Source organism: Cupressus sempervirens, chromosome 9, assembly GCF_028749045.1.
Source record: "Cupressus sempervirens isolate cs-2001-9-10 chromosome 9, ASM2874904v1, whole genome shotgun sequence".
NCBI classification, from domain to species: domain Eukaryota; kingdom Viridiplantae; phylum Streptophyta; class Pinopsida; order Cupressales; family Cupressaceae; genus Cupressus; species Cupressus sempervirens.
In genome coordinates this window covers 449,487,533-449,559,621 of record NC_143126.1, presented here as the reverse complement: position 1 = coordinate 449,559,621, position 72,089 = coordinate 449,487,533, and the positions used below count along the sequence as shown (strand labels likewise).

General features: G+C 33.7%; 2 protein-coding genes across 2 annotated transcripts in view; both read left to right on the top strand.

The window, feature by feature from the left end:
- The window catches only part of LOC149539251 (NAC domain-containing protein 67-like), a 2,544-nt gene extending 2,248 nt beyond the window's left edge, over positions 1 to 296 (top strand). The window contains exon 3 of the mRNA XM_089800577.1: positions 1 to 296. This exon is cut by the window's left edge and continues 467 nt beyond it. Coding sequence (XP_089656703.1) covers positions 1 to 79 — 79 coding nt within the window. The 3' untranslated portion in view covers positions 80 to 296.
- Positions 297 to 43,320: 43,024 nt separating this feature from the next.
- LOC149539250 (guard cell S-type anion channel SLAC1-like) lies at positions 43,321 to 50,860 on the top strand. The gene is made up of 4 exons (XM_089800576.1): positions 43,321 to 43,827; positions 46,393 to 47,166; positions 49,363 to 49,394; positions 50,186 to 50,860. The coding sequence occupies exons 1-4, from the start codon at positions 43,357 to 43,359 to the stop codon at positions 50,547 to 50,549; spliced, it is 1,641 nt and encodes a 546-aa protein (XP_089656702.1). The 5' UTR covers positions 43,321 to 43,356; the 3' UTR covers positions 50,550 to 50,860.
- Positions 50,861 to 72,089: the final 21,229 nt, after the last annotated feature.

Genomic DNA, 72,089 nt, shown 5'->3' with positions numbered 1-72,089 from the left:
CTCATTAAAGAACCCATATCAGGATTACATTGACAGCCTCTATAGGTGTTACCAAGGTTCTGATATGATACTACACTGATAGATATTCTCCTCATGCAATGTACATATCATTGTAAACTATGCCTTATCCATTCTTTCATGTGAAAAGAATTTAGGAAGGACATTTTTTCAATATTCAATACCATTTGCAAGCTTCAATGGAGAACACTTTTCTATCTGTAAATATCACTCTAAATGATAACAACACAAAAAAGTGGTTGGTTATCTGGCAGAAATAAATAGAAACATTTCAGTAATTGCTAATGTTTGAACTTAGGGAGTCAATAATGGATGATGATAAATAAGGTAGAAGTTTTTGTGCTTGAAGTTGGTTGAGCTGCATCTCATTTATCTATTTTAATTTTGTTTCTCTGACAATGTGGTAATGGAAAGAGTTCAAGCTCTAACTCTTCCTCTCATCCTCTCAGTTGAGGATCATAGGGAAAATATCTCTGATTCAATTAAATTAGAAATAATAAAATCTAAATAAATGCTAAAGATTTGATGAAACTTTTTATTGATTTTTGCTAGGGTGAAGGTATTCAATCATGGATTATAGGGTGAAAAAAACTTCAGCAATCTATTGTAGTCTATTATTAGATTATAGACTGATTAATTTTTGTGTGATGTACGTATGATTCTTCATGATAGATGTAAAGTGATTAAATGTTTTAGAGATTTATTATCTTTATGATGGATTACAAAATGAGATTCAAAATAATAGAGTAATCAAATTTTTTTGTGATCTATTATTTTTTATAAGGTGATAAAAATTTCAGTGTGGTCTATTATTAGATTATAGAATGATTAATTTTTTTGTAATGTATGATTTTTGATGATAGATTATACAGTGTTTAAATGTTTTAGAGAGTTATTATCTTTATGATGAATTACAAAGTGAGATTCAAAATAATAGAGTAATCAATATTTTTTTGTGAGCTATTCTTTTATTATTATAGAATATACAGTGATTAAAAAATTTATGATAGATTACAGAATGTGATTCAAACTAGTTTAGAGAACATTTAAATTGATGAAAATTTTATATTTTATTTTCATTTTTAGAATATGAAAAATCAAAATGATTTATATCAATAAATACGTAAATTTAAAAATAATACTATTAACTTAAAATTTTAAATTATTTTAAAACATAAAATCAAAATGTTTATACACCTAAAACCATAATTTTAAATTTGAATAAATAAATAGTGATCATTAATATCTTAGTTTAAGGAAAGCATCGAAATTACTATAAACTTCTGTTATGGTAAACTTGGTAATTGAAAACGATAAATTTTGGTTTGAATCTCTGATGGGGAGTCAAATTAGGCCAACCATTTCAAAATTATTAAGTTTCCTCGCAATTGCAAGAGTTTGATTTCTTGGACTTGATTGAAAAGATCCCTCTAGTATCTTAGAGTTATAAAGAATATTCGAAAATGAAAATAATCTCTTTTAAATTAATCCGATGGAATCTGTGAAAATATAGGATTAGAGGCAAATAAATGATATATAAATAAGCAATAAATAGAAATGGATTTGGATTTTATTGTAATTTTGTATGAAAAAATATTATAAAATATATTTTAAATTAGTTAAATTATGATGTATATAAATATTAAAAGGTAGATTAGATAACTAAATGATAGATGTTCATTTCATAATGATTGAAAGTAAGAAATGTAAATAGAAAGTAAACGATATAGTTTGAAAATAGAAAATATTTTTTAAAATGGTTGTGTGATGCAAGAGTATTTAGATCTTTTTTGTAATTTTGCATAAGTCAAAAAAAATATTATTTTCATCTTATACTAAGATTAAGTGATTAAAAATAAATCTAAGTACCTATAGGTCACCATGTATATAAGAAAACTTGTCCAAAATGACATAAAGTGGTTGAAAAAAATATAATATTTGCGGCTTGTGTGAAGGCAATCATATTTTTCAATAAGGGGTATTTTCTTCTATCATTTAGAATGTTGAAATCATAGAAATGCCCTTCTTGGTGTGGGAACAAAGAAGTGGAAGTCTTGCACATGTATTTAATGAATGGTTACATAAAATGAGAAAAATACACCCTTTAAGTATTCACTTGAAAAAATTGAAACGTGTCTCTTTAAACTTGGTCTTCCAAGGAAGTTGAAAGGTCATCTATGTGAAGATTCTATTATAATTACTCATTATTAATCTCCTATATTATATAGATTATTCAACTACCAAAAAGCATATATTGAATAATAACACTTGACTCAACTTCACAAATAAAATAACTAAAAGATTACACAACAAAAGGAACACAATATTTATGGACAAAAATTGTCTCTAAAACAACCTCAAAGGGAAAACCAATACCGCAGATGAGGAATTATTTTAAGCTTCAACAATTTAAGAGATACATAAATTGATTGCCTCTTACTGGAAGATCTCTGACAATCTCCCAATTTCTCCTGTTGAGATTCCACCATTGTTATCCTTGATGATATCATTGTGCCCTTGCGCCTAACACTACTATCCAACTTGCGAACACTTCAAATTCATTTTCTATCACTGCAAATGCTTCTCAAATTTGTCTTCTCCAAATGCCCACTGACATCCTGTTATACTACTCTTGTGGGAAACCAACACCCAATAGTTATTATCAATCAACAAATGAGATAAATAACAACTTAACAAACCCTAAGGTCAATTAGTTTCTAGTTGTTTCTAAAAGAGTTATTTAATTAAACAATAATTGTCCCAATTCCCAACAATAAAACAATTATTATCTAATTCTTGGGTATGGACGTTTAAACAACTATCAAAGCAACCCCAACTAACACTCCCTCTTAGTGAGGAATTTGTTTTCCATGACATCCAACTTATCCCTAAGAAGATGAGTTTTTCCTTCCCCAATGCCTTAGTCAATATGTTTGCTAATTAATCCTTAGTAGGTATAATAGACCTAGCTGGAAAATTCTTCACTACTTGATGTGTATATGCTTATACTTGTCATGAAACGTGAGATTCTTAGACAATATAATGCAATTTTTATTGTTATGGTATATCATAGTAGTCTAAACTCCCTAACCAAATAAGGCTACCAACACTTCTGAAGCCATATAGCTTCACATGCTACCATGTTGACTACTATGTATCCTGACTCTATAGAACTCAGAGACAAACTACTTCTTTATGTTGAACCAAGAGACAACTCTTGATTCCAAACTAAAGAAACTCCCTAAAGTGATTATCTTGTGTTTTGTATTGCCTGCTTAATCTGCATCAACATTGCCTATCGTCTTCATTCCTTCACCTTGAGTATATTTAATCCCATAATCAATTATATCTCACAAATACTGCAAACATGCTTTTTCATTATCCAATGCACTCTCTTTGGCTCAACCATGAACTGACTAAGAGATTTTATTGCAAAATCTATATCTAGCTTAGTATTGACTAAATACATGAGGGAACCAATCGACTACCTATATAATACGAGATCTACATCTTTCTCTCTTGATGTGTCCACCCTCTTCCAACTCATGATCATGGGTGTATACATGGATTTTCTATCCTCCATCTTGAATCTTTTCAAGACATCGAGGCAATATTTCCCTTGTGCAAGAAAAATCTATTTATTTATCTACTACACCTCCATGCCTAGAAAGTAGTGCATAAGTCCCAAATCCTTCATCTCTAATTTTGTTGCAAGATCCCTCCTACACTCATCTATAAGCCCTAGTGAACCTATTAAATATAAGTGGACCACATATAGAACAAGAATGAGGATCTCACCCCCAAACACTAAGTAATAGAGGTTATCATTTGCCCCACTCTTCACAAAACCCATTCCCAACAAGTATGTATTAATGTGCTCATACCATACTCTAGGAGCCTTTTGAGTCGATAAAAGACTCTCTTCAATCTACACATGTGGGTCTCCTTTTTGTGTTCTACAAAGCCTTTTGGTTATTCTATGTATACCTCCTCTTTTAACTCACCATTAAGGAATATTATCTTGACATCCATTTGATGGATTTTTTAATCCCATTTGTTTTGCAAATGAGATCACATCTTATATAGAAGTATATCTAGCCACTGGAACAAATATATCCTCATAGTACATTCCCTCCTTCTAAGAGAACCCCTTGGACATAAAAATCTCCTTGATTTAGGGTTTTCATTGCACCAAATGATCAACCTATCAATGCTTGATATAATGACTAGACTTATAGAACATATGAGGCAGTTAAGCCATGTCAAAAATCCATAAGGAGAATTTTGGTAGTTAGTCCAACACCCCCCTCCCCCCTCAATATTCCTCGAGGAGATTCAAACATGTGATCAAGTGTTGATACTACTAATTAAAAGCTATGGTTTCTATTGCACCAAAAGATCAACATGTTAATGTTGATAAAACCACTAGAATTATAGAGCATACAAGACACTTAATTCATGCCATGAATCCCAAAGGGGAACATTGATGATTAGTCCAACAACATCATTCTGCATTATTGGGTTATATTCCTCAACCATCACATCTTGCCACACTTGATATTGTGTAGCCTCTTGATAGTTGGAAAGCTCACTATCTACTGACTGACTAACTAATGTCACATAGTTGTTAAACTTGGTTGGTTTTCTCTTCTATCTAGTACTCCTCCTATGAGCTCCTTAAAATTCTAATTATCCCTATGTGTGTCATGAAAGTCACAATTCATTTTTCTAGTTCCATAGGGGATGAAATATCAACCTCCCCATCTTTTTGAGGCATCTCTTACTGCAAGTATTGCTCCATATTTGTGCACTATCACCACTTAATATTGTGCTTGTACTAGTTCTTTATTTCCCCTAAACTGATTGAGTTATCCTCAGAGCTTCCATTGTTTTCTCACATTGATCATATATTGGAAAATCTCTAGACCTCCTAAATACCCTATCTTCCATGAATCTGACATCACAGTTGAATAAAATCCTCCTCATCCTTGGAATAAATATTTGGTATACCTTTGAGTTTTCATTGTACCCTACAAAGTACCCCTTCTTCACAGTCTCATCTAACTTAGTATGTGTATCTCTTGGAATATAACAATAAGCTAAACTTCAAAATATCTTGAAGTGACTAACATTTGGCTCTTACATGTGAAAGCCTCCTTTGGTGTCATCTTATCCAATACCTTATGTGGAACCCTATTCTATATGTATACTATCATACTATACAGGTAAGTGCACCAAGTTGTGGTGCCAAAAGGAGGGTACAAGTGAACACCTTTTTCTTGAAATCTGCAAATTTTGAACTTCAACAAGAATTTGAAGATAGTTACGCTCAAAATTTTAAGATATGACAAAAAAAAAAGTCGTAGCCCTTTGAATCTAGTTTCTAAACTACTAATTTTTTTTCAAAATGGTTTAGTTTTAGGTCCTCAAAAAAGGGAGCCACAAAAAGTGGTACTGTTTATTCCGAAAAATCATAACATAGTACAAAGTGTGGCCCCCCTAAATTTTTTTTTTTTTTTTGAAATTCTTTAATCACTCTAATCAAAAGTTACTTAACACTATGTAGTTTATCCAAGATTTTTTGGGTAATTTTATAATGTGTATTTTTTTTTAATGAATTTTTTAACTAGACACATCCCAAAAACGTGAAATATCTATGTGCTCCCCCTAGATATAATTGAAAACAAATCTAAAATCAAAACTTTTTTTTTTCAAAGTGTGTAGAATGGAGTCTAGTTTCTAAAAAACTAAGTTGTTGCAAAATTCGATGAACAAGCTAAAATCTATAGCCCAATTAGTACATGGTGGTTTTTGACAAAAAATGAACATACATTCAAAAGAAAGTATAGATGAAAGGTTTGAAATAGTTCAAATTAAAAATAAATTATATGGTTAGATAGCTAACACAGAGACCTATAATGCTACATAACTTGATCTTATCAATACCCAACCACGAGGAATCTTGAAGGGGAGCACACAAGAAAAAGAAATCATTTTTGGTATGTTTGTTGGAAAACATGTCTTAGACCTATTTATAAACTCCAAACCTTTGGGTTGGATCTCCAAGGAAAAACAAAGCCTTAGGCTTGGGTATAATGCAAAGCTTTCAATAGCGTGTGTGCCCTATAGTGCGCACGCGCTATTGAACTTTGCATTCCCAGTAGCGTGTGCGTGCTATAGTGTGCACACACTATCAATACCTAAATTTCAAAAGAGAACTAGGTGGGGGGGCAAGGGAATGGTTGTGTGTGTGAGAGAGAGAGAGATAGAGAGAAAGTAGGGGATGGGAGAGGGGAGAGAGTATAGGATGGGAGAGAGAAAGTGAGAAAGAGTAGAGGTGGCAAAGAGAGTATAGGATGGGAGAGAGAGGAAGTGTGAGAGAGTAGGGGTGGTAGATAGAGTATAGGATGCGAGAGAGTAGGGGTGGCAAAGAGAGAGTGCGGGATGGGGGAGAGAGATTGACATTAGGGGATGGGAGAGAGAGGAAGTGTGAGAGAGAGTACAGGTTGGGAGAGAGAGATTGAGAGTAGGGGATGGGGGAGAGAGAGAGTAGGTAGTGGGAGATAGAGTGGGAGAGGAAGAGTGAGAGAGAGGAGGATGTGAGTGCATGTGTGTGAAAGAGAGAGAGTATGGAATGGGAGAGGGGGAAGATAGAGTAGCTCAAGAGAGAGTAGGGGATGGAAGAGAGAGTAGGTGATGGGATAGGGAGTGGGAGAGGGAGAGAGAGGGGGGATAGAAATGTGTGTAAGAGAGAAAGAGAGAGAGAGTAGGGGATAGGAGAGAGTGTGAAAATGTAAGAGAGAGTAGGGGGTAGCAGAGAGAGAGAGAGAGAGCAGAGAGGGAGAGAGAGAGAGTAGGAGGTGGTAGAGAGAGCTCATACAAGATGGGGGCGAGAGAGAGAGAGAGAGTAGGGGATGGAAGAGAGTGTGAGAGAGTAGGGGATGGAAGAGAGAGAGTGAGAGTAGAGGATGGGAGAGAGAAAGTAGAGAGGGAGAGAGAGTACTTGAGAGAGAGATAGTAGGCAGTGCAAGAGGGAGTGGAGAGGGAGAGAGAGGGGGGATGGGAGTGTGTGTGAAAAATCTAGAGAGTAGGGGATGGGAGAGAGTGTGAGAGAGAGTAGGTGGTGGCAGAGAGAGCTTGTATGGGATGGGAGAGAGAGAGAAAGTGAGATTACAAGATGGGAGAGCATGAGAGAGAGTAGGGGATAGGAGAGAGAGAGTGAGAGTAAGGAATGGGAGAGAGAGAGAGAGAGTAGAGAGGAAGAGAGAGAACTTGAGAGGGAGAGATAGTAGGTGGTAGGAGAGGGAGAGGGAGAGGGAGAGGGAGAGGGAGAGAGATAGGGGGGATGGGAGTGTGTGTGACAGATGTAGAGAGTAAGGGATGGGAGAGAAGAAGAGTAGGGGGATAACAGTGTGTGTGTCTATGAAAGAGAGAGAGTAGGGGAAGGGAGAGAGTGTGAGAGTAGGGGGTGGCAGAGAGAGAGAGAGTACGGCGATGGGGAGAGAAAGTAGGTGGTCGGAGAGGGAAAGAGAGAGGGGGGGATGGGAGTGTTTTTGTAAGAGAGATAGAGTAGGGGATGGGAGAGAGTGTGAGAGTGTGAGAGAATAGGGGATGGGAGAGGAGAGAGAGAATAGGGGATGGGGGAGAGAAAGTAGGCTGTGGGAGAGGGAGAGGGAGAGGGAGAGAGGGGGGGGATGGGAGTGTGTGTGTGTGTAAGAGAGACAGAGTAGGGGATGAGAGAGAGTGTGATACTGAGTAGGTGGTGGCAGAGAGAGCTCGTACATGATGGGAGAGAGAGAGAGAGAATAGAGAGGGAGAGAGAGAACTTGAGAGAGAGAGATAGGGGGGATGGGAGTGTGTGTGACAGATGTAGAGAGTAGGGGATGGGAGAGAAGAGAGTGGGGGGATAAGAGTGTGTGTGTCTATGAAAGAGAGAGAGTAGGGGATGGGAGAGAGTATGAGAGTGTGAGTGAGAGTAGGAGGTGGCAGAGAGAGAGTATGGCGATGGGGGAGAGAAAGTAGGTGGTGGGAGAGGGAATGGGAGAGGGAGAGAGAGAGGGGAATGGGAATGTGTGTAAGAGAGACAAAGTAGGGGATGGGAGAGAGTAGGGGATGGGAGAGGAGAGAGAGAATAGGGGATGGGGGAGAGAAAGTGGGTGGTGGGAGAGGGAGTGGGAGAGGGAGAGAGAGAGGGGGGATGGGAGTGTGTGTGTAAGAGAGAGAGTAGGGGATGGGAGAGAGTGTGAGAGTGATTAGGTGGTGGCAGAGAGAGCTCGTACGAGATGGGAGAGAGAGAGTGAGATTAGGGGATGGGAGAGTGTGAGAGAGTAGGGTATGGGAGAGAGAGAGTGAGTAAGGGATGGGGGAGAGAGAGAGAGAGAGAGAGAGAGAGAGAGTAGAGAGGGAGAGAGAGAGAGTAGAGAGGGAGAGAGAGAGAGTAGAGAGGGGGAGAGAGTAGAGATAGGAGGTGGTAGGAGAGAGTGTGAGAGTGTAAGAGTAGGGGGTGGCAGAGAGAGAGTACGACGATGGGGGAGAGAAAGTAGGTGGTGGGAGAGGGGGGATGGGAGTGTGTGTGTAAGAGAGAAAAAGTAGGGGATGGGAGAGAGTGTGAGTGTAAGAGAGTAGGGGATGGGGGAGAAAAATTAGGCAGTGGGAGAGGGAGTGGGAGAGGGGGGATGGGAGTGTGTGTGTAAGAGAGACAAAGTAGGGGATGGGAGAGAGTGTGAGAGTGAGTAGGTGGTGGTAGAGAGAGCTCGTATATGATGGGAGAGAGAGAGTAGAGAGGGAGAGAGATAGGGGGGATGGGAGTATGTGTGACAGATGTAGAGAGTAGGGGATGGGAGAGAAGAGATTGGGGGGATAATAGTGTTTGTGAGAGATCTCAAGAGTAGGGGATGGGAGAGGAGAGAGGCTGAGAGAGGTAGAGAGAGTAGGCGGTGGGAGAGGGAGAGCGAGAGAGAGAGTAAAGGATGGGAGAGGGAGAGCGAGAGAGAGAGTAAAGGATGGGAGAGGGGAGAGAGAGTGTGTAAGGGATGGGAGAGGGGAGAGAGAGTAGGAAGAGAGAGAGGGTAGGGGATGGGAGAGAGTAGGGAGGAGAGAGAGTAGGGAGGATGGAGAGTGATGTGTTTTCACATAGTGCATACGCACTATAGCACATATGTGCTTTATAGTGCATACGCGCTATAGTGCGTACGTGCTATAGTGCATACGCACTATGTGAAATCACTTAAAAATGGGCAAAAAGCAACTTTGGGGCCCATTTCATCCATTTTCTACTTTTGGTATGTTCTGCACTCTGTTATTCCGATAGAAACCATGAGTTCCAACATAGCAAACACTATTTCAACACTTTTGGAAGCTAGCAAACACCAAATTCAATCACTGGATATGTGATTTGAAGACTTTTTGAATATTCCTTGAATAGAAAAGGTTAGTGCAATCTATTTTAAATATTGTTTGTTGATATTTAGATACAAATTTGATTATAATTTGACATGTTGTTTAATATATAGTGAATTCATTAAAAAAATTATGTTTGAATGAAATGTTATTTTGAAATGGTTAGAAATTTGACAAGTCATTTGATATATATTGTGTATTCATTCAAATAATTATAATTTCTATATGTATTTGAATAATTTGTAATTTACACATTTTAAGTAATTCATATGTTTGAATAATTTGACATGTAGAAATCATCATCATGCCAAGGAAGAAACCAAAAACTCAAACAAATGAAGATAGGGAGAGAGATTTGGCAATTAAAAGAGATAAAATGAAATTACTACATGAGCAAAAAAAATTGCAAAGTAATAATGAAGAATCGACTTTTGAAGAGGATCAAGAACCACCGGTACAAAGAAACAAAGAGGAAGAATTGGAAAGACAAAGAAAACGAATGAGACTGTTATGCTGAAGAAGACAATTGAATTGTGAAGCTACACCATCTTCCAATGTTGAAGTCATATTTTCTACTACACCATCTTCCAATGTTGGAGTCATATTGTTCACTACACCATCTTCCAATGTTGAAGTCATATCATCCTCTCATGTTGAAGAGACACTGATTTGTAGATCCGACAATACATACACTCCATCATGTCATGTTGAAGGCACAACATCAACACATCAAGTAGGTGATATTCCATCTTTTGCATCTTATTGTCAAGGCACATCATCTTCGATTCAAGGTACACAATACACTCGACCTTATGTTGATGTTCAAAATATTGAGGGAATGGAAAAGATTATAACACCTTCTAGAATTCATTTGAGAAGACCAAATATTTGATTAAGATTGATACTGACATTTTGAAATCAATGCCTAACAAGATTAGCAAGTGTACTTGTCAAAGAAAAGTTAATAGTATGTGGAGATTATTTTTTGAAAAATTAAATATTACAGGTCAATGCCAATTATTTGTTGAAATGATGAGGAATTTGAAATTTAGGCCTATCATGAAGATTCTTGGGCTAAGAACGATGGATGATTCAAATGAAAAAAATATCGTAAAGAATCTAATGAGTGCTTATGACAAAGTGGGTTCTAAATCATGCACCAAAGATAGTAATATCACAAGACGAGTACTTATATCAACAATAGCAAATATCCAAATGAAGAAAGTTTGACTCATGAGAAAGACAAAAAAAATATTAAAAATTGGTAGAGGTACTCTAAGGAGAGCCATGCTAAGGCGTGAGAGATTGGAAGATCCAACAAACAATGAGTTATGGACATTTAGCGGTAGACTTCCGCGAAAGGATAAAAAAATTAGTGAAGCCTTGAAATCATTGATTGAAGATTTTTGGAAAAATAACACGTGTTTCCCCTAATCAAAGAGATGTTGTAAGAAGGAGGATTGGTAGCCAAAATCGCGACCCACATGTGAAACATTTTTTGGACTCAACTCAGACACAATTTTTTGCAAAATTTATTGGTATTTATCTTCAAATTCGAATAAGTCAAAGATTTTTTGAGATGGGTAAACCTTTTTATGTGGAGATAAATCACACATGCACAACTTTTTGTTGTAGGATTCATATTGAATTTTCTAACCATTTCGATGTTTTTAGGCATATATGCGTAGTTTTGCATTCTCAGTTTGTTTTGCAAGATTGTAACATAAATGAGCCACCAAGATCTTCAAGAGAATTTATATCCAACATTTTATGTGAAATAGGGGATGGCCAACAATTTTACAAGACATCATGTTTGGATGGTATGTGCTTATTTTGTGGTTCTTTGCAACTTTTATCAACTTGTCAACATATAGATAGTATACATGCAATTGGAAATGAAATAGTAGATTACAAAAAATTTAAGATAGTGACATATGCTCTAAAAGATGGGAAATATGGTAAAAGATGTGATTTAGTCATTGAAAAGATTCCAGTGTATGAGTTCATGGAGATTTTTTGTGAAAAGATAATTTATGAGTATCCAAGGCATACCCATAGAGCTCGATGGCTAGATTTGCAATTCAAGTTGTGCAAGGATACATTTCCACTGGATACCATTGTTTCAGTTGTAGATTTCATAGAGAACTACACATTACAACCACAAAATGAGGTGCAAGAAAAGTATTATACTTCTCAATAGGTTTCCATATTTGTTCACATAACATTCATGCATTCACCTACAAGTACAGAGGATGACAGGAAGATTTTGAGGGAGTACCATTTTTACATTAGTGATGATTGATCACATTCTACGGAGTTTGTACATGGTTTTTTTCAACCATTTTATGGAGATTTGGCTAACAGGGGCATAACATATCGTCAGCACATTATTTGGTTAGACAATTGTGCATCTCAATTCAAGAATGCACGGATGTTCTATTGGTTCAGCAGGATGCACAGGTTGTGTAGAGTTCAATATATGTGAAATTTCATAGAGGCTAGTCATGGTAAAGGAGAGCACGATGGTGCAGGCACATGCAACAAAAGAGTGTTGGCTCATGAAGAACTAAAGTACAAAGATGGAGCAATATTGATAGATGCAAAATCCATTGTCCAATGGTGTAACGCTACAATGGGTCCAGGTAAGGAAGGTGAGTCTACAGTTCGTAGATTTTTTTGGTTGATAGATAATACTAACATTGCACCATATTAGGATTGTTGCACACTAATAGGATCTAGTGAATTACACTCTTTTAGAAGCTCTGATGTAGGTTCATGGAGTATCCACACATGAAAAATGGCATGCTATTGTCCATCATGTGTAGAGGAAAATTGGGATATTGTGAGTCAACTAAATGGGTGGACAAATGGGATATACGAGTTTTAGACCCAATTGACACCTATCTTCCCCCACAAGCACTAGAAATGATAGAGATGGATTTGTCTATTGACTTTGACCACTTTTCAGATCTAGTGCAACCTAGTAATATATATATATCTTTGTAATTTTAATATGTAACTTTATAACTTTTACCCAAATATTTTCTGAATTAATGACCGCATTTTGTACATTTGTCACTGCAAGCCATGTTTTTGCTATTATTGCACCTGAAGACAATGAAGAAGGGATAGATTATTATTTGTGTCATTGTGTTGAAGCCAAACAAAAATTGGATCACTCGGTTATAGATGGTGAAGGTTTAGAGTACCACGTTAATGTGGTGGTTGTAACAGGCACATGGCTTAGACGATATTCTATGAAGAACCCTAACTTGTGGTTATTCAAGGATTGGCAAACAGAGAGGAAGATTCTTCATTATTCAAACCTTTTTGTCACATCAAATATCCACTTGATAAAATATGGTGGAAAACCACATAATAAGATTCTTTGGAAATTTCATGAGTCAGACCATGAGGCAATACTTGAGACATTAAAATGTCGAGTAGATCTAGTTGGCTCATTAGAATGAATAGGGAGAGAGGGAGAGAGAGGAAGAGTGATCAATTGGATCCAAATAAAATGTTACAACCTCTTCCCCAAGACTATCCACATGACTAAGGTGGACTTTACTGTTATGATGTGTAAGTGATGAGATTTAGTTTTGATTTGTTTAGAATCTAGATACATTATTTGAATTTATATTAGATTCTTTAATAGTACCCATTTTTAGATTAGTCATTTGAATAAGTTAAAGTTTAGAATTTATTGTTTAGATCAAAATATAATGAAAGAACATGAATATTTTTAGAATGTGAATGCTTTGTGATGTAAAGTCATGATTATGTGCATGTAACTAGAAACTTCAAACTGGCGAAAGCAAGGATACAATGGGAGAAGTTTTCAATACTCATCAAACAAGGGTTATAATATAACTCAAAAAGAAAGGATTTCTACAAATGGATAATTCTTAATGACAAGCCAAATTCAATTTTTTTCATTCTCTAATTTTAGTGGATTAATCTTATCTTAGATTTTTTACTGTGCTAATTCTTCATTTGCAGGTCACCAAAGAAGAGGGCTAATAAAGTTGATGCACAAGTGATAAAGGGTGAGATGCCAAAATCATCTACGAAATGGTATTATCAATTCACATCCTCAATATTTATTAGTGTTCTTTGTTCAAGTACCATTGTATGTTAATCATCTTATGCCTGGAATTGCAAAGGATCACAATCATCAAAGAGTAAGAAGGAAAATAGGTCTCGATCTAATGATAATGGGGCAGTGACAGATATAGTTCTCTCTAAGGATAATGTTGATCAGCTGATGTATAGGTTGAGAGAACCAAAAAGACAATTTAGGTCTACTGAAAAGAAATCAAACTTTTCATATGTTAGGATACAAAATGTATATTGATGGATTTGACAAGAATTAAAAGTATACAGACAATCAATTTAGTCTTCCATAAAATGGTTCTTATATTAACAAGTTTTACTATATTTATTGATTTTGTTCCAGCATTTAATGTGATTTAAGTGATGTGGGTATATATTGGGTAGATTCAGCATATGCTTTGAATGATTTATCCATGATCATCATGAGATGACCATCTCAAAAGTGTTTATTGAGCTCATTTTCCTAGCTACAAGACTAATTTACTCTTAATTTTCTTCCAAACCATGGTGCTTGTAATAGATACCCAAGAATACTTGCAATCATTGCACTCCAAAATTTTCAACTTCGACTCATTATTATCATAACATTGGAATGTTGGAGATCACACTCTGTTTTCATTTTATGACGACATCTCGGGTGATGCTGAAACTTGCAGTATTGGCCAGTACAAAGTTGCCAACTGCCAAATCTCTCTCACTTTTCATTGTGAGATCGAACTATCTACTCCATTAGCTCTAGGTGGCTGGGTAAACCCTATCCCCAACCTTTTCCTATCCCCTTCATTGCTCAAACATTCTCAGGCATGCCAAACCAAAATGTCCCTAAGGGTCACTAAATGCCATAGGGCTACAATCTTTGACAGGACATATCTCAGAGCTCGTGTGAGGTACGGATGCAATTCCAATTCCCACAAGACCATGTTGTGGAGACCTACAATAACCTCTCTCACTTTTTGGATATCACTTTATTTTAATTTTACAACGCCATCTCGGGTGATGCTAAAACTTGCAGTATTGGCTAGTACAAAGTTGCCAACTACCAAATCTCTCTCATCTTTCGTCGTGGGATCAAACTGTCTACTCCATTAGCTCTAGGTGGTTAGGTAAACCCTATCCTCAACCTATTCCTATCTCCTTTAGTGCTCAAACATTCTCGGGCATGCTGAATCGGAATGTCCCTAAGGGTCACTAAATGCCATAGGGCTACGATCTTTGATAGGGCATATCTCAGAGCTCATGCAAGGTATGGATACGATTCTAGTTCTTACAAGACCATGTTGTAGAGACCTACAATAGCCTCTCTCACTTTTTGGAGATCACACTCTGTTTTTATTTTACAATGCCATCTCGGGTGATGCTAAAACTTGCAGTATTGGCCAGTACAAAGTTGCCAGCTGCCAAATCTCTCTCACCTTTCATCATGGGATCAAACTATCTACTCTGTTAGCTCCAGGTGGCTGGGTAAACCCTATCCCTAACCTCATCCTATCCCCTTTAGAGCTCGAACGTTCTCGAGCATGTCGAACTAGAATGTCCCTAAGGGTCACTAAATGCCATAGGGCTGTGATCTTTGACGGGGCATATCTCGGAGCTCGTGTGAGTTATGGATGTAATTCTAGTTCCTACAGGATGGTGTTGCAGAGACCTACGATAACCTCTCTCACTTTTTGGAGATCACACTTTGTTTTCATTTTTACGATGCCATCTCGGGTGATGTTGAAACTTGCAGTATTGGCCAATACAAAGTTGCCAACTACCAAATCTCTCTCACCTTTCATCGTGGGATCAAACTGTCTGCTCCATTAGCTCCGGGTGGCTGGGTAAACCCTATCCCCAACCTTTTCCTATCCCCTTGAGTTCTCAAACATTCTCAAGCATTCTCGAACATTCTCCACTACACTAATTACAAACACTTTTGAGTTGTTTAGGAGTCTTTAAGACCTTCAAAATTGACTTGTAACTTTTTATGCCAACTTCAAAAAAAAGAAATTTTATTATATTAAATCTAGGCATTATCTTTCAATAAAAATTTATTAGCATTCTTATTTAGCCCCATCGAAAGTTTCGAGAAAGGTCTAGGAATAATTTGTGCTGAAATGTAAACTTAATTTAAATAGTAACCTTATGCAACTTCAAAGTTGACATTGTCCATGAACAAATCATTGCTCAATCAACCTTGTCCTCTCCAATTTGGGGTTCTCCCTTGTCTACCAAATTAGTCTATAAAAAAACTCAAAAAAGCCTAATCATTCTCAAATTGATTATGTTTGAGAAGGGTACATTGCACTCACCTTCAAGGTGTGAATCTCTTTGTAATGATAACATTGCTCTCACAAAAGCCATAATATTGAAACTCAATGAATGCATGAAAATACCACATTGTAGGTCGTGTCTAATGGCTTCTTGTTTAATCATTTTTTTATATTCATTACACATCCAAATTGTCACCAACTTTGTAACTCTCTATCCTCCACTAAAAACATCAAATTGCTAGAGGCAACTCATTGTTTTGTGTTGTTTGTCATCACTAGGGATGATAAGAGTATGAGTAGATATAAAATATTTTCTACAAAATATAAATATATTCCTATGTGACAATGGATAATCAATATTGACTAACTTTAAAGATGTTAAGAAAAAGGGGAAATTTAGTTTAAAACATTGATAAATTGTTAATGAAGATAAAATATTGAATGAACTTATATCAAAGGTAGTGATGTAAAAATAGAAGATATGAGTCAAAGGGAGGGAAATGAACTATTGGTGAATGCTACTCAGGGAGAGAAGTGTTATAGTTAAGATATGAGTCAAGTAGAGACATGAAGTAGAGAAGTGTTGCAAGGAGGAGATGAAGGGTTTATTAGTTCTATGAGTATTTTCATAAGGGGGAAAATATAATAAAAAAAAGTGGAAACATTATTGTGTTTCATCATAATTTGAAGATGATAAATATTGGTGAGTAGAGGAGGTTTGAGGCCATGCACCAATTATCTAGTAATTACTTTGAAAACCAAACCTAGTGTGACCTTATAAGGTCTATGTATTTTACATGGGTTAGGTGCTACAGGAATGGAACTTGGAATCTAGGCTTTGGAGTCTTAAATAAATTTCAAAAGGGTGTCTGAATCTACCCATAGGATAGTTAGATTTCAACCTAAGAGGAATTTAAGTCCAGAAAATCAGAGTAGGAGACCTACAAGGAATTCTATGATAGTCAACATTTTGTACTGTATGACAATTGGAGGGTTAAACCAAGAGTTGATTCTCAATCAGTTCAACATAAGGAAGGTGTCCCAATAGAAACTTGGGGTTGGTGAAGCCATTGGTGAAGAGTTATAATTATTGGCTTGGAATAGGGCTAGTATCCCTAAAACAAAAAGGTGCAAGATCTTGATTGGAGAAGTACTCACCTTGGAGGAGTTCACAAATGACCCTATCACTTTGGATAGGCCACAAAAATGATATCCTAAAGGAGTAAGATATTAGGAAGGCCACAAGTTTAGTTTGGTAGATTAGGAAGAAGAAAGTGCTTAAACCTCACTTCTTGCTCAACATCTCTGCATTAGTGAGGGGGAGATGAAGAGGATAGATGGATACATAGATATGGAAAAAATAGAAATATAAAGAGGGGGGGGGGGGGGGGATAAGAGAGAGTGAGATACAAGGATAACATGAGCCAAAACTACCAAATTGCAGTGCTTGAATCCTTCATTAGAAAATCGACACCCAAATTTGAATATGATTCTACAAAACAACATGTTCCTTCCACTTGTCATACTCTTTATTTCCTTTTAAAGATGCTCTATGATTTTCCATAACATGCATTGTGAATTCATTAACAAGTATAGCTCCCTCTTACAAGTATCTTATGTGTCATCTTAGATTTGTACCCCTCTCATGTGAGATATCTCTCTTTCTTATGCATCACAACTATTTATTAAACTTTTATTTTTACCTTAATCTAGTTACTATAGAATAATAACAACACATTCCAATCAACTAGTGATTATGTTACAATCATTAATGTATGAAAAAACATAAAACTATCAGTGATTATGTTACATTTATGATTTTTAAAATGATTTTTTTTTGCAAATAATCCATCTTTTCTCTACTATCTCTGACATTTTTCAATTGATGATAAGGAATGGTGGTTATGTATTGAAGCTCAACAAGCTAATTGTATTTTTTCTTCTTGTATATATTCTTTTTGTAACAATGATTTTTTCTTCTACACAAACTTTGTGACCACTTGTGATCAAATTTTTATCTTATTTTTAACATAAATGTTTAGAGAACTTTTGATCTAATTTTGTTGGATAGAGTAATTTCAAACTACTGATTCTTTAATGGATAGATTGATTGGCAATAAATTTTGTTGGATAGAGTAATTTTTTTGGATAAAGTTTATTGCCAATCAATATTGTATCAAAAATTCAAACTAATTAGGTATTGAATTAAACTTGATAAACAAATGATAGAGAAGGAAAACTTTAAACATGAACAAGATCATAAATCATATGACAATGACATATTGCAAATGATTAACTTATGCTTAAACAATGATAAAGTTTATTGTTAATTAATATTCTATCAAAGTTTTGAATAGATTAGGTATTGAATTTAATGTCATACATAAACATATCTAATTTAATGCCATACATGCACATATCTAATTTAATGTCATACATGAACATATCTAATTTAATGTCATACATGAACAAATATATAATATAAAATGATAACCAATAATGTCGTAAATGAACAAACATATCATATATTAACCAATAATGTCATAAGTCAAATAATGTCATACATCAAATATAGAATGTCATATACATCAAATGTGTATCGAATATGTCCACTAATGCCTATATATATATATATATATATATATATATATATATATATATATATATATATATATATATATATATATATATATATATATATATATATATATATATATATATATATATACATGTCTAGATCAACTATATCTTTTCCTTCCTACAAGGGGAAGGAAACAAGTCTCTCGATATCCTCTACCATCGTGTGGAGGGAGACGGTGGAGATGACGAGGTCCTCCTGACATGCTCACTCGACCTCTTGTTGAGGCTCTTCTTCAACTCCAACTGATACAAAGAAATTAGATATGAATCAATATTTATTATACTTTGAAATCAAATATATGTACACACAAAATCAAATATTTTCTTACCGCCATCAAATAGTCACTCTGTAAGTCCACCTCGAATGCTCGTGGATGATCAGGCGTGACGAGACCCTACAAAAATTCAATAAAAATAATCACTTATAAATAACATTTGAAATTTTGAGACTAACTATTATAAACAAAAACTAAAATGAAGAAAATTATTTCATACCTCTATCAATGGCTGTGAGCTAGCCACAGCTGCGGCCACTCCACTATCAACAGACTGTCGCAAATGAAGAGGTGTGTCCGACATCATGAGCTACATGTCATATAATACATGTTACATCTAACATGAAACATGAAATAAATATAATCAAATGAATTAAATTAACATGAAACAACTTTACCTATGTGAAGTTCGTACGATGTCTATGCTCCAAGTCCATAGTAAAGGTTGAGGGTCCTATGGAGAACTGATGCACATGCATAATTTTTTTTGTCAATCCTTAATATGATTACATCATAAATATATGTATTGATTAAAATGATTAAATTGATACATACCTCTGGACTCATGGAAGGGACAAAAAATGGGCCTGGAGGATCGTTGCTAGGCCCAACAACACTCTGACCCTGAATTTTGAACAATGTCAATTGATGCTAATTAATTAATCATTCACTATACATATGAAATGTGATCAAATTAGTAAATTATAATTGTAATTTACATGTGTGTCAATGCCAAATGTGTTGTTTAGGAACTGATCGGTGACAAGCCCATCATCCGCACCATCTCCAGCATGAGTGCCAAATGTGCATAGGGATCCGCATGAAGTGCACATGTGACCATGACACACAGAAGGCTCCCCCTCAACTAATGGGCTTGTGGAATGGATGAGGGTCTGCGTCAAAGCATTAATGGTCCCTAGAGCACTAGCCTCTACATGTTCCTTCACAACTGAAGGAATAGTCACATGCTCGTGTTGTAGCTTGACCACAGGTGCCCTAACTACATTAGGGTCATGACGTGCTCTCGACCTCTCAAATGATGACCCCCCACTTCTACCCTAGGAGTCTAATATATCAAAATAATTGGGGATCTCCGCAAGGACAAACCCATAATATAATTTCTTCAAAAAATACATGGGGACCTCGTGATTGTTGCAAGGAGGGGCATCAAAAACCATCCACCATCTATCCCAAAAATTATTTCTAATAGCATCATGTATGCACCAATGGATGGGGAATCGTTTAGTACCCTCTCTAACAATATTTTGCTCACCGGGTTTTCTAAATAATGCACATATACTACCTTTTGGTATTTTTTTTTTAACATCTTCATATGACAATTTATTTGCATAAAATATTTTTTGTTCATCCCTCTTAACCCGCCAAATATCTAACTGACCACTAACTGAGGCTATCTGGGTGTTAATGGATTCGAGGGATGATGCCAATTGAGCCCTCATTGGATTGGTTTGTCTGGATTCTTTCAACTGAGCAATGAGTCTTTGTAATTTAGTTTTGCCTCTCTCTATTTCATTTATTATATTTTCTTGTGTGCTTGGCGGAGGTCTTGCAATTGGTTTGGGTTGTAGAATTTGTTGTTCTTCTTGAAGAGGGTTTTAGTTTTGAGATTCTTGTGGATTTTTCAGTTGATTATGGACATTTCCTGATAAAAAATCAATTGAAATCCAAATAAATAAACAAATCTAAATGAAATTTGCAAAAACCCTATGAAACAATATAAAAAACCTACAAAACAATATGAAAAACATATCAAACAATGCAATGTTAAGTTTATATCACTTACGATGTCATCGTATATCACTTACGATGTCGTCATGGGTGCGCTTATGGTCTTGGATTTCGTCAGTGAGGAGGCATTTTGGCAAAGGATGGTGAAAATGTTAGATTTTTAACTCACGTATGCGCTGCTCTCTGTAGGAATAGCAGAAAATGCTGATGAAATGATGGGCTACGGGTGTGTAACCCATCATATATACTTTTTTAATTTTGCTGCTGTATGTGCTATTGAAAATAGAAAATAGAAAAAAAAAAAAAAAGACTTGTCACCTTTTTGGCACCACAACTCGGTGCATATGCCCATACATCTCTTCCAATGAGTAACATAGCATGTCCTAGTCATGTAGAATAGCCCTTTCTTCCTCTGATATAGAATGGTTCTTCATCTGAAAAAACCCATTCTATTGTGGATTGTAGTGAACAATCTACTATCTCTTGATTTCTTTGGTAGTACAATTCTCTTGAAACTCCTTCCCTTTGTACTCAATGCCATTATCTAGCTAAAGAACATTTATCTTCCTTCCTATCAAATTCTCCACAATATCTTTGAGCTCTTTAAAGAAACCAAAAATCTCATCCTTGGTGTTAAAGAAGTATATCCAAGTCTTCCTAGAGAAATAATCAATAAAAGTAACAAAGAACTCATATCCTCTAAGTGACTTCATTGAATTTGGTCCACATATATATGAATGTACTAGATTAAGGACACCGTTAGATTTAGTGTCACTTCTTGGAAAATTAGATTTCATAAACTTCCCTAACACACATCCCTTAAATACATCAGCTATGTGCTTAACTTTAGAATACCTATCACTTTTTCTTGAAGTAATTTAAGTGCTCCATGATGTATATGGACCATCCTCGTATGCCATGTCTCTCTTCATAATCTTTAGGATTTGTTTCTTCTTGGGAGTGCCTTAGGAGTATCAAACTACAACCTATATATTCGACCACTTCTTACTCCAATAGGTATAGGTGATTTTTACTCTTTGTGATTAATAAACACATGTGTCCCTCTAAAGAGTATAGAATAGCCTTTCTCATGAAGGAAACTTACACAAATATGGTTCATCCCTAATCTTGGCACATGCAATACATCATGAAGGGGAATACGATTTCCATTCTCCCTTTGAAACTAAACAATCCCTTTCCCAATTAGGTTGAGCTAGGATAGGCTCCTCATAAAAATTGGATTTTAGTTTCCTCTTGCTTATAGCTAGAGAAGTACTCTCTAACTCCTATCATATGAAATGATGCCCCACTATCTTTATACCGAATACAAGCTATGAGTACACAAACATCCTCCATTCTACTAGAGAGATCTCAACTTATTGAAGCTACCACCTTCTTCTTCTTCTTCCTTTAAGGTTAATTGTTTACATAGTGGCCAAACTCATGACAACCATAACACTTGATCTTAGAAAAGTCCTTCTTTTCACTTTGTCCATTTGATCCTTTACTAGACCCCTTCTTGACTTTCCCTTTTATCGCTAGGGAAATTTATTAATATTATTTGACCTCACTTTTCTAACTCTTATATTGGCTCCATTGATGAGACTTAGTCTAAGTTATTCTTGAGTAAAATCACTCCATAGTTGATTCTAACTTGGTAAGGTGTCTTGTCCACTAATAAATTAAAAAAACAACATTCCACTACTTATTTAGGGCTATTCTTACTAGTTGGTCATCATCTGGCTTATCTCTAGTATCTACTAACTCGTCCTTGACAAGTTTGATCCTAGTGAGGTGACTTGCCACATCTTCTCCCTTGTTCATCTGGGTATTCTTCATTTGTTCATTGATATTCATGGTTTGGTTAGTGGAAACATTTTGTTAAGACTTAGAATGGTGTCCCACATATTCTTCATTGTATCTAACTTAAAGACATGCATAATTGTACAGTCCTTGATTGTCATAGCTCAAGGAGAATCCCGAAAGGAGATGTCCAAAATTTAGAGAAAAGAGTTACACAATGGAAATACCTCAAGATACAACATAAAAATAATATTTTATTAATAGGAGATACAATTACATCAAATATATTGGGCTATAAGGCCTTCCCAGTTATGACCACTTTAATGTAAACCCACACGGATCCTATCTTGGATCTACCCAATCCTTAACTCCTTAGAGATCTTACAAGGATGCTTCTCAATACTCAATAATCCCTCTAATTCCCTCCCATGATTGAAAGCCCTAAATTTATACACATTAAACACTATAGGTCAATATTGAAGATATTAAATATGCAAATACAAACATATTAGACTAGTTAACCTAAATTCTAAATTATTACAATAATTATTTAATTCCTCGAAAGTTATCCAACCATTAAGTCAACTACACATAGGTCTACCTCAAAATACATTCTATTCAACCTCATAAAATAGAAACTTCCATTATAATCCTCATCAAAATACTAACAAACTAGACTACTGAATAAAGAACACACCAATCAAACCAATGGTCACACTAAACTAGTGATATTATAACTAGTTAGGTTTATAAGCATGGTGAACAGGTGAGAGCACAACCAGTCAAATTGGTCAGCTAAGAATATGTCAAATCTCATAATCCAAAACACCTAAATAGATGTGATAATAGATATAACCTCTACTAACAATAGGTAACAAACCCTTCTCATCACACATGCTAGGAATCTCTATAGATTAACCACACACACAAAATCTTTGAAATTTTCCCAAAATAATGAAAAATAAATAATTTCCAAGAATCACGATGCTCCTGTATCAAAAAAAATATGTTCCATAAGAAGGGATAATGAACATTTTGCAATATTCATTACATGAATTCCATGCTCATTCTTCATCCAGAAGTCCTTTTCATCTACAACCTCAATTTTCTACTCCGTTCCCTTCTTCAAGTTCAAAAAATAATTCCTTATGTCACTTCCTATAGATCTCTCATAAGTAAAAGTTTCATTGTTCAATGTTTCTCCATTCTTGATTCCTTGTGCAGCATAGGTAACCCTATTACAAACCTCTTGCAATTTTCTTGTACCACTATGATTCATCATCACCACATTAGACCTATCCTCCAAATCCCTCTACATACCAATATCAACACGAGAGTAAATGTTATATTATCATCATTTACATCAGTTCTTTAACTGTTGAAACTTATAATAAGCCAGTTGTGCCTTAACCTCCTTAAATTCACCAAGAACATTATTTTCCTAAACTACCTCCTCAACCTTCAAAGCCTCGTGCTTAATGTTATCAATTGGACAAATCCTAATGACTCCATATCTTCCATCCCCTTTGTCTTAAAGAGGTAAAAACTTATGTTTGGAACCTCTTTGTCTCACTACATAAGTGTTAGAATGACCATTGAATACTACATGCCTATCAGACAAATATGGTCTTCCCAAAAATAGGTGACAAAAATCCATAGGCAATACATCACACAATATCTCATTTTGGTAAGCTTCAATCTTGAAACTAACTAAAAATTGTTCATCAACTTTAACCGTAGACTAATTTTGTAACCAACTAATTAGATAAGGGATAGGATGTCTCCTCCTTTCCAACTTTAGTTTACTAACCATTTCCTCTAAAATGAAGTTAGTAAAGTTCTCAGCATCAACTAAAAAATTGCATACCTTATCCTTACACTTAAATATGCTTTTAAACAATTTTCTTCTCTTTAATGGTTCATCAATGTATGTATCAATTCTTCTACCAATAAGAAACTCACCTTCCTTATTTGTGTTTAATGTATCCTTTCTTGACCTAGTTTCTCTATCTAAATGTGCAATCCTTCTCTTAGGCCATTAAGAAAACCTATTTCTATATTCACCATAATGAAAAATTACCCTTGAATTCACCTCTTGTTCCTTGTGTGTCATTGTAACCCTTATTAGTTTGATTGATGCTAGATCCTTCACCCATATCCTTAGGAAAATTCACCACATTACTCCTAGAAGATGATGCACTAGTTTTACCACTCCTTTTTTGGTTACTCTGCTTGCCCTCAAATCTCTTATTCAAATTTTCTTCAATCCTCAATGTGATCTGAAAGGCATTAGAAATCATTATCATCTAAATTGTAAGTATCTCTTCTTGAATACTAGGTCTCAAACCAATCATATACCTAGGAACCTTTTCCTTATCATCTTAAGGATGACCAACCCTAATCATCATTCTATAGAACTCCTTAATATGATCATGTACTAATTTGTTAGCTTGTTTAAATCCTTGCATCTTTTTGAATATTTCTAATTCATAATCAATCATTATGAATTGTCTTTTGAACTTGTCAACCATCTAATCCCACTTAGCAATATTTTCCTCACCTCTCTTATTCCTTTCTAATTGAACTTTTCTCCACCAAATACTTGTATGTCATTTCAACTTAGTCTTTGTGAAATGAATTTGATCAAGATCCTCTACTTCTTCTTACTCAAAGTATTATTCCATCTCATTAATCTAGTCAAGAAAATATATTTTGCTTAAGGATACCATCAAAGGTTGAAATTATAATTTTTTGTATCTTTCTTATCTTAGACATAGCTTTCATAAATTTCCCCCCCTCTAGATCTTTGTCATCTTCTACAACCTCTTCTAAATATTCTTCTACTTTGAGTTCTCAATCACTGTCTTGACTAACATGTGATGCAATTCTCCTTTCTAGTTTATCTTGCAAAGCATATACTTATCTCTCAAAATACCTAAAAATTTCATATGAAATACCTCTAACTCTTCTTGGACGCATCTTCTAGATCTCAGGTGCAACTACCTCAAATCGATAATCTATTCATCAAGGAAAGAACGTCAACCTTTGATACCTCCTGATGTAGCTCAAGGGTGAGGAATCCCCAAAGGAGATGTCCAAACCTTTGAGAAAAGAGTTACCCAACATAAATGCCTCAACATACAACATAATAATAATATATAAGGCCTTCTCGGTTATGAACACTACCATTAGAGTTTCTAAAAGGATGCTTCTTGATCCTTAATTATACCTCTAAATAAGGACTAACCTTTATTTTGAATAATATTTAGATGAATGAGGATCTGTATTTGGATTTAGGTATTCATTAAGTTCCAAATAGGTTCCTTTTATAGGAAGCACACTAGTCTAGATGCCAAATAGTCTTTAAATTATACACTAATTAGGTTCTTATAATTTAGGATGACATATTTATCTCGGATTATGATACGACCTCATATCAATGATAAAGAAAGATGTGTGTGTGTGTGTGTGTGTGTGTGTGTGTGTGTGTGTGAGAGAGAGAGAGAGAGAGAGAGAGAGAGAGAGAGAGAGAGAGAGAGAGAGAGGGGTCATGCAAAAACTATGAAGAGATAAGACATAAATAAATTTAATGATGGAGGAACTCAATTGAAGGATCTTAGCTCAAAAATCTATGTGCAAATACATGAAAAGAAAAAACAAAACAAAGAAATGAAATACAAAGACACCAAACCAAAAATAGTCCATACACCAGTTTCTTCTCGGAGACATCCCTCTTATTATCTTATTTTTCTATGATAGCTCCCACTCATGTAAAGGTCCATGCACCATTAAATAATGAAAAATAAAAGTGTAAACCTACTTATCACGATGATAGGGGTCATTTAGTACATAAATAACTTAATTTTAATAGTTTTTGCATAAATTTTGCATGAAGTAAATCCTAGCTCCAAAAATTATATCAATGGATAGGGTTTCTTATAAATGCAATGATGTAACATGTATTTAGAGCTGATATTTTATGCAATAAAGTTATTCTATTGATTCTCTTATTCTCCAAGTAGTGTTTCTTTCTAGAATATGTTTTTTTTGGTGAATTTATGTTTATGAATAACAAAAGGATCTGGCAATAGTCTTGTTGTGTTGAATGCCTGTGCGATCTTAGTTTTTGGACTTTGTCATGATTATCCACATAATACCTCTATAGTGACGAATCAAAGAAGGGAAACTCTATAAGTACATTAATAGAAATTTGTCTGTTATGCACACACTTTCATAGCTGCACAATTTGATAAGTTGTGAAAATTTATTCAATCTTACAAAGTTCCACCGATGATTTCATCAATGAGATTATAGTTGTGTTGCTTTGAATTTTGCTAAGTTTTCACCATTCCCTTTAAAGGTTTAATTCATAGATGTCTTGTCATTATGGCTTATGGTTGTTTAGGATTTCCATTTTCAACAATTCTCACTACCTTAACTAACCCTTTAAATTTATTTATCAATCTAGTTAAAATAGAAATTAATATCAGTTGCATGTTAAAATTGCATTCAAATAAAAAATACAAAAAAAAAACTATTTTCCACCAATTATCTTCCAAGTTTTTGTACAATTATAGATCTAACTTTACAAAACCAACAAAGGTCTCCTCGTGAATAAAAACATTAGTCTTCAATTGAGTTACCTAGGTGGTTGAAAAATGGCCTCCCAAAACCTTGGATTAGTTCATTCATTAGCTTTTAAAGAGAGATATTCACAAGGATTTTTCCATTGTCATCGTGTAACAATGATGCTCAACAAGTACCAAATCTAGGAGTTTCAAAATTGATAAAGAAAATTTCCTACCTGAAGCATCTCCTAATGAAAGATCACTAAAAAATGGTACTATCCAAGACTTGTTCATGAGGTATGTTGTTGAAGTCATTGGTTACAAAATTTATTTCACAAACTAGATGAATTTTGTGTCAACAACTATTATTGGTATGGTTTGTAATATGGTGGAAGGTATTTATCATGACCTCTACATTCTATTGAAAGATCTATTGATAATTTGAAATAACAAGAAGAAAGAATGTATCAATTCAATTTGACACTCTTGCAATTTGCTTGATTTTATACTTTTCAACATTATTGCTAGAGTAGGTTACTTTGTTTGGTTTAGCAATGAACTTAGAGCACAAATTCTTTATAAGAAGTTGTTAAATAAAGAAAAGATGAAGAAGATGGATATAATTTCATTTCATTTGTTTTGTTCATGCAATGGAAAATTCATCAAAGGGACAAAATATCTCCATCTATTATCCAAAAATATAAGAAATATACTACCTTTATCGTCACCATTGATTACTACATCATGCATGTAGTTCATCCTAGGAATCAATGGTTTCCCTATTTAAGATGTGAGTTAATTGTAGAATAGGTTGAGATCCATACTCATGTTTTACTATCAAGTCCCCATAATCCTCTAAAGAAATGTTTGGTATAACATGAGAAAAAATATTCAAAATAAATGAGAAAAATCTTGTAAAGGACATAGAGAAAAAGGTTGAGAATTTAATGGGGAAGATAAGAGATGAACTTGACAAGACATAATCTGAATATTACAATCTACTTCATAGAAACACCAAAATTGTTTCTAATAATCTTACTAGTGTTATGATTGCATAAACTAGCATGCATTGATGATTATGAAGATTGCCCCTAATGAAAAGAGAAGATTCAATCATTTTGTGTCTTCTATGTAAACCAAGGCCAAAGTAAGGGTTTCAAATCCTACAATGTGATTTTGGTAATGAGCCCTCATATGAATCTACTGACATTGACACAAAAAAATTGAGAGTTAAATTGAATACTAAGGGGGAAATGCTAGAGAAATGTTTAGAAGATAATTTTGGTACTCATCCTTTGGATATCGATATCTTGTATGATCACCTTTGTGTGAGTGAATTTCTAAGTGTTAATATGTACTATGATCATGCACCTAACAAAGTAAAATAAGAAATTATTAACACTTTGTAGAAATACAATGTTGAGCATAATAGAGATCTACAAGAGTAGAAAGACTCTCTTCATCCATTACTTTATAATAAATTGGATTAGATCACTTGAAAAAATAAAAAATCATTGAGAAATATTTTCTTGATATAGATGTCAAGGAAGTATGCAAGACTATTATTGGTGAAAAGTAAGTTTCAATTTTTTTTAGCTATGGCCAAAGTCCATATTCTAAAAACTAAGAAGAGGGTAAAATCTATAATGTTTTATAAGTCTATTGCAGTTAGCGTAAAACAAGACATTATATCAGATCAACTTATCTCTCTTGCAATTAAACTGAATATGTTGGTGGTTTCTCCTACTAAACCGTATACATCTCATTTTCTTCATGATCAAACTGAGGAGATTACTATGTTCATTAATAATGATGCATATATAATTGATTAGAATCCTCTTGATCTTGAGTTGTCGTGTTATAGAATTCTACTACTTATTTGAACATACAACTAATTGGGAGACAATAGAGTAAGCTCCACCACTTGTACTTCTTCTATTTTTAATTACTTAAAAATGGTCTAGTAAACTATAAGCTCCCTTTTGGGCATTTTTTTAATCTCTATACTCTAAGACTACATCTTATGCTTAATCAATTTTGTATATCTATCAATAATTTATCCTTGATCAAATAATCACTTAATCACTAATTTGATTTTATCCTCTGGTTTGACCACCTTATCCCAAGTCGTTATTTAATTAGAAGAACTTTCTCCCTTTTAATTAAATAAAAATGACATTTATCCTATCTGTGCACATAAAAAGGATTTTTCTATTTTGAAATAAATGAAAAGACTATTTTGAATGTGCACTTTTCTAGGCGAGAGGAATCTCTTTTGCCTCTTATTCTCCTCTATGCATCTTTTTCCTCTTAAACACATCCATTTATTTTTCCTCTTAAGAATCATGTGCACCAAAGTCAGCATGGGAATTATTCTCCACCATATATTTTTCCTCTTAATCTCTAGCTATCCATTGCTCTTTAAAAGGTGTCTCTCTCCTCCCTCTTTCACTTTCACTTGAGCACTTAGCATTCTTTTCACTCTTTCATTCTAGTTGATCACTCTTGCATCCATATTAGTTTACTCTTAAATATAGCTTACTCTTGCATTGATAGCTTATCTTTGTATGCACCCTAAAATGGTCACCTAGACTATGGACCCCCATTATTCAATTTATCAAATTTCCTAAACCAATGGATTGCAATATTTTATTAAATCAATTCAAATCAATTTCTTTGATCAAATTTTAATTAATTCAATTATTTCAACATTTCCTAAGGTTTGATCATTTTATCTTAAGTCTTATTTAATTAAAATAAAACCTCTCTTTTTATTAAATAATTAATCCACATTTAATTAATTAAGAGAAAAATCCCTCTTTTAATTTAATTAAATATTTTCTATTTAATTAAAAAAACTTGCTCCCTTTTAATTAAATAAAATTCCACTTGAAAAAAGAAATAAATTAAATAAAAATAAATAATTCTTTATTTTCCACTACACTTAAATGCACATATCTCTAAGTGGGATTCCTCTTTTTCCTCTTTCCACTTTCTTCTCAAACACTCCTCTTTTCTCATTGGTGGAATTTCGTCTCACATGGATCAAACTCTATTATCCCATTTTGGTTGTGAGAAGCCTCTCACCTCCACATTTTCCTCTATAAGGAGCCCTCTCTTTCTCATTTTTATATAGAGCAATATAGAGAAAAATATAGAGCAATAGAGAGAGATATAGAGAAAATAGCTCGTTGCTATAGTATTGTTATGCTACAAGTTTAGAGAGAAATTTTGGAGAAGGATTTTGAGCCTTAGGGTTCAGTTATTGGAGCTTCATTGCAACTTCTCTCTTCTTGTCTTATTCTCTCTTGCATCCATGGCTTTCATCATGAGGTTTCATCCTTGCATTTTCATATTATCTTAGAGTCATATTTATTTTCATATATCAATATTGCATTGTTATTTCCTTTCATAGATTATATTTCCTTTCTTGTATTTCTTTGCATTGTTATCATTTAGATTAGCTTGCATCTTCATTTGCATTCACATTTTGATCTTTGAATCTCTCATTTTATGGTGTACTTGCATGGGTACAAACTAGTCAAACTAAAGGGCTCCATTACAAACCCTTGCACTCCATGAATAGAGAGCTATGAGTCACCATTTGAGATCTCATTCTTCAACAATCTTGGATATAATGACTCATAGAAGTGTGCTCACATTTTAATCATACAATTGTTACTTTCTTGTTCTTAGCTTAGCTTCATTTTCATTGTACTTACATTAGATCTACTTTTCTTGTAATTGTATCTCATTAGATTAATGTAGCATGCTCATACTAGCTTACTTTTATTTGCATTTGTATACTCTATTGTAGTTATTGGATAATAGCACTCTTGTGTATATCTTTGAATATTGCATTCTATGGTGCACCTTGCAAGGGTCTCTTTTTGAGGTTCATTTGAGAGCCACACTCATACTCTTTTAGATTCTTACACATCATGAATAAGAGCTACAAGCTGCTTTCCAAGTCTCCTAGTCAATGGGATTCTTTGGATTTAATGGTTTACAAAAGTGTGTCACATTTTTGGCATACATTATTTTCAAAATAACCTACCCAGTTTTCATTTGTATCTAATGTTAATGTGAAATCTAATTCTATTTGATACAGTAATACCTTATCAAATATTTGAAAATTCTCTTTACAAACATAACTTGCAATTTTTTTAGTTCTTGTTGAAATTTGTTATCCATTCATATTGCATACATGATGTTTAGTCTAGTTGCATTTAGGTACAAAAATCCCCTAATCATTGATATGCAAATATTTGCATCTAATTTTAATGAATCATCATCTTTAGTCAACTTACAACTAATAACAATAGGAGTACATATACAATCATTGAATTTTCTAAACTAAATTTCTTTAGTTTCTCCTTTACATACTTGGATTGAGAAATGAAGATGTCTATTCTGTTTTGACTTACTTGTAATAAAAGAAAGAAATTTAACTCTATTATCATTAACATCTCAAAATAACTCTATATTTCTTCAACATATTTCTTACACAAGTCATCTTTCCCCAAACGTGATGTCATTAATACACACAAAAAATTAGGTTATTTTCTAAATATACCTTGAAGTATTGATTGTTGTCTTCCTTTCCTTTCATGAATCCTTTATTGATCAAATATTTGTCTAATTTACCATACCAAGATCTAGGATCATTCTCAATATGTATAATACCTTATTTAATATGTGGACAACATCAGGGTCTTTTATGATCTAAAAACTTTTTGTTGCTCAATGTACACTTCTTCCTTTAGTCCACCATTTAGGAACATAGACTTGACATCCATTTGATAAGCTTTTAATGTTTTGAATGATGTGAATGCTACACACATCCTAATAACCTCCATTCTAGAAATAAGAGTATACATACATCATCAATTTTAATTCCTTCTATTTGTGAGTAACCCTTGTATACCAATCCTTCCTTGTTTCTTACAAATTTTCCATCCTTCTCATTTTTGTCTTTTAATCTAGGAAAAACTTCCTAGGCCTAGTTCTTTTCTATCAGATTATACTCTTCCTTCATATCGTTGATCCAACTTTGATCATTACAAGATTTTGTTACATACTTAAGTTCAATTTCTAAAAGTAAGCACAAAAAAACATGACCTTGTGTTGCTTTACTTCTGGTAATAACTCATTTTTGCATCTCCAATGATCTAGTTTTCATAGTAATGCCTCTATGCACACCTTAGTTTCTTAGTAGAAGATGTCGATGTTAGTCTCAAATGAATGTCATCTTCCTCTTTATTATATTTTCTCTTGTAATTTGTATCAAATTCATAATCAAAATTTCATTTAGAAACCTTCTTAAAATATTCATTAATTTCACATTCACAATTTCCATAATTTTTTTCAATCTTTATTGTAACATCAATAAGCTTTTCTTCTTGTTGAGTAACCCATAAATATTCCTCCATTAGCTTTGTTACCAAAATTACAAGGATTGTCTTCATCATTTTGAATGTAACACTTTCTACCAAAGATTTTGCAATAATTAACTATAGGAGCTCTTCCATGCCATAAATTTTATGAAGTATTTCCATACTTCTTTTGGTATAGGTTTCTATTGAGTGCATATACAAAAATATGTGTTTATTCTCTCTAATAAATTTATAGTAGACTTGATTCTTTCAACATAATTCTTGTTGCTTCTTGAATAATTTGATTCATCCTTTCATCAAAACCATTATATTATGGTATTCTTACCATTGAAAATTGTCTCTTAATGCCACACTTCTCACAAAAAAAATTCAAATATATCAAATGTAAGTTATCTCCTCCTTTGTTAATTTCTCAAACACTTGATGTCAACTCTAGCCTTAAATATATTTAATTTCTCAAATGCTTAATATTTATCTCTAAGAGATGAAACCCACATCATCCTTATAATAATCAATAAAAAGTATAAATTACCTTTCACCTTGGAAACTCCTTATTCTGGTAGGATTATAGAGATTAGAATGCACAATATTCAGTACACAGGATGATGATTCTTCTTCTTCATTGAATGTTTCTCTTCTCTATCTCCCTTTTGAAAACCCTTTCAAATAATGATTTCAAGTTTATGTAGTATGGGTAGACCTCTCATTGCATGAGATGAGCTTATTCTTACTAGATTGTCAAAGTTTATTTGACATCCTTCGATGCCAGATCCAACTGTCATTGGTATGAGATAGTAAGAAAAATCCTTTCAGAGATCCTTCAAGATGGTGCATATTCCTTCTTGTCCTTTTTTTAAAATTGTAATTATATCTCCAATATGTTTTTGATTTCACATCCTTCATTCTTGAAGATAACATTGTATCCATTTTCACACATCTGTCCAACACTCAACACATTGTGATATAATTTTTTCACATAATAGACATGTCTAGTGTTACTATTTCCATAAAATATAATAGTTCCTTTACCAATAATATAAGTTTCTTTGTCATTATTAAATCTAATAGAATCACCCTCATATTTTCTAAGTGATAAAAAGTCCCTTTATCTTTAGTCATATGATGAGAATCACTATCAATCAACCACTCATTTTTGTTCCTTCCAACATATAATAAAATTGTAATAACATCATCAACTTGAACACAAATGCCAATGATATCAACTCCAAATCTCTTATCTTTTTAACCATAAAATAAGTAATCTTTTGTTTCTAACTTGTTCATCTAAGATACTAGAATCTTCATTCATACAACAATCATTTTTATTGAATCTTTTAAAATTCTTCCTAGGACCCTTTTTTAAACATATAGTAGCCAAAAGACTAGTCTTACAAGATCTAATTAATTTTATGGGTAACATACCTTTTATTTGTAGTACCTTTCTTTAATCTTCTTGCTTGAATTTTGCCAAATAATTATTCTTTGGTAAACTTCATTGGATCATACACCTGAATCACTAATATCTTGTCACTATAGTTGTTGGATAATGTCATCAAGATATTTTCCATGAAGTCATCATTAGTTATAGTGTCTCCTTGGTTCTTGACTTCATTAATTTCATTCTTAACTCTTTGTAAATACCTTTTAATATCTTTACCATCTTCCAATCCCAAATTATCATTGTGTCTCTTAGTTATCAACTTCTTAGATGACTTGACTCTATTATTTCCTTCATAGGTCTCTTTCAATTTTTCCAAAATTCATAAGTAATAAATTTAAACAAATAATTTTAGCTAACTCAACCTTTGATAAAGAACTAGTAATATTGGCATACCTCATCTTTTCATTCTCCTCATATTCTTTGATTTCATCTTGAGTCTTAAGTCCATTATGAAGAAATACATACTTTGTCTTTACAAGCTTCTAGGTCTTGTAGCCAATCGATACCAAAGTATCCTTTCATTAGATCTTTCCATGAACTATACTCTAATCCATCAAATACAAGAACACTAAATATGTGTGTCATTAGATCTACCTCAAAAAGTTAATCTCTTTACCAAGGAACCAATATCTGACACTATTATAGAACAAGTTGAATAACTTGGGGGGGTGAATTAGTTATTCTCACAAAACTCTACAAAACTTTTCTTTGTTAGTTAGCAATTAAACACTTGCAAAGACAACTTTAGATTTTTCAGGTCAACACATTAAACATTGACAAAAAACATAAGCATGAAGAATACATGTACCCTGACATAGAGAACAACAAATTTTACATGGAAAACTCAAATAGGGAGAAACAACAAAGAGTCTAATTCTCATGAAACATAAAACACTTGTCAAGGTGATTTGTACAAAGGCTCACTGCTAATACACAAGGGATCACTTCCAAAAGATATAAAAATAGATAGATTCCACCACTAAGATCAACATACTTCAAGCACAGACCCAAATTTTGTCATGCAGAGTCTTAGTCACTTCACAAACCACATCTATAACTTGGTACTTCATTATGAATAGTTGAATCACTCTTCTTACTTATACAACATAATAAGATCCAGCAAGTCATCCAAGCCAATTGAAATAGGTCACACCAAAACATTCTCATGATATTGTTGATCTTTGGTAGCTAAAATTGGATAAACCTAAGAATATATTTAACATAATATATAATAGTTTACAAGAGAAACTAATATAGTAATATATATATATATATATATAAAATATTAGTTAACAAATGGACATGTCCATTGAATGGACCTATCTCTTCAAGGTTTATGCTTATAAGAGAGAGAGTTGCTTTTAGAAAATATATACCTCAAGAAGTTGTAATCTTTCCTTGGTGTATTTATAAACCAAGGTTAGACCTTCTTTATTTATTATTATAATATATTAGGATATAAGCCAAGGTATCCTAATATATTTCTTTTTTGTCCTTTTTCCACTACATCTTATTTTGTCATCTAGTGGAATATGTGAGGACAAATATATATTGTAATTTCTAATTTTAGATTATTCCTCCTTAAGAGGAATCTCACACTTGGCCTCACACACTTATGAATGGTGGCATTCATAGACATGGGAGTTACATTCTAACTCCTCTCTCTCATCTCTATTTAAGAGATGACCCTCTTCTCTCATTTAAACAATGAGGTTTTTTCCTCTTCTCAATTATTGTATGAGCAATTGCTCTCTTGCTCTCTCTCTCTCTTTCTCTCTTCCTTCTTAGGCTTTTCATGCCTCATTCATAATGTCACAAGGGGTTTTCTTTGCTTTCCCCTTTCCAAATATCTTGTCTCATGGTGTTGGAGCTTGAAGCTTTCTCTCTCCTATTTTATGGTAATATCTTTTCATGCATTTACTCACTTAGATTCTTTCTTGGTATTGCTTATTTACAGATTTCTTTTTCCATTTCTAACAAATATATATATATATATATATATATATATATATATATATATATATATATATATAATATTAGTTAACAAATGGACATGTCCATTGAATGGACCTATCTCTTCAAGGTTTATGCTTATAAGAGAGAGAGTTGCTTTTAGAAAATATATACCTCATAGACAATACAAGTACATTTGTAGTGATCCTCAAAACTTAGCAAATATAAAGAAATGAAATGAGGTCCACTTTTACCAATACAACATGCTACACTTTAGACCAATATGTAACACGCTTTCCAAAGCACTCGATTCTAACAAATATATTCAACACATAACAATCACATAGCTAGGACCAAAACCATATACACAACCCGATAGGATCAACCCAAAAATATATAAACTACCTCAAAGTAGATCACACAAAATTTTAGTTAATGAATACACCAACCTATACATAGACTATTGGTACACATCAACTAATACTCCAACAAGTTAGTTACACATCAATCGATACACCTAGAGGCTCAAAGGTAAGTATGTTGACATCAATGATAATCATTAGTAAAAAACAACATTAGATAGCATCAACCTCACATTCTAGTAGCTTCTTGTAGTAGCCTATATTAGAACAAAGGGTTGACATTCGAGGTCCTTCTATTTGGATTGTCCACTTTGAATTCCTTTAGTTTCATGTGACCTATGTTAGTATCTATTTTGTCTAGTTGGTTGTTCCCCAACCTTGATAGTGTAATGTATCTAGGGAATTTATACTTCATTGGTACAACTAGAGTCATATCTAGAAACACACATGAAAAATATGTATTAAAACATTATTGATTTTATTGAAATTTTATAATTCCTTAAAGAAAAATAATTAAAGAAAACAATGATAAAATATGTCCATGTGGATTTAACCATTTAGAAAAAAACCCACATGCATTATACAAAAACACCCCCTTTGTTAAGGAACATAGTCAAAATTGGGGTTTCGAGGGTCATAGATCTCCAAAGCCTTTTGCGATATTGGGGTCTATAACCCTTAAAACCTAAAAAAAATCCTAGCTTATTGAAGTTTTGGTTCTATGTGCATGTCTTGAAGGTCAATGGATGCCAAATTGATGACACCTATACTAAGAAAAACAAAGGGCAAATATTCATGGGTTGGGATATGAAGACCTTCAATGACTAAAGGGGGTCAAGGGCCTTCAAAACCATGACACCCATTGCATATGAAAATTATGGTGGTCAATGTTGCGAAACCCCTAATCCTTTTGGGGGTTGGGTGTTTCCACACCCCTTGTACTAGAGTGTCACCATTCATAGTGTTAATGCAAGTTTTTAGTTAAATTCATTTTTCAGGGTTAAGGGCATGATGATCCCCTACCCACTTTAAGGGGCTAGGGATCATCATACCTCAATGCTTGAAAGTTTATATTCATAAACATTTTTTGAAAAGGGTTTCATTGTGTAGGTGTTTAATCCTTTATTCTTGCAATACAAATATTTCTCGTGCATAGATAGATGAGTGTACATCCTTAAAAAAACTTAGTTAAAACAAAGATCTAAATCAAATTAGAAAAATAACTAGTACAATGACCTTCACTAAGTGCACATAAGGATGAACACAAAAGACTAAAGGGTAGCCTTTTATAGGCTACGTGGGTTCTTTTCCAAGGTTGGGGTACCAAGGTCCTAGACCCATTTTGGTGGTTAGGGGTCTTGGGAGCCCCAAAAGCTCAAAATTGACTTTTATCTACTCCTTCAAATTTCCTAAGGAGATAATTAGGATTTTGATGATCGTACATCTTGAAGACCACTACCATCCCAAACCCATAAAACTATGAAAACTCAAAAACAAAAAGACATAAAAAGAAGAAGGAAAAGGAAAAAATAAAACAAGAGCTAAAACTCAAAGCAAATGAAATGAGGTTTCATCATCCAAACCAAAGTATCATTTATTTCTTCACAATCTGACTTCCTTGAGAGTTAGGTGTGAAACCTTCTAAAACCTACATATGTGAGGAACCAAAAGCTAACAAAAAGAGAAAGAAAAAGTAGGGGTCCCCACTTGTCCAAGTGGGGTGTGAGTTGTGAGACAAAACAAGAACTTTCTATTATTTTATAAGAGTTGAAAGCAACAAAATTAATGTGTTAATTAGAGATTTATTTTAAAATAAATTTACACAATAAATTGTTCGAATGACACCATATTGTCATCTAAAGCTTTTTGTTTATTTTTCAAATAAGAATAAAAATGAAGTATACATGGTAGTGTTCACTTCATAAATATGGTATGTCAATATATTGACAACTAAATCTTTTGATTTATTTTACAATTAGAATATAAACTAAATTTACATAATCTTTGTTCACTTCATAAATCTTTCATATTGATGGTATGAAAACATATTGTTATCTAAACATGTAGTGGGAAAAATGTGAATCACGATCAACTTCTCATAAAATATTTATTCTTTATTAAAATTTAAAAGTCATATCTCTCTACTTACCTACTTATTTGTGTGTGAAGAATATTCTAAAATTAATTTTATTTATTAAAAAACTAAAATATAAATAAATTTACTTTATTCTAAACTCAATTTCATTATTTAACAAACTAAAATATAAATTTGACAGTTCTATTTGTATTACACAAACAAAAGACAGAATTTTACGGATCCACCTTCTGCCATTTTCATATTAAATAAACGCTTCATGAGAAATACCTTATTTGAAGCGGAGGGCTTTTCATATAATTTCGCTAGGGTTTCCATCAACTCTTATGTCATCTTCAATTTTATAATATTAAATGCCACCGATGGTGCTAGGCATAATCAAATGCTTCCAAGTGTCTTTCTATCTAAAAATCTCAGTCGTCATTTGTCATAGATCCTTGATTCTTGGCTTTTTCTTCCAACAACTTCCATAAATCCTTCTGATAAAGATAGTCTTCCATTTGCATCTTCCATAACTAAAAGTTATGCCCATTAAACTTGTCAACCCTCAACTTACCCTCATTTGCCATCGCTCCCACTCAACTGTGAGACTTTCCTGCAGAGGATAACTAAAAAACCACCTCGCTCTGAAACCACTTGTTAGGATTAAAATTCTGACTAAAATAACAATTACATACAAGTATAAACGATATCATAAAATAATAGATCACACAGAAAAGAACACAAGACACCAAGATTTAACGTGGTTCACCCAATCCCTGGGCTACGTCCACCACAACAAGTCCAATATTATTACGATCTAGTGATTACAACCTCATTAGAATCTGTAATCCCTTACAACTCAATACCATTGCAAGAAGCAATTTTGTATCACACCTTATGAAACAATCCTTAACCCTAAGCCCTTTGATACAAGTATTTTTGTTGCTTTAGGGTTAAAATTAGTTACAACATGTCAGCCATAAATTAGGGAATAAATAATAGCCAATTGGTGAATATTAGCCAATGGTGAATAGTAGACCAAATTCTTTTTCCCCTTTGATGCCCCGAACCTTCATGAATTTATGATGTAGAGTACTTCCCTGATCAGTCACCACATCCTAGGACCCCTAGGGACATATGTTGTCATGAAATGTGTCAAAAGGGGTCATAGGATAACCTGTGACTCATTTTGACCCATTCAAACAAATCAAATAGGTCCCTAGGGGTCCTATGATCCCTAGGGACATATGTTGTCCTAAAATGCATCGAAAGGACCTATGACCCCTTTCAACCCATTCAAACAAATCACATAGGTTTGCCTAGTATAAGAAAAAATAAATAAATTATTTTTGTAAAGTTTTCAATTAGTTAAAGTGGTAAGACATGGATTTTTTTATTCTGAAAAAGTTATAGTAGAAAATTTATATTTAATTATTTATTTGGAGTAAAAATACCCAAAAATATGTGTCACATCTAGGCATGAGTCTAATTTCTATATCTATAATTATATTAAAAGATATTATCATTTGATTTTGATTAAACTGATTGAACATATCATTACTTTTTATTTTCACCCGAATTTTTTTGTAGTACTGCATTAAAATCCAAAATTTTGACAAATCAAATTATTTTGTCTCCAAATAAGGTCTAGTAGTTTAGAAACTACATTCATTTTCCTTCAGATTCTTTTCTTACAACTTTTTGATATAATGCCCATAACTACTTTAAAATTATGTGTCAAGTTAACATAACCCTGATTTGCTAATTTTTCACTGCCACTTAAGACCATAGTTTGGTTGACCATGATCCTGCACATACCCATTATTGATTTTATTGAAATTGAATGAATTCCTTACAAAAAACTAATTAAAGAAAACAATGATAAAATTGGGGTTTCAAGGGTCATAGATCTCCAAACCCTTTTGCGATATTGGGGTCTATAACCCTTAAAACCTCAAAAAAATCCTATCTTATTGAAGTTTGGTTCTATGTGCATGTCTTGAGGGTCAATGGATGTCAAATTGATGACACCCACACTAAGAAAAAAAAAAAGGGAAAATATTCATGGGTTGGGATATGAAGACCCTCAATGAGTAAAGGGGGTCAAGGGTCTTCAAAACCATGACACCCATTGCATATGCAAATTAGGGGGGTCAATGTTGCAGAACCCTTAACCCTTTTGGGGGTCGGGTGTTTCCACACCCCCAATACTAGAGTGTCACCATTCATAGTTTTAATGCAAGCTTTTAGTTAAATTTAATTTTCAGGGGGTCAAGGCATGATGATCCTTTGCCCCCTTTAAGGGGTCACATATCATCATACCCCAATGCTTGAAAGTTTATATTCATAGAATTTTTTTGAAAAGGGTTTCATTGTGTAGGCGTTCGATCCTTTATTCTTGCAATACAAATATTTCTCGTGCATAGATAGATGAGTGTACATCCTAAAAAAACTTAGTTAAAACAAAGATCTAAATCAAATTAGAAAAATAACTAGTATAATGACCTTCACTAAGTGCACATAAGGATGAGCACAAAAGACTGAAGGGTAGCCTTTTATAGGCTATGTGGGTTCTTTTCCAAGGTTGGGGTACCAAGGTCTTAGACCCATTTTGGTGGTTAGGGGTCTTGGGAGCCCCGAAAGCTCGAAATTGACTTTTATCTACTTATTCAAAATTCCTAAGGAGATGATCAGGATTTTGAGGATCATACATCTTGAAGACCACTACTATCCCAAACCCATTAAACTAAGAAAAACTCAAAAACAAAAAGACTTAAAAAGAAGAAGGAAAAAGGTTAAAAAAAAAACAAAAAAAAAAATCTCAAAACAAATGAAATGAGGTTTCATCATCCAAATCAAGGTATCATTTATTTCTTCACAATCTGACTTCCTCAAGAGTTAGGTGTGAAACGTTCTAAAACCCACATATGTGAGGAAACAAAAGTTGACAAAAAGAAAAAGAAAAAGAAGGGGTCCCCACTTGTCCAAGTGGGGTGTGAGTTGAGAGACAAAACAAGAACTTTCTATTATTTTATAAGAGTTGAAAGCAACAAAATTAATGTGTTAATTAGAGAGTTATTTGAAAACAAATTTACATAATAAATTGTTCGAATGACACCATATTGTCATCTAAACCTTTTTGTTTATTTTTTAAATAAGAATAAAAATGAAATATACATGGTATTGTTCACTTCATAAATCTCTCATATTGATGGTATGACAACATATCGACAACTAAATCTTTTGATTTATTTTATAATCAAAATATAAACTAATTTTACATAGTCTTTGTTCACTTCATAAATCTTTCATATTGGTGATATGGCAACATATTGTCATCTAAACATGTATTGGAAAAAATGTGAATCACCATCAACTTCTCAGAAAATTTTCATTCTTTATTAAAAGTTAAAAGTCATATCTTTTTACTTACCCACTTATTTGTGTGTGGAGAATTTTCTAAAATCAATTTTATTTATTTAAAAACTAAAATATAAAATACGTTTACTTTATTCTAAACTCAATTTTATTATTTAACAAACTAAAATATAAGTTCTATTTGTATCACACAAACAAAAGATAGAATTTTTCTTATTTAACAAACTAAAATATAAGTTCTATTTGTATCACACAAACAAAAGATAGAATTTTTCTGATATCATAAAAATAAAAATAAAAATAAAACTTTTTTTTTTTAATATCTAATATTAAATTTGATATCTTTTTTCTTATATAAAAAACTTCATTTAAAAAATATATATATTAGAACTCTTTATTGATATCATAAAAATAAAGAAGATAAAATTGTTTTTTTCCGTAACTTTTCTTAAACTCCAATTTCTACGTCTTTTAATATTTTTAAATGTTAAAAGATTTTTTTAATTGATATCTTTCCAACTTCTGCATAGATTTTATTTATAAAACATAAATATAATACTAACAAGGACGCATAGCGTCTAGTTCCTGCCGATGTATAATTTGTTATTGCATTAGTCATACAATTAGTTCGTAAAAAAATTTGAGTTAAAAAATAAATTGTATTATACTTGTATATGCAAATACAACATTGACTAATAAGCTAATACAAAATTTAAAAAATGAAATGTCATTGATACATAACGTATATTGATTTTGTTGTGGTAAAAGAAAAATATAGAAATACATTTAAATCATATGTGACCAAGAGAATGTCTACTTTGTATTAAGCAATTAATGACGAGCAAGACAAATAATAGTTTTTGAAAAATAATGTAGAGGTAGGTTCATTTTGTTTGGATAATTACATTGATCTATCTTGTGGTACAATTTTTGTCACTATGTGCCAATTTTGTTTTAAATTGAAATAAAAATACTTCAACAATATTGTGGAATGTAGAAAATAAATAAATAAATAAATTTCAAGATTGTTATTGTTCTCAAATGAGTACAAACTATTTATGATACTTTTAAAAATTCATTTATTATTGTCTTTAGAATAAGTACAAGATATTTATGGTGCTTTTTCAACTTTATTTATTACTCTCTTTTTTTCCACATTGGAATGTATAAAGTTCCTAAGTGAGCCAAAAACACTACTGTAGCAAAAAGAAGCCAATCATATTGAAGATAAATGTTTTCTCTATAATTCTAAAAATTTCAATATATATTAAAACTTTAGAGATCTAAAAAGTTGTCAAAAAATACTCAAATCTTATTGAACAATTAAATGAAACAGTTGCATTTCAATGAATGCTATAGTATCCTGCCTTGGCAGGAACTAATAATATACATCTCTTACTCGATAAATCTGTAACAAAACATTATTATTATAATCCTCTCCTTTCAGAAGGCTACATAACTTTCCATTTTTCTCCGAGTGTGAGAGATTTTTCAAACCATGATCAACTCATCATACGAATCTCCGAGCCCTAAAAAAACCATCTCTAATCATAACAAATCGTCCATATAATCCTCAGCAAGCAGAGAAGCTGGTGGACTGTCCTCATAAGAAACTCCTCAAAAATGTATCTGACTGCAAAAACATCCGTGATCAAAATAAAATGTGAAGCGTCTAGCCACACATATTCCCTTTTCACAACCGTGCATTGACTAAGATTTCACAGATCCAAGCAAAAATGTGTGGTGAAAAACAAAGCACCCTGAAATCTGTGATTGAAAGACAATTATTATCCGTGACATAGTGTCTATCAAACCCCATTGTCTTGATCTCTCGTGATTCAACTAAGTATGGCCTCGTATATATAGTAGACACTCACCCAACAAAACAAATGCTGTGAGAGAATCAGAAAGTACAATTTGTACAATTATATGACAATGGACAATAGCAAAAGCTGTAAATCTCTCTCCATGTCCATAGATATAGAAAATGGGTCGAATTGTGAAGAGAAGAGGGAGGCAAGAGATGGTGAAACAATTGGTGGGTCAGCAGAAATGAAGGGCAATTGTGGAGGAAAAATGAAGGAGGGGAGGCAGAAGCAGAGGAAGCTGAATAGGCATGTGTCTCTTGGAACAGCTTTCTCCATGATTAACAAGGAGAAGGAGAAGGAGTTAGAGCCAACTTCATTGGCTAGAAGCTACAGTAGTACGTCTAAGGAGGATTACTCCTATTCCATGTTTAGAACATCTACGCATAGACAGAACTCTCTTCTGCCTGGTCAGATACCAAATATTCATGAATCTCATGAGGTTCCAGATAACTGCCCTCAGCCTGCCAGTGCACATATTCCTGCTGGAAGATACTTTGATGCCTTGAAGGGTCCAGAGCTTGATGTTTTAAAGGTCCTACTCTCTCATTTCATTTCATCAGTATTCGATTAAGAGAAAGCAAATTTCGACAATTTATAGATAATCTTAGAATGTTTCTGGATTTAATTGTATTGCTGTTTTCTTGCATCAATGTTTCGGATCACACTCTGTGATCACACTTGTTTTGTTGTCTATCATTCATCCTAATGATGGATTGCATAATGTGATCCAAAATGTTGATGCAAAAAATAGCAACACAATTGAATCCAGAAACATTCTAAGAGTACTGGATTGCTTTTGTCTGAATTATTTATAGCTTATTTGCTTCTTAATATGGTAGTCATGAAGTGAAGTTGGCTGTTGTTTGGATTATGTAGAGTTAGAAATAATGAATATGGTGTTGGTTGCTGATGTTATTTATTATTCAATTCTGTTATGGTAATTGTTATGATAGAGAGGTCAAGAAGGTGATAATTTTTTTGAATTTTTTAATGTTGCGTGAGGCTTTGTGAATCAATGTTTCAGGTCACACTTTATGATCTATTATTAGGATGATAGAGAATTCAAAGAGACTACAAATTTCTTGAGCTCTTCAATATTTTGATGCTGGATCATGAAAAATCTTTGAGCTCTCTAATATGGCTCAAGGTTTTTTATATCAATGTTTTAGATAATTGTCCATGATCGTTCATGAGGCTGTTAGAGAGGTCAAGGAGATGATAAAATCCTTGAGCTCTCTAACATCATTATGATGGATCATAAATAAATGTCTTCTGTAATATTTGGAGAATTTAGTTTGCATCAAAGTTTTGAATCACGCTCCATGATCCATAACTAGGATGTTAGAGAACTCAAAGAGATGATAAAATCCTTGAGCTCTCTAACATCCTCATGATGGATCATGAATAAATCTTTGAGCTCTCTAATATTGTGTGAGGTTCTTTATAGCAATGTTTCAGATCACATTTCGTTATCTATCATCAAGAAGTTAGAGAGCTCAAGAAGATGATAAAATCTTTGAACTCTCCAACATATTGATGATGGACAAAAGAATGTATTCCATTGATGGACAAAATCTTAGGTATTTGAATCTTGAAGCAACAACTATGACCTTGTAGATTGTGAAAATCTAATAACACTAATATGTTGACTGTCTCTTGGGAAAGTTTTTAAAGAGTTAGCATATTGTATATGATTGTTAGCCCTTTACTAGGATATTAATATTCTATATAAACATTTAGAATATTCAACTAACTAAATGGGTATAATGGGAATTAAGCGTAATAAAATTGTATGTATTAGTACTTGTGTTTGAATATATTTCAAAATAAATTTTATAGTTAAGTATATTTGAGTTGTAATATTGAGACATGAATGACTTGTAGAATGTTTTGACACTTCATCATTGTGAGCATTGCATAATTGTAATATGTGATATTCTAAAACATTTGAGTTTCAGCATCACTTATATGCAATTCAAGTGCAAGTGAATCACCTCACACTCATGAGAGATGGGTACATGTGCTAGTCTTAAACACCACCTAGTTTAGTGGTCAAATGTGAATTTTAGCTAATAAAAATAGGGCAATTATTTACCACTTTTTAATGTTTGACTCATAATCTAAACTTTTTTTGTGTGTGTGGGAGATATCCTCACAACCTAGCCAACACCCAACAACACTTATTTTGGATACCTATGCAAGCTAGGGTGAGGCTAATCCCCCCACTGGTGAGATTATCTATTGTAAGCCATCTCACCTCTTAAATCCAAGAGTAGATTCAAACCTGAGACCATGGGGAACTACCCATAACTTAAGCCAACTTTGAACATTACCTTGATGAAATGAGTGCTAAGTGAATGACTCGTGCTTATAAGAGATAGGTACATGGGATATTCTTAAACAACACCAAGTTCAACAACCAAGTGTGAATTTTGATTAATTAGACAATTGTTTGCAAATTTTTGATTGAAACAAAATATAGATCAATAAGTTTGACTAATAAACTATACCCTTATGAACATCACTTATACGGAATGAGTGATAAGTCAACCTTTCATGCTCATAAGAAATGGGTACATCAACTATTATTAAACATCACTTAATTCAATAGTCAAAGATAAAATTTGACCAATTGTGATAGGACAATTTTTGTCATGTTCTTATTGAAATGAAATAGAGATTGATGTCTTTGACTCATAAAGTACATTTCCATAAACATTAACTAGAACTAGTGAGTGCTATAAGACTCATTGAAAATATGTACATGAACTAGTTTTAAACATCACCTAATTCAATAGTCAAAGGTATTATATGACTAATAAAATTAAGATATCTATTTAATAAATTTTATTTGAATTAAAATTAAAATTAGATATAAAATTACTATTGTTTGATTAACCAATACAACTTGTACTTGTAATTAACTACCACTAGTAAATCAATAACTCATACAAATTTACATTTAAACATCATTTTATTGTAGTGTTGTCTTTAAAACATCTAAAACTGAAGTATTAATGAAAAAGTTAAAACAAGGGGCATTTTTCAAGTTCTGCAGCTACGCATAACAAATTTTTGATATTTTGGTGTGCCCCAGGACTCGGAAGACATCTTGCTGCCTTTAGATAAAAAGTGGCCATTTCTTCTGAGATTTCCCATTGGAAGTTTTGGGATCTGTTTGGGGTTAAGCAGTCAGGCAATATTGTGGAAGAATCTTTCCCGAGTTTCATGGCTCCATTTCCTCCATGTAGCAGCGCTTCGCATCAACATAGCCCTCTGGTGTTTAAGCCTGTGTGCGCTAATCGTGATCTTCTTCACATATTCACTGAAATGCATATGCTATTTGGAGGCAGTGAGAAGGGAGTACTATCATCCAGTGAGAGTGAATTTCTTCTTTGCGCCATGGATTATCTGCATGTTCTTGACAATTGGGCTGCCCGAATGTATCTCAACTGAGATTCACCCTTCTCTGTGGTGCATCTTCATGAGCCCTGTTTTTGCACTGGAACTCAAGATCTATGGGCAATGGCTTTCTGGCGGGAAAAGGCGGCTGTCCAAAGTGGCCAATCCTTCTTCGCATTTGTCAATAGTTGGAAATTTTGTAGGGGCCCTTTTGGCAGCCCAAGTGGGATGGAAGGAGCCTGCAATGTTTTTCTGGTCTGTTGGGGTTAGCCATTATACGGTGTTGTTTGTCACTCTTTATCAGAGACTGCCAACAAGCGAAGCCCTGCCTCAGGAGCTCCATCCGGTCTTCTTTCTATTCATTGCGGCGCCCTGTACAGCAAGCGTGGCGTGGGAGAAAATCCATGGGGAATTTGACAGCGTTTCCAGGCTGGCTTATTTCATTGCCATTTTCTTATATACCTCTCTGGTAAGAATTCTTGATTCATATCACTCTTAGGGTCAGAGAACATTTGGGTTTTCAAAGTTCAATTTATTTATTTCCAAAAGAAAACTGTTTAGTAGGTTTCATACACAGATCAACAACAAAATCTCTTTAGTGTTTAATTTGACGATCATTTAACTATTATGACATTGATAAGGAGGGCAAGTCAAATTTGACGATCATTTAACTATTATTACATTGATAAGGACGGCAAGTCAAATGATATTATCATGGGGATTTAACTATGTAGTTTTTTAGCAAATTCATTGACCCATATTTCATGAGTAGTGATTCAAATGAATCCATCTCTCATGAGAATAAATGGAACACTTAACACTCATTATATCTAGGTGATGTTCACAGAGGTGAAGTACCGAGACTTCCCGTAGGTCACCCATCCCAATACTATTGTAGTATTATGATATTACTATCATGATTCAAGAGTGTCGTTTTTGAATTAAATTTATTGACTTATGTTTCATGAGTAGTGGTTTACAAGAATCCATCTCTTATGAGAATGAATGAAATACTTAGCAGTCATTGAATCTAGGTGATGCTCACAATGCTTCTGTGAAGCACTAGGGAGGTCACCCATCCAGCCCTACTCCAGCTCAAGCACATATTTATTTACATAGTTTCCTCCATGGTTAAGCCCACTTTTTTTGCAACCTTATTTACAAAACCCTCAGTACTTGTTGTGCCTTATGAACCATTCATTAGAAAGCCCCTTAAGCTCATCAATTGATAAGTACGAGGTATTTGTCACAGCAACTCAAATTGTGATATTGCTATTAGGGTTAACTTTGTAGTTTTTAAGTCAAACTTATCAACCAATGTTTCATGAGTTGTGGTTCATTAGAGCCCATCTCTCATGAGAATGAATGGAACACTTAGCACTCATTGCATCTAAGGGATGCTCACAAAAGTGATGCATCTAGGTCATGATATCATCATCAAGATTCGTCACGAGTAGTGGCTCATTAGAGCCAATCTCTCATGAGAATAAATGGAACACTTAGCACTCGTTGCATCTAGGGGATGCTCACAAAGATGATACATCTAGGTGATGATATTGTCATCAAGATTTGATGTGTAGTTTTCAATTTAAACTCATTGACCTATATTTCATGAATTAGTAGTTCACACGAACCCATTTCACATGAATATGAAATACCCGGCCTTGAAACTACATGATTGAGTTTTAATAGCAATATTATAATTTAGCTTACTTTGGAAAAAATATCTCATACTAATCATTTACACATTGAAATTTTAAAATATCTGTAATGTATAATATTTTTTAAGATAAAAGAACAATAGATTAAAAACATGATTTTTTTAATAGTTTGTAATAATTAGTGCATATTATTTTTTAATTCAAATTTATAAGATTTTTATTCACATTTGTTTTTTAGACCACACTCCATTATCCATAGTTAGATGATAGAGAGATGAACGAGAAAAATTCTCCTACTCAATTTTAGATAATTTTATCTGTATATTTAGCAAACAGATTTTTTATTTTTATTGACATTAAGAGTAAAAGGTAAAAATTTTTGTCCATCAAAATGATAAAACTGACATGTAAATGTAAACTTAATATTGATTGTTTGCTATAGATTTGTTTGATATTTCAATAGATTGGAAACCAAAGAATTGAACATAAGGACAAGTTGATTGAGGTTACTCAAAGATCGTAGGAATAATTTATCTTTAGACCATCTTTAGTTTAGACAGTTGTTCATCAAGAATTACTATGTTCTGTAACTTTTGTTTGTGCTGCTGGTTTCTTATAATTGTTTTTTATTGTTTTGTTGAACTTTATCTTGTTAAAATGTCATTTTACTTAATAAAAAGTAATTAAAAGTAAATACAAACGATAGAAAAACTTGTTAAATCTTAATAGAAGTTTGAAGCTTTCAAGCTTTTGTTGATTAAGATGAAAATCTCATTTTATCTCAACAATAAGTAATTGAAAGTAAATACATAGACTACGTAATTTTTTCCAAATATTTACAAAATTTAGAAGCTTTCAAGCCTTTATTGCTTAAGATGAAAATCTCATTAAAAGTATAATAAGTGATTAAAAATGAACACAAATGGTACAAATAAATTTTTAATCTTCAAGTCTTTGTTGATTAAGTTTTCATCTCAATGATGATCATTATTGTATTTATACAGGTAGTTCGCGTCAATTTTTTCAGAGGATTCAGGTATGATTGAATCTCTCATTTGCTCATTCTGAATTTACTGTTCCAAAAAGTAATTTTTGTGGTTATATATGTTCTACACCAACTGTTTTTGATATTGAGAAAGGTGAAAATTTGAAAGAATTAATTTTCTTTTATTAGAGAATAACCATTTCTAAAATGTAATTTTTGTGGTTATATATGTTCTACACCAACTGTTTTTGATATTGAGAAAGGTGGAAATATGAAAGAATTAATTTTCTTTTATTAGAGAATAACCATTGGATGGAAGGAATAACTCTACATTGTTTGTTATTCAATTATCTAAATTTTTGAATAACAAATAATGATTGCATTTTGACTTAAACAATATAAGACATTGTTCACAACAAGTCAAACTGTGATGTTATCAGAATTTAACTGAGATATTGTTATCAGGATTTAACTGTGATATTGTTATCAGGATTTAATTTAGATCTAATTAGTGCTAAGTGTTCCATTCATTCTCGTGAGAGATGGGTTATATGAACCACTATTCATGAAACATAGGTCAATGAGTTTGATTCAAGAACTATATGGTGGAATCCTGATAGCAAGTAATATCACAATTAAACAATATATTTTAAGATTTGACCTGTTCAAATGATTCATACTAAATCACACTCACACTGTAGATAGATCCTGCTGACTTAACTAACGAAATTACAGATAAATCTAAACAAATCAAGACTTAGAACATACTTTTTTAATCTATTATATAATTACAGGTTACAACACTTTTTTATTTCAAGAATCTTAAGATAATAGTTTTGCAGGTTCTCTGTGGCCTGGTGGGCATACACATTTCCAATGACAGCAGCATCAATAGCTACCATTAGATATTCAAACTCAGTAGACATCACTTTCACCAGAGTCCTGGCAATAGCTCTCACCTTCATATCTTCTGCAACTGTCTCAACTCTATTTGTGACAACCTTGTTACATGCATTAGTTTGGCGGTCTCTATTTCCAAATGACTTGGCAATTGCAATTACTCATAAGCGCATCAAGCAAAAGGAGAAGAAGAAAAAGCCTGCCAACTTTGACCTGGAACAACATACAGCTCCAATTCGGCGTAGCATGGAAGTACTGAGATCAGGCATTAAAAAACAGCAAGCCAAATTATTTAACCGGGGCTGAGAGCTTCCAGCCACACTCCCCAAAAATATATCTAACAGCAATAGAATGCAAATTAGTACATATTTCAAGTGCTTCATCAAATTTTTCTATGTAGATAACAACGAAGTACATACACAAGCAGTTACAGAAGTGCCTTGGTAACCTTTTGTTCTGAAGTAAGAAAAAGGAATGGCTCTTATACGGAGTATCTTTCAGGGACCTGCAATATATTTATTACCAATCTTGTTTATCTTCAATATCAGAACTACATTTAAAGAAATTATTGATAGAAAATTTAAGGTCATTGTTAATTAAGCGCTGCTTAATTTTTATATTTTTTCTCATGTTACATGTTGATGAAGAAGAAATTTGTATGTTTGTGTCAATTTTTTTTGGTTTTCTCTTCATTTTGGGAAAAGGATTTAATGCCTTCACTTTGGGAGAAGGATTTAATGCAGTGTTTTATGGGGATGAGTTATCTATGATTTTGGGGTCATATTTGTCTAGGGGACAAAACGGAGATGCGGGGATAGATTTTTGTCCTTTCCAGAGTCGTCTCTTTTTTTTGTCAAATTTGAAAACGTCTCTGAAAAGGAGAATTTTTTTTTTTTTAAGGAAACTTGGGGAAGACGGACCAGCATTACTAGGGACTACTTTCCCATCCCCAATCCGTCCTGAAATTGCTAGCTGTTCCCTTTTTTCCTATCAGTTAGGTAAAGGCATAACACTCCCAGTTTTTTTTGTAAGAATTTTTGCTGTCCACGTGGGCTCTTAATTGTCTTAAAGACATAACAAAAATACGTAAATTATATTTAGTCTATTAAAAATTTGAAACACTAAAATACTAACTCTTCTATTTTTTAAGAAAATTTTGACATACTTGCTAAGAGGAAGAAAAAAAACACAGAACAGCAGCGGCAGTGAGGAAAGATTGCATTTAGTATTTACTAACTATTTTAGTTGGACTTCTCTTTATTTCATTTTGATTTTATGCATGATACTTAGAGTCTTTATGCACTTTGACTTTTGCTACATATGTATGTGACATTGTTATAATGGAAGTACTTAGTATTTGTCATTTGATAATTTTTCATGTATTGATCTTCTAAAATGTCTATGGTGAATGATTTATCAATGTTATGATATGCATATTTGAATTCAGTTGTTCTATATAAAAAAAATCTCTATGTTTTTAATTGTCGTCCCCTAAGGTTCCATCCCCTTAATTTTGGCTTTGACCCATACCTGCCCATACTAAAAACATGTCCCCGTCCCCTAAAACATCCCCGTCCTAGAAACTCCATGGAAAATAGATATGATGTTTTTTATATATTAACAAATGACATATTTTTGAAGTCAAACTTATTTTTTTCTTTTACTAATTCACATTTACTTGTTTTCATATATTTATCCATGTCTTATCCATTTTTTATAGGTTTCCATGTACAAAACACATTTACTTTTGTTATAATTATTAATTTTTTAACATTGGCATATGTGTTTAGTTTTTTGTTGTCCTGTTTCATCTCCATGGATGTGGGTGTTATTCCATATTCGCAATTTTGACACTTAGACTTTCAAAATTCAAATTCAGAATTGACATCTCTTGTTGATAAAATATATTCACAATCTATGACAATGCTGAAATGCTTCCAAGAATAATTGTGTATTAGTTTTTAACGATCAACATTTTAGATCGTACTCCATGATCCATGATTCTTTTTACATCCTTGTACACTCTCTCATCCTGATGATGGACATTGAGTATGCCCTAAATATTGATGGTAAAAATTTGTTATACAGTTATTCCTGGAAGCATTTCAGCAACTTATGTCCATTTCACTAGTAGTGTGAACTAGCCAAATACATATCCGCATTATTAGTTAAATAAATCAACTGTATTCATTTTGGTCATCCAAGCATCATTTAGATATGATTCGCAAAAGGAATATCCACTTTATTTTGAATCAGTAAAAATGAACATCATTTACGGTATCTTCATCTAAGAATATTATTGCTTGTCACATGATATCGTTTTAAGGACCATAAACCTAGTCTTTCCTAAGCGTTGATCAGGAGAACATACCCTATCCAACAAGCATTTAAAGGTATTTTTATGCATTACCAGTCGTCGTACCAGATTAGACAACAACAAACCTAGCAAATCAAGAAGCATAATTTTCTATCTTGTAGGATCATATTCATGCATCAAAAGATAGATTTATGGACACAAAAATGATATATTTGAGCCAAATAGAGACATTGATATTGCACAATATTCTAGGTAATAAATTAGTTTGATTTCCAATCATGAGATGATCCAAATCATAGAACCACAATGAAATTGATTTGGGGGCCTAGAATGAAAGACTCGCTGGATAGGCCAATTAATTCCATTAAGCAGCGTGCCGAAAACGAACTATGCATATCAAATAGGTTGGAATGTGCTAAGCAATTAAAGAACAAAATGGGCGAATAAACAAGGTCATCGACAATCAAATTAAGATTGTAGTTTGTATTAAATGCTAGTTTTGTACAATATCTATGAGAACTTGTGTCTATGTACAAAGTTCCACAACGTCAGAAGACAGAGAATAGTAATGTGCATTATTATATAGAGGAAAGGAAAATGTAACATTGATTAAAACTTAATAATTTCATGTCTTAATAAGGAAATTTTGAGATGCGTACCTGTGCCTAAGTTGCTTTATTGTGACTATGTTCAATGCCTAACCAAAATTTCCCTATTAGTAATTTTCTTAGTTATCAATTTGGGATACGAATCCGATTCAGACATGTGAATCAGATTTGTGGATTCATATTTTTTTTCTAATTATAAGTTGTGAATATATATATATATATATGTCACATTGTTATGAATAGTTTTAGAACTGTGCATATTTCTCTCAGTTTTTAGTATATATAATGCATAAAAGGGTCATTTTAAGATTAGAAAGCAATTTTTTTTTTTTAAAAAGTCATATTAAATAATTTAAACCCACTTAAAACTGTCGATCCTTGAGGATTCGCACTGGATCCTTGAAAATTTGTGCAGATCCGGGCACAAATCTAGACAAATCCACTGTCTAAAACAAGGATCATGCCTGGATCTGCACGAATCCAGACATGATTCCAAGTCCAGATCTAGCCTCTAGGACATGAATCCGGTAACTAAGATAATTTCTACTATATTTCCTCCAAAGTCTTATCTTTTCTTGCTCACTCCCAAGCCTCATAGCTGCACACATAAAACAACTTCTATCAAAAATCCTTGTTACCTTTGATGATATCGTGGATCTGATTTTCACTGCTATAATGACTGTTATAACAGCAAAAACATACTCCACACTGATTTATACTCAAATGGGAAGCTTTTGTTTATTTAGTATTTCAGAGTTGTTGAGATACTTCTTGCATGAAGCAAGATTGCTTGTTCCAAACTTCACCTCAGCTTGAGGATGTTGTATGAAACTTAAGAATATGAGGAATAGAAATATGCAATGCAGCAATGCAATTATATATATGAGAAATAGAAATTAAGATTATATAACATCAACATATATTACTTTTAGTTTTGAAAATTAATCTTGTAAGTTATTCTAGATATCTAGTTGTACTGGTGTATTGTGATTGGAAAAAAGTTCCCAATTTTTGTGAAGTCCAAACTAATGGTAAAATTATAATTTTTGAAACATGTTGGAAAATGATGGTACTAATGGTATCATGAATAATAGTCAACGCATTTTTAATAAGCAAGTTTTTCATTCATCTCTACATTGTTGAAATGTATATCATAGATATACTCGTGAACTAGCCTGTGCTTCTCCTCAACTTGAATGAAATCAACTTTAGATGTATGTACTAATTTTAAATGATAGACATAATGAAGGGACAATAATAAACAATCTACAACACCACCAAATCTCACAAGCTAAATTTGCAAGCACGATCTTGTGAAATGAAAAGATTATTTCATTAATCTTCCTCAAAAATTATTTAGTTTGAACTCCATACATTCTGGAGTGCCTTGCGAATAAATTGGGTATTTTCTGTCTGCCTACCCTAATCCATCTTCACCCACAAGGCTTTGCATTCTCATTAGTACATCATAGAAATTTCTGGTTAACATCAAGATCACTTCCATTTCCGGTATTCAGGTCCAAGAGATAGTGATGGATACTCCATCTAATGTATGTCACCAATGCCATACCCTCTTAGAAAATTTGTCTACCTGTATGCAATGCAAATTGCAATCCATGCAACAATATACAAGCAATTCCCTACATACATAACAAATGGTACAACCAACAAAGTGATTTGAACAAATCAAATCAATTACGCCAAGCAACATGGATGCTGTGAATATTGGCTTCCAATTGGCCAAACATCTACAGATGGATTGTTTGAGCCTAAAATGTTCAGACCTCCCTATCTCTCTAATGATAAAAGGAAGGGGATTCTCCCATGTTTTTACTAAATGCCTCGTGGATCTGAAGTGTGTGGGCGTTCATCATCATATTAATTCTGCCCCAAGGATGACAGGATCTTGATGAGCCACTTCTTCTGACAGATTCTGGACTAGATACTACCAGCACAGAGGAGGTTAGGGGAAGATTTTGTTGCGAAGATAAAGTCACAGGCCAACTTCAAATCATCACAGATTCAACTGATGTTCTTAACTCTGATATAGACCACCAAAGTTGGGCATCTCCTCCATCTTCTCCAAGCTTTGATATCCCTCATAACTCTGGAAGTGACAGCAATCCACAATTGTCAAAGAAGGTTTTTGATGTTTTAACAACATTGTCTCTCCTCTGCTCCATTTAAGAAAAGAAATAGGAAGAAGAAAGTCACCTCAACAAACCTACTATCGATACTATTCCTATTGATCAGATAAAGAAGAAGAGGTAACCAGTCACCAAGAATTACCCAGATATTTCAGCAACATTAGTCCGTAAGTGTACGAGGAGTGCCATGCGTGCTCCTCAAGAGTCATGAAGCTCATATTGTGGAATGTCAGAGGGACAAGAGATCTTGCATCAAATGATAACTTGATGCAACTGGTGCTGACCTCATTTTACTTCAAGAAACAAAACTATGACATTTCTAAATGGAAAAAATGGTGCTTAATTGCTTAATTAGCATAGGGAGCTTATGGAGGACTGGCCCTATTTTGGAATCCCAAAACAATTCAGGTTAACATTTTATCTTCACATTTCCTCTATCAAGTTTCTTCTTTTGATACTCAATTCATGTTATACAATATTTATGTGCTAACATCCAACATCAAGTGAAGCAAAAAGAAAATTATGGGACAATCTAATATCATTATTTTCAATTGCTACCTACACAAAAATTTCTCATGGGGGATTTCAATGCTATTGTATTTTCAACTGAGAAATTGGGAGGAATGTTTCTTCCAATTACAGTTATGGAAGATTTATCCTTCTTCATTTAGGATAATGGACTTAAGTGTTGTAATGTGGAGTCTAATCAGACTCGGAGGTTTATTTGGCACGGTTTCCTCCCAGATCATTTCTACGGGAGTTTGAGGGTAGTGCCCCTTGCGGGGTTTTGGGGTAGCGTCCCAGATGCACTCCCTGTTGCAGTATAGGGTGGGGTCCCCTGCGAGAGTTTTCGGGGACAGTGTCCCAAAGCCAAAAATGACTACTATTGTAAAAGGTGTCAACTGTTATTTTTCTATTGGACGACTTATTCCCTACCTAATTTTTGTAAGTAGCACAAGCTTGTATAAAATGGCTTAGGGTTAGGGATTTCATAATGTATGATGAGATTGTAACTTCTTTCGATGATATTGAGCTATAAGGGATTGTAAATTATAATCATTGGATAATAAAATACTAGACTCGCTGTTTGGTGGAGATAGCCCAGGGATTGAGTGAACCATGTTAAATCTCTGTGTCTTGTGTTCTCTTTTGTTTCTTTTCATTATTTTTTGATATTGGTTATATTTGCATGTAATTGTTATTTCCGTCTGTGGTGAATCCTAACATTAAGGATATCTTACCGTCCAATGATAAGTTCACATGGATGAATAGGAGGAAGGGCTTCCATGAAATTGTTGAAAGGTTGGACATATTTCTCTTCTATTGGTTTACACCATGCTAGAAAATTGAATCTCATATCTTGTCTTTTATCTCCTTAGATCAGTTAGTTGTCTCTTTATGTATTATTGATTCCAATGCTGTTAGGAAAAAACAACATCCATTCAAATTTGAGAAGATGTGGTTGTGACATCCACAATTTCTTTCTTGTATCAAGCAATGGTGGATTTCTGCCCCATTTTGTGACGGCACCCAAATGTATCAATTCCACATGAAACTCTTACATTTGCAAACAAAAATAAGTAAGAGCAACAAGGTTGTATTTAAGAACATCTTCTAGGAGGAGTGTGCGGAAAAGTAAATGAAACATATACATGATATTATGATACAACACAAACTCACAAGAAGTATGTTTGACCAAAAGAAAACTCTTCAAGAGGAATGGGAAAAAGTACCCAATATAGCAGAGATTTATTCGCAATAGAAGTCTCAAGAGATTTGGTTAAAGGATGGAGACAAGAATACAACCTTCTTCCATACTGCAACTAAGATAAAAAGGGCCTCATACCATCTTCTCCATAGAATCTACATCAACAAGAATATACAATTGTAATCCAAAAGATATTGTGCAAGTGGGCCTTGCATTTTTCTCAAAGTTGTTAGCTCTTGCCCCCATACCAAATCAAGATAATCTGGATACAAGTACTGAAGTTTTGTTTAAGTCCATTCCTCCTCTCATTCCAGCTATTGAAAACAATGTGTTAATGGGGGAATTCTCCTTGGATGAAATAAAAAATGTGGTTTTTTCACTTCCTCCAGATAAAGCTTCGAGCCCATATGGCTTTATTGCCATCTTCTTTCAAAAAACATGGGAATTTATTGGTTTTGATTTACTTTTTTGTATGGAAGAATTGAGGAAAAATGGAGCTATGTTGAGTCATTTTAATTGAACAAATATTACTTTAATTCCAAAGGCCCCACAGGCACAAAAGTTTGCAAACTTTGGGCCCATTGCGTTGTGTAGCACAGTTTATAAGATTTTTACAAAGGCAATTTATTTGCGACGTCAACATTTAATACCAAAATTGAATTCTCCACAACAAGGGGGTTTTGTTCGAGGTAGGGAAACAACAGATGGTGCCATGGTTGCACATCAAGCTCTACATACTATTAAGAAAAAATAGCTACCAACATGTGTCATCAAATGGGATATGCTTAAAGAATATGATAAAGTAAAATAAGATTCTCTCTTTGATATTCTTAGATACTTTCAATTCATTCAAAGATGGTGTAAATGGGTTACGGCTTGCATTAAAGGCGACACCTTCTTTATTATTATCAACAACCATACCACATACTCTTTTAACAACACACAATCAGTCTAACAAGGTGATCCACTCTCTTCAGTATTGTTTATCCTCATGGCTGAAGCACTAAGCAAATCCATTACACAATCTCATGATAATGGCGAGTGGAAGGGTATCAATATTCCCTATTCAATAATTTCTCTTACACACTTGATGTTTGCAGATGATACTCTTCTATTTGCACAACCAACTATTATATAACTCAACAAAATACAAAATATAAAGTATGCTAAATACATATCAAATTGCTTTGGGACTGATAATAAATCACATATAATCTACAATGTATGTATTCAATGCCAAACACTCTATCAAGATTGAGATATTTTCAATTCTCAAATATCAGGAAGCAACTCTATCCAATTCATATATGGGAATTCCATTCTTCATGGAGGTTAATAAGGTATGCTATTAGAGGTCCATAGTAGACTGGCTTAAACAAAAAACCTCATCGTGGAAAGCAAGATGGCTAACCCTCTCGAGGAGACTTCTTCTTGTAAAAACTTGTTTGGCAACTATCCCCAATTACTTCATTTCAATCCTCAAGGCTCCAAATATTATACTAAAGGACAAGGAGAAAATCAAATCCTCCTTCATTTGGAAGGAGAACATGGCAAATAAAAAAAAGCTCCCTTTGGTATCTCTTAAAGCTATGTATCAAGAAAAATCAGCCGGGGGTGTTGGACTCCATAATCTTCATCTAAGGAATTTAGCATTTGGTGCTAAACTTGGTGGGAAGATGTATATCAATCCTAACTCTCTCTTCGATTGCATAATGAAATCTAAATACCTTGACAATAATAGTGACCTGCATTTTAACAATTGAAAATCCACCATTTGGATCTTCAATGTGATATTTTATTTCTCAATCCAGAGATGTCCTTATCAAATATGTCATGTGGGAAGTTAATAATGGACAAGACGTAAACTTTTTGATAGATTCTTTGTCTCCCTATCCCCCATTAATCTCAATGCTTTCTCTTTGGGTAACAAAAAACATTGCTTTTAGGATTTGTGGAGTCAAATTACACAACTACATAGTTGTAATAGAATATACAACAAGAAGAGTAATATGGATGGATTTATCAGCCCTTCCAATTCTAGTTAATCATCAATTACTACTGCATTCAATCCTAAATAGAACTAGCTTATACCGAGCAGTGTACAACTGAGCAAGGAGACTCATCTAAGTAGGTTGAACAATGGAATGTCCATACAAATCCTAATTGAAAGAATTCTACTTGTTACCTTTGTGGAAAACCTAGACACATGACTAATGTTTGCAAGAGAAAAGTTGGTAAGACTAATGTTACTCCTAAATTGGATGGATATTGTTACAACTACAATAAGTATGGTCATCAAGCTTATGAATGTAGTACCAAGTTCAATTGACCCCTAAGCAATAGGAATTCAATGACTATTTTAATACTTGTAATATGTTTGGACACAAGTCACATAATTGCAGATCTCAAAAGAACTTTAATTGGGTACCAAAAAAACAAGGTAATAATGTTAATTGGGATTAAAACACAAGGATTACTTGCACTGCATGTGGAAGGAACGATTAAATTGTAGAAAATTGCACGAGTTTCTACTTCGGAGGAAGCCCTAGTAACTAGAGGAATACTAGAATGACATGTTACCATTGTCATAAGGTCGGCCATTTAAGCAGAGACTATAGGTACTGAGCATCAACACCTAAGGAACAAGACATCAAAGGAATGATCAAAGTTAATGTTGATGAGATTTGTGATCAAATGGGTAAGACTTGGAGAAAGAAGACAAACTAGAGTGGAACATAAAATATTTTAGTCGATGGCATCTCATCCAATAGATCAAGCAAAACCTCTACTACCAACTAAATCATATTATAAGGTATGAGAATTGCATTAGTATGGTCATATTCTACATCAATTCCTTGAATTAATGAAGTGAAGTTCATATCAATATAATGTAAGATGCAAAAGGAGAACTCATATGATGTTGGAAGTTAAAGAAGTCAGTGAACCACACTGAGAAGAGAAGTTAGTGGAAGGTGAGTGTTAACTGAGTATGTGAAGTGTTGGCATGAACACTGTGTTAACCAAGTTGGCGATGAAAATGTTTCTTGGACGAGTGTCACATAGTAATTGAGCAAAGATTTGAAAGTTAGTGTGTAACTTGAAGTTGTGGTACAAAGCATCTATTATACCCTAACAAACATTGGAAGTGACTCTAACTATAAACTAGGGTTTGAACTAATTTTTTCACCCTACTTTTATGAGTTTATAGTGCATTGATAAATGAACTAGTGAATAGAATAGCCAAACCTTTTGACACTAATGACAAAGCTAAAGAAAGAATCAACCTTGATATTATTGCCTCGAGGATAGAAAGGAAAATAAGGAAGATGATAGACAATCTAGAGGGTAAAATCAGTGAAGGGAAGAAGAAGAAAGTATTAATGCTTATTGAGGGAAAAGGTGAAGATATTGAAGAAGAATAGGATAAAAGAAAACAACTTGAAGTAGTTGTGGCTGAAGATAAGAAGGGGAAGAGGAAGAAACCTGCTACACTACAAAGTCCAAAGGCAACACACTCTAGGACTAGAGCTACTACACTTGATACACCACCTATTAAGAAAGGTGTTGCTAAGATAATCAAACCTGCCCAATCACAAAAAATAACATAAAAAAGGAAGACTGAGAAAGGGTCATCAAGACAAAAATCCACAAGAAGAAGTCAAAAATTGATAGTTGAAGAGGATAGTTATAAGATTGAATCTGAAGACATAAGTCAATATAGAGATGTTATCAAATGCCCCAAACTATTGATGAGATGGTTGATTCCCTAAGGGAAACTAGATGCTTTTCAACCTTCAAATACATCAAGTATCATACATTGAATGATGAGGACAAACTAAAGATTGAAAACATATTTTTTGATATGATGTATAACTTTAGATACACACCTATTGAGATTGGTAATAAGATTCCTAAGGATTTGTACAAAACAAATATCACAAGATGATGGTATGTACTAGATACTGAGCAACAAATGAGGGAAATTACTGTAGCCATGGTTACACCGTATTTGCATGCATTAGAAATGAGTGAAGTAATAGAACAATATAAGTAAATATTCTTGGAAACGTTTAGAGCATTACAGGTTCTTGCAAGTAGAATGAGAGATGTTGATGTTGATGGACAAAGGGTATGTAAATAGATTTTTAATATCAAAGAACCCCAGGAAACCATACAAGTAGAAGATACTAAGCTCAATTTGTTGACCTTATGGTCAAATCATTTGTCTATTAGTGAATTAACACTTAGTCAGTTGGTTACATTGCTACCGAGCTCTACAATTGCTACCAAGCTTATTGTACTGCTAGCAATGCAAACCAAGTGTTTCAGTTGCTATCGAGCCAATCAGTTTGATTAGAGTTCATATCGAGCTTCATAATGTCTATCGAACATCTAAGATAGAATATAGTGTTTGTCAAGGTTTACATTGTCTATCAAGCAACTGAGGCAAAGTATAGTGCTACCTAAGCTTATCAGTATCTATCGAGATCACAATGTTAATGAAGCGAACAAAGGTAGTGTTGACCGAGCCATGCAGTGTCAACTAAGCATTTCAATGTCTATCGAGTTCTTCAGTGTTTGCCGAGTCATCTAGTGCTGACCAAGTTTCTGTTACTTGAAGTGATCAATATGGACCAAGCATATACGTCAACAGAGTGCTAGAGTTTTCCTAGTGTTGACAAGTGTTGTCGAGTGTTAGAACATCACTCGAGTGGTCTTTAGAACCCAAGTTACAATAGTGAGTTGACTTTGTGAAGATTGTTTGAATATAGTATTGTAGCCGACTCCAGAAAGTAATTTATTGGATTGATATATATATGTAATATATCTTTTCATATCCAATGAAAATACATCGAAGTGCAATAAGCAAGAAGCAAATGAGTACGAATTAAGAAGGCTACAAAGAGTATAAGGAAAAACAAAGTCTTATCTATCACAATCAGGTGATCATTATATTTCAAAGGAATCTCATTCAGCAAATCGAGTTACTAATTAGAGATCAGCCACTGATTCATCCTAACAGGTGCATCAGTCAAATCCTCTAACCAAGTGGACTTAACAATCTTTTCCAAATTTCCTAATAGAGCACATACTTTATTGTATGTTGTAAATCCTTTCACAAGGTGGACCTAACCATCCTTATTGCTCCTAACATGGCAGATCATCAAAAGTGATCAATTGTAAGCTTTAGTTGGCTAACTTTATACTGCAGTAATAAAGCTTGTGGGTATCATCCCCACCCCAGTTTTACTTTCTATTTGGAAGGTTTTTGGGTTACCAAATATTGTGTCAATTGTTATGAATGTTTTATTTCTTTTAGTCTTTCATGCATGCAATTAGATCAGATTATATAGTGAATGTTTAATTGGTGAATTAAAGTATAAGTTTTATTGGTTCTTGATTCACAATTGAACTTGATAATCAAGAAGATTAATTTCACAATGTTTCAATTCAAGATGTTGTGGATGAAGTACACAATATGGTTAAAGACATACTAACAAATATTCAATCATGTAACTATCAAAGATCTTACTAGAGAAGACCTAGGTGATAAATTGAAAAAGGATCAAGAAGTGATGGCATACCCTAAGCTGAATGTTTAAGAGTAGCCAGTTACTGAGTTTACACATGTATACATTAGGCTATGCACTTGTCATTGAATAGATCAAGGCATACAAGTGGTTCGGTTGACAGAATGAGGCACCAAGTATAAATAATAATCCCATTGATTCTTTAAATTACACAAGAATGTAAAACAACAAGAGCATTATGGATGGATTTATCAACCCTTCCAATTCTAGTTAACATCAATTACTACTGCATTCAATCCGAAATAGAAGATATTTGTTCTTCTCTAATGAAAAAGATGTAATCAATTGGGTTCCCTCTACATCTAGTAAGTATACAGTCAAGGAAGGGTATGCGATTCTTCTTACATTACATATGCAATCCAACATGCAAAAACCATTCAAACTCTGTTGGAATTATTTTATTTCTCCTAAGGTAGGATGCTTCACTTGGATTTCTCTTAAGAAAACGATAGTTACGAGTGACAGGCTCTCCAGGCTCGAAATAGTTATTCCCTTCCAGTGTCTACTATGTAAATCATATGATGAGAGTGTAGATAATCTTTTCCTTCATTAATCATTTTCCTATGAAAGTTGGAGGTGGACTCTAAGAAAAATGCAAGTATCTTTTCCTCTTCCACATACATTGTGTAACCTTTTTGAGTTGTGGCCCGTGTTGTATAGATCTTCACTATTCACATCTTTATGGGATGTTATACCCTCTTGTATCGTTTGGACATTCCGGTGGGAGAGAAATAATAGAATCTTCAGACAACAAACCTCTTTCTTGTAGGGCTTTATTGTTAAGCTAGAAATTAATATTGTAGAAATTGTCAATATAAATGTCATCAAGACGAATCATCCTTCTCGTTGGTTCACAAGTTTGGATGATTGTGTAAAGAAATCTTGGCCAACTCTCATCATTCCAACCTTGGTGGTTGTAACTACTAGTCCTAATCTCAATAGAGAAAAGGATGTTAAATGGTCTCCTCCCATTTCTTCATATGTGAAACTAAACTTTGATGGATCATTGTGTGTGAATCCAGGAAAGTCAAGGGCAAGTTTTTCTTTTCGAAATCATGTGGGTCTGTTGATTATAGGATCTTCCATTCCTATCCTATGTGCAATAAATAACCAAGAGAAGCAGTTGTTCTTCTTTTTGGCTTAAGAGAAGCATTAACTCTTGGCATCAATAATTTGCACATTGAAGGAAATTCTTCCTTAATTAATCATGCATCCAAGATGAAAGTAAAATTGTGGTGGGGACGACACCTAGACAACCTTCACTACGTAAAGTGCTTGTTAGGGCTAAAATTTTGATCACTTTTGATGATCTACCCAGTGATGGGTTTGCTCTGTTAAAATCTTACAAGACTATTAAGTCTACCTTTACAAAAGGATTTAAACATCACAATTAAGTGAGTACTCTATTAAAAAATTTATAATGGGCCTGTTAGGACTGCTATAATGATTTAGAATAGCTGAGGGAGGGGGAGTGGGGTGGGGGCTTTGAATCAATTATCCTCAGGTCTAGATGTACCAATTCAACTTTTACTAACTTCAAATAAATTAATCAATCTCAAATACCCAGTCGTTCTATATAACATGTCATGAAAAAATCAACTTTTTCATGTAATTACTTAACTCTCTATTTCCTATGTGTGCCAACTGCCAAAAAATAAACTACTGTAAAATATAACATGTATAACAATAACATGCATAACAATAACATCCACACATGAAAATAACACTTTGACACTAGGATTTAACATGGAAACCCAATTTGGGAAAAACTACGAAGTAACATGCTACCAATTCTTCACTCTTCTAAAGTGATCTTAGTTAAGAGCCAACCTTGTTAAAGGTTTTACAACACACTATTAAATGTGACCTTGTCAAATGATTTAATCACCCTATTAGGAGTGGCCTTGTTAGAGGACTCTGGATAATTCTATTAGAATGTCACCTTGATTAAAGGATTTACAAAATGACTGCTATGTTAACCTTGATTAAATGATTTTGACCGATACAATGGTTAGAATGTAACATTGGGTTTGATTTGTAAAGTACAACTCATTTTGGAAATTCAACTCCCCATTCACTCATTTATTGGTTCATTGACTGACCTCCATCATTGATATGCTTGGCATCTCCTCAAGCAATCACTCTTCACCAAACTCTTCACACTTCACCTATGTTGTCCTTCTCTTTATATCTTCAACTAATTAAGATCACCAATCAACAATGAACTGACATTCAAATCCATTCCTTATGTCTCCTTAAATAGCTAATTTCAATCTTTTTCTGCTTAAACATCACCCTTGATTTAGGGTTAGGTTAGATTCATCAAATCCTTCCATCTTTTTGTTCTCCTTCTTCTAGAAACTTCTAATCAAATCCTTGCATTTGATCTCTTAAGAAACTATCCTCATGCATTAAATACACTAGCTCATCAATTCTTATCTTCCATGCACTTTGACTAATTCGAAATTCCAACTTTGTCAGCCTCAAATTCAAATATTTCTTAAACTGTAACCTTTGTTGTCACTCAGAAATCACTGTGTTCTTTTGCTCAGTCATCACTGTGTAGCTCAACATACATTATCCTATCTCACTTGGCATCAACATGCTCACTCATCCATTACTATGCTTGGTCACTACTAACACTTCTTCATACATTATCTCGGAAATAACTAGCACTCAACTTGAACTATTTTATTTGGCTTCTACTTAAGATCCTTAATCTTCTACTTTAGCTCCTTTAATGACCAATACTCAGTCAAGCTCATTCTTTTGACTTGTTTTATTTCTGAGCTTCATCCAGCTGTCTTCTTCACATCATGTATTGATTGAACAACACATTATCTTGTCAAGAACTAACCTATCAAGTGCCCATTGTATTTCCATTATACTTCACTTCTCATAACTCATCAACATCACTTAGCTCACCTTACCATCTCTTCTTTTCAAATCCTCTTCATCAATCAAAGATATGACACTATACACTATTAGTGAATGTCTCTCCAACAAGTTTGATACTTTGTCTTAGCAATAAGTTTGACATCAATGACAACATAACAATTTCTCTGATAGTAGTTTCCAACAAGGAACACTCTGTCAAAAGATCCACCTAATACCTTTGTTATAATGTAACAATACCTAGATTCTTTAGTTTGCACTAAGATGCTGATAAGATATCTTCTTTATCCAAACTATAATCACCTCACTGTGACTAATCTATAATATCTCCTCACTACACTGCTTGGTCACCTTCCATCACAACTTGTTGATTCTCCTTCAACTTCACATACACACATTCCTCTAACTCACAATAACAATTTTAGGCTTAAAGTCCTTCTTTTATATCCATCTCATGAAACTTCTAGATCGCAATCAATGATCCACATTCACCCTTTTTGCTTCTTAAGCTTTATAATTTTCTAATTGGTCCATCATACTACATAGGGATGAATAATGCATAATCATAGGCATATTTACCTCCTTGATTAGCTCTTCAAAGATAAAAACATAATTCATTCTTGACAAAATGATTTACATGACATTTTGTGCCATTCCAAACTAATATACAAAACTGTATAACTCGACACTTATACCTTCCTGACACTTGGCTATGCTTGGTTCTTCATGTTGTTCCTCAACATGAACTACACTTAGCTTGAACTAATTTAACCTATTAAATTTTTGGCTCAAGTGTAGCACTCAACAAAGCTGGAATGCTTGACGACTCTTGATGTGCTCGGTAACTATATCTACCTCAACACATACCAAACTTGTACACTTCTTCATTTTATAGGCTGACCTTCATTATTGCTTGGTCTTAGTGTTGACCAACCAACTCTTCCTTGTGAATGACTATGTGTTTTGCACTAATTGACAATACTAAGATTGCCTTTAGGGTCAACAATCTCCTACCTTGGCATTAGTGAAAAAAGACACTAATCAAGCTCAAAATATGACATAACAAAAACTTCAAAATATTTACTCCCCCCTTAAGTGTACTCCATACCTATAGCTCAATCATCATTTAGTATGTTGTAACTTACATTTTCAAAATCTTTTTGTTTAGTAAATTTGTCTTCTTATTACTCCAGTTCCTCCTTGTACGTCTTAGACATAACATACATTTAGTTTTCAAAATCTTCATATGTTTCCCCCTTATTTTTGTCACTTATGCCAAGTAGTGACATTCAATTGTGGCCAAGGGTTTATACCAAATTCTTTTTAAAGTGGGTGGTGCAATCTCACGACAATAGTCATTGTCTTGTCCCAATTATTCTTGAGTGCCTCAAGAACTTTCCTTTCAATCTCCGGTTTGCTTGCAAGATTCACCATGTTGTCTTCTATAGATAGTTGCTAACTTTACATAAGATCCTTTGCAAGCTGAAAATGCCTTTACATTACTTCCAATGAGGTAATAATAATGCTTGTATAGAATTAACCTTATTCTACTGTTGCACTCATAATGCAACAATTTTGACTTCTTACCTTGCAAAAATCTGATCTTTGAAAAATACATTGAACTGGAACTAGGATTCATGTTAAGATCTAATCTAAACTTTTGTAGATCGGCATCAATCTTATCCATTTTCTCCCTTGCTCACCCATGTAACAATCTTAGGATAATCCTCCACATACTCAATCATAGGGTTAGGATTCAAGAAAATCTCATGTGCTGACTTAGATTGTGGAGCTTCCTCCTTCCTTTTTGGCTTGGTCAACATAGGCTTATTTTCTGGTTTAGCCTTTACATTTTCCTTATTTATCACATCTTTAACTAGACTTTCTTTTGGTTCATCTTCAATTGTGATTGTTTAAATTTGATCTCCACCTCTTTGATCTATGTCTGTTGGATCATCATTGATATCTTCTATATTATCCAACTCAACATGCTTAGGCTCAACTTTCTCTACCTCATCCTTGCTCACATCATTAAGCATTAATCCATAGATTTTCTTCCAAATTATTTTACTTTCTTCTACTACATTCTCTATCTTTCTCTTCAAAATAAAAAATGCTATTCTATTAGGAATAAACTTAATGTCATACTCACTCATGGCTTTAGAGATTTTCTTTCTACTCAACTTAAGCATAACATTTTCTAGGGTGCCTTCTCTTATATTTCTTGGTCTTCAAGGAATACTGCCATCTCTCATCAGTTCTTCCATATAACTCATTAGGTATGAGGTTACCTAACTCCAATGGTGTACATTTAAATGTTTCCATCATATCCAAAACTACCTCTTCCACTTTTTCTTTATCTATAGTGTCCAAACTATCATACTTTATATACTTAAAACATACCATTCCTGCACTCCCCCTCATATTCTCACAAAGTTCATCTATACTCTTGGGTGGCTTGTGCACTGCAATCCTAAATTGACTAGTATCCTCTGACTCAGTCCTCTCTTCATCATCTTCCTCATCATTCTTAGCCACTATATCTCTTCTCCTCTCCTTCTTTGTAGGCTTGCTTGGCTCAGTCTCTTTTGAGGCAATCTTTCTCTTTGTTAGATTCTTTCCTTGAGCATGATTTGTAACTTTTACAATTCCTTTCTTAGGATAAGCCACAGGTGTAGTGGATTCCCTTGTCCTTTGTCTTGTGACAATTTGAGTTGTGGGGATAGGCTTGGTTACCTTCTCTACACTTTTTCTTGCCTAAGGATCGGCATGAACTATCTCTTCTCCTTTTCCTTCTACTCCCTTCTTCATTGCCTTCTTCCTCTTCTTCACTGGACATGTCTTCACCATTACCCTTGATGATCTGCAATGGTGCCTCTTGCTCAACTCCTCCAAGTTCTCTATCATTCCTTTCCTTTTCTTCTCAATCTTAGGAGCATTTATCTGTATTGTTGGTTTTACTTTTGTTGTCTCATACCCACCGAATGGCTCAACATCCTTATCAACAAGTTCATCTAATAATGTAGCTATTGATGTTGTAGCTTCATCAATGTTTATCTCATATCCCAATTGTCTCAACCATGCAACTCTCAGTATCACTACCTGAATGTAAGTTCTATCTATGTCAACTAGGAAACAAACATCATCATAATATTTAACAACTAAGGATTGAGCGATTCTTGATCTATTTTTCATCTTCTTCTTGAACTCTTCAAAATATCCTTCCATAAGCTTCTTAAAGTTATCTCCCAATCACTAAATGAACTCAACTTTGTTGAGATATTGGTTTCCAAGTGACATTTCCAATGGTAGGAAAAAAATTTTGAACATAAAATAATATACAAACAAGTAGCGAACCAAACTTACACATGGTTTTATTTGCTTTTCTGATGCTCTTAATATTTTCAACCAATTGTGTTAATTGCAGGTCGACAAAGTCATGGCTGTGATCTTTCTTCATGATTTTCCATGCAACATCAACTGCAACACATGGAACACTATCTGGTCAGCTAGATTGATAATATTTATGTCCAATGACCATCACTGCAAACTTAATCTCTACATCCTTTATGGTGGAAATAGTTATGCATTGCTTGTTCCATACTGCCAATGTGTTTGTCTCTATCACATCCTTGCTCTAGCAATGAACTATCTTAACCTTGTCCATGAAAGGGTATCTACTAACTCAGTGTATGATTTTCCTGGTGATATCAATTGGTCCACCTTCCAACCATATCTTCATATTGTGTACTTGGATAACTACAACCTTTATCCATTCAATTTTGAAAACCCTTGAAAAATTTATGATGTAGGAGCATCTTGGGTGTAAGAGTAATCTTGCATCACCCAAAAACATTTTCTCTTTATTTCTTGAATAAGTGTTGTCTCAGTGTAGAGTTGTTGTTTTTAGAGGCTTGCTACTTAGTAAGTCAGTCATACAAGCTTAGAATGTCCTAATTTTTGAGGTGGATGTTCAACTTGGATATATTAGCCTATCAATTGAGGTTCAATGCGATACCATGAGTATTCATGGATTTATTGTTGTTTTTTGGTGTGCAATTTTGGTATAAAAACTTCATGTTCACCCTTGAAGACCTTAGACACCCTAGATAGGCTTCAAAATGGGGTTGACTAGAGCTTGTGTGAGTCTAGCCTTGTAGATCAGAAGTTGTAGATTCTGAAAAGTGGTTATAATAGCCAATAAGAGAAACGATTCAAAAGTTATGGCCTTTTGAAGTTGGGTTGATTAGATTTTTCAGAATAAGTATCAAAGGTGTATCGAGCCAACTCTATCTATAATTTTAGAGTTAGTCTTAAGGGTTATGGTTTGATGTCTAGAAACTTTTTGGGCAGTGTAAAAATGCCTATTTAAGGAATGCTTGTACATTGTCTAGGACAACTCTCGGTGATAGTTCACAGCTTTGTATTGAAAATTATTGTAAGGAAGACACCCTTGTGGCTTTGCATATTTTATTTCAAAATTCTATAGTTCCGCATTTATAATTGTAATAAGAAGCTCATATTTTGTTCTCATAAATTGTTGTTATTTCTTTGTTTCTATTGTGTGTTTGTGGTATTAAGGGGAGTGCCCTTCATCAAGTGGTATCAGAGTAGGAGTTCTTGAGTGTGTAAATAGATTTTCGAGTGTGAGGTAGTTGCACCAAGATTGTGGTCTCGGCTGAGCGTGTAGACAGATCGTCAATTATGAGGCAGTTTGCACTAGAGTTTTAGTGGAAGAGTGAAAAAATGCCTCCACAAAGAGAGCATGGTGGACGAGTCATAGGTGTCACACTTGAGGGTTTTAGAGCCCTCCAAAGAAAAATGAAAACATTGGAAGAACAAATGCATAGAGGATTAAATCTTGTCATGAAAGATGAAAGCAAGGATGAAGGCAAAGAAGAAAATGCTAGCATAGAGGGAATTATGAACACTGAAGAAGAAAGAATTTTCAAGGCCATCTCCAAGATTGGAAAAAGACCTAAGTTTAAGGTTCCCACATTTTTGAGAAATCTTAACCCATAGGATTTGATAGATTGGATCAATGAATTTAAGGAATACTTTGAGTAAGAAGATATTGAGGATCTTGATAGGGTCAAGTTTGCAAAGGAAAAACTAAAGGGACATGCAAAGATCTGGTGGTAGGAGATTTAGTTGGAGTGAAATAGAAGAGAAAAGGAAAAAAACACCAGATGGACCAAATGATAGCTAAATTGAAGTGACAATTCATTCCTGTGGATTATGAGCTTGATCTACTAAAGAAAATGCAAGGGTTGAAGCAAGCGAGAAGATATGTTCAAGAGTATACTGAGTTCTACTGAGTTCTCATTAGAACCGACCATGCAAAAGATGATAAGGAGAAATTATCTTAATGGGTTAAGGCCAAGCATTTAGGAGAAGCCGAGTCTAGTTCAAATGACCAATATTGAGGAGGTGTACCAATTCTCCCTAAGAGTTGAGGAAAAGCTTAAAAAAAAAGTTTGATGACAAGAATAGTGGAAGATCCGGTAGACGATCTTATGGAGGCCAAAATGATGACCAAATGAATAAGGATGAGGCAAGTAGTAGTAGTCAGAACTAGAGGGGAAACAATTCCAATCATTTCCATGATCAGAACAACATAAATCAGAGAGAAAGAGGAAGAGGGCAAGGAGCTAGAAGAGGAGGTTTTCGTGGAAAATGTTTTCACTGTGGAGATGAAAGGCATAGAGAATTTGAATGTTCCTAGCATCCAGGAAGGACAGATCAAAGAATAGAAGGCTAGGCTAGAGCTGTGCATGTTGATGAAGATGCCAAATCATCCCATTCCAAAGATGGTAAAAGAGGAGAAGTCCTAGTTAATAGGAGAGTCTTGCTGAGTGGTTAGAGTGAACTTGTACAAAGGAGTAGTTTGTTTCGCACAAGGTGCAAATGTGAGGATAAGGGTTGTGATAAGATCATTGATGGAGGAAGAACTAACAATCCAGTGTAAAAAAAGATGGTCACGAAGTTAAATCTCAAGAGGAAGAAACACCCGTGTCCATACCATATTGCATGGGTGTAGGATGACCACTAGGTCATGGTCAATGAGAAGTGCCTAGTGAAGTTCAAGATTGGAAGCTACTAGGATGAGGTGTTTTGTGATATCATACCTATGGACATATGTGATATGTTGCTGGGTAGGCCATGACAGTTTGACAAGAATGTTGTACATGATGGCCGAGAAAATACCTACACTGTGACAAAGGATGAAGTGAAACATAAGTTGAAGCTATTGAAAGAGAAACAATAAAAGTTATGTAGTGCTACCATAATATGTTTTGTTGATGGAAAGGAGTTTCTCCAAGGTATGAAGCATGCACATACGTGTTTAGCTATAATCCCAAAAGATGGTGAGGTGCCTGCAGAAGTTGTAATTTTTTTGGGAGAGTTTCTTGATATTGTGTCAAATACTGTACCTAATGGATTACCCCTAGTAAAGACGATCAATTACTAGATGGATTTGATTTTAGGATCCAGTTTTCAAAACAAGGCAACTCATAGAATGACATCAATAGAAAGTGAAGAGTTGAACATACAAGTTCATGAATTTTTGCAAAAGGGG

Bases quoted from the DNA above. Each gene is read 5' to 3' on its own strand.
- LOC149539250 (XM_089800576.1), top strand. From the start codon at position 43,357: ATGACAATGGACAATAGCAAAAGCTGTAAATCTCTCTCCATGTCCATA. The intron at 47,167-49,362 runs GTAAGAATTCTT...GTATTTATACAG, and splicing joins TTTTCTTATATACCTCTCTG to GTAGTTCGCGTCAATTTTTT. The intron at 49,395-50,185 runs GTATGATTGAAT...ATAGTTTTGCAG, and splicing joins AATTTTTTCAGAGGATTCAG to GTTCTCTGTGGCCTGGTGGG.